The sequence below is a fragment of the Elephas maximus genome, chromosome 8 (genome assembly GCF_024166365.1).
Source record: "Elephas maximus indicus isolate mEleMax1 chromosome 8, mEleMax1 primary haplotype, whole genome shotgun sequence".
Lineage (NCBI taxonomy): Eukaryota > Metazoa > Chordata > Mammalia > Proboscidea > Elephantidae > Elephas > Elephas maximus.
The window spans coordinates 92,874,897-92,946,985 of NC_064826.1; positions in this window are offsets into that span (position 1 = coordinate 92,874,897).

Consider the following 72,089-nt stretch of genomic DNA (forward strand, 5'->3'; position numbering starts at 1 on the left):
GTACCAGCTACAGTGTTACCTGGGAGCATGTTAGAAATGCAGAATCTCAGGCCCCAACCTAGACCTACAGAATCAGAATCTGCATTTTAGCAACATCGCTGTGAAAACCTGAGAAGCACTGTCTAGGGTAAAGTTTTTGCCCTCCAGGCAGAAACTCGCTCATACCATCAGTGAAACCAGACAGAGCTCATCAACCTCTGAGGAGCAAATATCAACACCCGAGGCTATTAGGATGTGCAGTATGTTTGAAGATTTTAATGATGGCTGAGGTTGAATCGTTTTTGCAAGGAGGAATGGTGAGTCCTGCTTTTACAGTGTTGGCAGGAGGACTGGACTCCATATGGGGAAGGGCTTAAAGGGACAGAAACCTCTGCCGTGAGAGAAATCCAAGCAGAGCACCATCTGAAAGCCTAGCAGGAGAACATTTGAGAATTCCCCACCCCAAAGACCCAGGGGGAGGTTTTGCTTTAGTATAGGGTACAAAAGAGCCAGACCAGGATAATGTCTAAACCTCCCATCCCAGGCTACTCTGAAGAGTTGGAAATAATCTTTGAACCCTTAAGTAAAGCATTGCCTAAAGAAGTGGCTTTCAAATGTTTTTGATTTGCACAGCAAGAAATACTTTTTACTTTAGTTTTAACTGAAACAAATTTTCATAAATCAATACCCACCTTTCCTACATGATCACTGTAATATTTTATTCTTTTCTATAGTTTTTTTTTTTTAATCCCAGTGTGACTGCTGAAATGATTTAATGATCTATCAATGAGTCAAGGTCCCTGGGTGGCAAAAAGAGTTTGCTCTTGGCTACCAACTAAAGGTTGGCAGTTCAAATTCAACCAGTGACCCCTTGAAAGAAAAGCTTGGCAATCTACTTCCATAAAGATTATAGTCAAGGAAACCCTACGGAACTCAGTTGTATTTTGAAACTCATGGGCTCACCATGAGTTGGAATCGACTCGACAGCAGGTTTTTTTTTTCTTGGTTTGTCAGTGAGTCATGGCCCACTGTTAGAATGCACTGATGCAGTCTGTTTTCAGTTGGAGGAAAGTGGGGTGAGTGGCATGAGAAACAAGTAGAGAAGAGGTAGTCCTTCCTCTCTGGTCTTCAATGAGGTCAGGACTGTTTATCCTTAGAGTAGACACTCGATGGGCCTGCAGACAAGACCCCACAGATAAGACAGTGATCCTGGTCTCCTGCTCTTAGGGAGCATCTACAGACACATCCTTTGGGAGAGAAGAAGCCAGAAGGAGGGTGGGAGGGAACCGCAGCAGTAGTTGCCTCTTTCACACAGGTTTTATCAGTGATGAGGTATAAGGGCAGGCTGTGATGTTCGTGCAATAGGCATGACAAGGAACTCTATAGCCAAATAAAAAATAGAATAATATTTACCACATTTTCTCTCACATGAGGTTTATATGAAGAAGGTTTTGTTTGTGAAACCCGCTACTGGAGTATTGGTGAAGTGGAAAAAGAGAGGATCCAAGGAAGGACCAGATAGCTTTCCTTAGCAAAAAAGATGGGGCGAGAGGGACATGAACAGAAAGGAGGCCAGAAGGACCTACCTGGGTGAGGGGAGAGGAGGAGTGGACAGAACCAAAACAACCCAGTTGCTGTCGAGTGAATCCCAACTCATAGCAACCCTATAGGACAGAATAGAATTGCTCCATAGGGTTTTCTAGGCTGTAATCTTTACGTAAGCAGATTGTTAAATCTTTCTCCTATGGAGCGGCTGGTGGGTTCAAATCGCTAGACTTTCGGTTAGCAGCTGAGTGCTTAACCACAGTTAATAACTAAAAGAGATAGGGAAACCTGCTGGTATGGGTTGACGTGCATCCCCCAAAATTAGGCATTAGAATCCTAACCCCTATACTTGTGGATATAATCCCATTTGGGAATAAGATTTTCTTTGTTATGTTAATGAGGCCACATCAGCATAGAATACGTCCTAAATTTCATCATTTCTGAGCAATAAACAGAGCAGATTAGACACAAGAAGCAAGCAAAAATGGAGGAAGAAATATGCAACCAAAGAACGCACTGACTACCCACAAACATTCCCTTAAGGCCGATGCCCTGAATTCAGGCTCCTAGCCTCCTGAACTGTGAGAAAATTAATTTCCGTTCTTTAAAGACACCCGCTTGTATTTTTCTTACAGCAGCCCTAGATAACCGAGACACCTGCTGTGCAGTTAAGATTTTCATAAAAGTCGGATGTGTGAAATGATACCCTACTCACCTTTAAGAAAACCTTCAGAAAAGAGCTGTATTATCCTTTAAAGTTTTTGTAGACTAACGTGTGCGTGTGCCAGTTTAATTTGGATTACATAAGGAAAAACAATAATAACCTGATAAGTTGACTTTACTGATGGAGCAATTGGGAGGGACACCCAATAAAGAAAAATAAGTGGGTTACTAAGACATTATCTATAGACTTGATTTGTAGACCTAAGTATTTGCACGTAAGATTGCAAGCGTATCCTCATAAATATTTTCTCAGCAAAGTCAGAGTTGGCCCCATGAAAGAAAGCTTTAGGGTAAGAAGGGAGGCTGAAGCAGTATTTGAATGAGACATTTTGGGGAGGTGATTCAGCAACACACTGTGAAATTGAAGAAGCCTCTATTTCCCAAGACCAGAGCTGGGCAAACTCAGAGGGTTGAGATTATTCAGAACTGCACTATCGCTGAGGGTTAAATACAAAAGAAAAATATTTGTTGGGCTCTCCTTGAACTCAGGCAGCCTGCTGGAACCTCTAACGCCCTGCCATGTCTAAGGGACCCCTGGTTTCTCGAGCAGCTGAAGCTGTGCAAGATGAAATAGTGTGTGTGATCTCCACTAGGGGGCAGTATAAGACTCCAGTGTTCCTAGGGCAGTCTCAAAAGTAAGGGTTTATGGGCTACACAACAACAACAATGGTGAGGAAGTAAAAAGATGACCCGCCACCCTCAAAACAATAGATGACCTCTCAACATGCTGCTGGGTGTTCCCTAGTACGTACTCTCTTCCAGTGATCTGAATGGAATCTGAGAGGTGGTAGGTTTGTAGCTTTTTCACAGGACACCATGTAAACACCCACAAGGATCATTTCCTTCTTTTGATTTCTTATAGGACTGAATCAAATAGAATGTTCTCGTGATCTTAGAGCCTTAGCACCGGAAGTAGTTTGTGCTGGTAGCTGAGAACAGACAGAAGGCAAATCAGGATTTAGGTAGAAGGGAAAATGGAGGCCAGCTCTATGAGTATTATCCTTTTTCTGTCTACTGAAGAGTCACTGGAAACTACATTACTCATACCTTAGATGTCATGATCTTCTTGATCTCCAACGGCGTGTTCTTCCAGCACCAAGCTCCGTCCATGCAGGTAAAGTCTAAATCCCTGAGACTTTGTTCTTCTGTTTCTAAGCTGTCCTACTAACTTCAAGACTTTAGCTATCCTCTGCATCCTATTCCTAGTCTGTTTCATCATTGTAAAATGAAGGGTCCTGACCAGAGGATTTCTAAACTTTAATAGAGCTTTTTATTATTATTATTTGATTTTTAAATTGTCCATTCCTATCATCTTCCAGTGGTGAGCTGGAGTCGGCTCCCACCAACCCTCACTGGCTCCTGAGAACTGATTGTGTGAACTCTAGGAGCCCTGATGGCTCAGTGGTTAAGTGCTCGACTGCTAACCAACAGGTCGGCGGTTTGAACACTGCCGCTGTGCGAAACAAATTAGCTTCCGTAAAGATTACAGATTTGGAAACTCTACGGAGCAGTTCTACTCTGTCCCACAAGGTCATTATGAGTCGGAATCGACTCCGTGGAAGTGGGTTTTGGCTTTTTTTTTTTTTTTTTCCTCTCCTTCTAAACTCTTTACTCAGTGACATCAGATTGGTAGTTTAAAATCAGCCAACAGGGGTGCGTTACACCATAAAAATTTGCAAACGCTAGAAATCACGTTTTGTTTTTCTTTTGTGGGATTCGGGGGAGAGATTGTTTTGTTCTGTTTTTCTCCAGAAAGCCTGTTGATAAACATTTATCATACACCCCTGTACCTCTTTCAAGTTCAAGTTCTAGCTTTCAAGCTGATTGACGTCACTATTTGAATTTATTATGGCCATCTCAGGCTCTACTGGTGAAAACCAAAACTTGAAAGTGTTTCCTTGTTCTTCTCTAGCCCCTGTCCCTTTTGAGAAAGGAGGTACGCATTCCTCAGTGATACACATAAGATCTTGACATCATCTCCCCCCACTGAGGCTATGCACAGTCTTCAAGGTTGTTCCTTTGAAGTGTCTCTTAAAACTATTTTTTCCCCTCATTTCTTTGGCAGATCTTCATCTTTTCACATCTGAATTTATTTGAGACTTCTAACTTTTTTTTTCTTTTTTTCACTTCTGTCTCTCTCAATCCTATAAATGGCATCAAAACTTCCTTAAATGCTATCCCCATCCCAATAAAAACGTTCACGGCTCTGACTCTCTGATCATATTTTATGTCTAACACTCTCTGCCTGGTTTGTGAAACTCCCTTCAAATTGGCACGTCAGCCATTTCACATGTTTTCCTACTCTGCCCCATTCCTCTGCTACAATGACTCTTCCTGTCATTTCACATAAGCCTCATCTCCCATGATGCTCTCCCAAGGACTCAGGACACCACTGCCTACAGCTGTAAGGAAAGAAAGAACGGCCCTGGCAGCTGCTGATGCAGTAGATTAACCTCCCAGGCTTAACCTTCCAGTGGATCTCTCTGAACCAACTTACCCCCAGCTTCCCTGGGCTCCCCTCCTTCCCCTCCTTCTCCATCCTGCTCAGCTCCACAGCTTGGCCTTGCTTTCTTGTTTTGACTCCTTTGGGAAGGGTAACCTGGCTCTGAATGTGTTCAGTGATTCCATTGGCCTTGCTGAGAAGAAAGCCAGAATTTGTGTGTATGTATGTGTGTGAGTGTGTGTGTGTGTATACATAGTACATATAAAACAGTTGCCATAGGGTCAATTCTGATTCATGGCAACCCCATGTGTCTCAGAGTAGAATTGTATTCCATAGGGTTTTTGATGGCTGCGACCTTTTGGAAGTACATCACCAAACTGTTCTTCCAAGACCCCTATGGGTGAATTCGACCACCAACTCTTCAGTCAGTTTCCAAGTACTTAACCATTTGTTTAAATTCTGATAACTCCTCAGGATAAGAGTCTTGGCTTCTAAGGTTGTATTTCTTGGTATAAATTAACAAATTGCATAATGGTTTATTTAGACTCTTGTGAGTTGTGACAATGCAAATTCTTCCCTGAGATATAGGTACACTTTCAGTGTGCTGACAAAAGCAGGTTTCTGGATTATATATAGCCACCAAGATAATATATTCCACCTTGTAAGTCTCTCGATGGTGGCACTCTGGGTTCACTGTTGCCTTTCAAACTTCATCAAGGGTTTTAAGTGTTTTCTTTCTTAACTTTTCTTCTCTTGCTATTGCTTATTGAGTGCCATTCACTCTGCAAGTTCCCTTACACACATTCTATCATTTGCACCTCACAACATCCCATTTCACAGGTGAGAGAACTAATACTGAAAGAACTTAAGGCCCTGGATGAAGTTCACATAGCTATTCAAGAACAGAACTAAGCTTTGAACCAAGGTCTGCCTTACTGCAATGCCTGTATGTTTAAACATCACCCCACAGCACGTGCAGTGGCCAAAGGGCCTTATCTTTGTACCTGTCATTGTTTTGGGCACAAGAAAGGTGCTCAATATATATTATTGACTATTATATAATTATTATATTATATTGTGATATTATTGAATAAAAAATCACTTGTATAACTGAATTCTGAAATGGCCTAATTTTGACAGTAGTTGTTCCTCCTCTCCTCTTGGGGTGCTGCTGGAGAGAATGTTAAAGTGAAATGGGATGCTGACTCAGTCTGTTGTCAGCCAATAGGAACTTTAGCCTTGAGCTTTTCTTCAAGACAGCAGTAGTGCAGGCTTTGTTGCTTTGTTTTGAAAGCACCAAAGAGAGGGGAAACTAGCTTTCATTAACTGGGGCTTCATTCCCTTCTGGACTCTTCAAGGGGTGCCACCTGGCCACATATTGAGCCCCAAACCAAAAAACCAAACCCACTGCCATCGAGTCAATTCCGACTCATAGCGACCCTATAGGACGCAGTAGAACTGCCCTGTAGAGTTTCCAAGGAGCGCCTGGCCGATTCGAACTGCTGACCTTTTGGTTAACAGCTGTAGCACTTAATCACTATGCCACCAGGGTTTCCATATTGGGCCTACCCACCTTAAATCTATACATGCTTTATTAGAATCCAGCATGATTCTTGCATATTCTGCCTAGGAGCTCTGTAAAGTCATTATTCATTCAACAAACATTCATTTCACATATACCATGTGCCAGACCCTGTGAACAGCTGCTCGTGAACATCTCAGTGTCTAGTCTGTGAAACAGACATACAAACAAATCCTTTAAGTGCCACCTGATCACTCCACTATGGCTGTATGCACCAAGTACCCAGGCAGCACAGAAGAAGACAAAACTAACTGAGGCTGGGGGAGGTGGAGGCTTGGTTCGTGAACACTTCACAGAGGTGACATTGAAGCCCAGTCTTGCCCAATGATTGCCTACCAGCTAGGAAAAAGTATATACTCTCAAGTTTAGGCCATGATCAAAGGCGGGGAGTTTAAAAAGGAGCACATTTCAAAATGGGCAAATAGGTCTCTGTGACTAGAGCACCTACTGGGCAAATAGGTGTGGACTGAAGTGTATGATGAATCAAGAGAAGAAAAACAGCCACCATTTACTGACACCGACTTTGTGTCACTGGAGCCCTGGTGGTGCAGTGGTTCAGAGCTACAGCATACTACTGCTAACCAAAAGATAGCAGCTCAGATCCACTACCCACTCCTTGGAAACCCTATTGGGCAGTTCTGCTCTGTCCTATAGGGTTGCAGTGAGTCAGAGTCAACTCAACAGCAACAACTTTGGTTTTTTTTTTTTTAGGCTTTGTGTCAGGCACTGTGCTAAGGCCGTTCCACATTATGAGGCGGGCATTATTCTTCCCATTTTTTCAGATAAGAAAACTGAGCCTCATTAAATTTGAGTAAATTTTTTAAAATTCATACAGCTGGTAAGTAGCTATAAAACCCAAACCAAACCCACTGCCATCTAGTCGGTTCTGACTCATAGTGACCCCATAGGTTTCCAAAGCTGAAAATCTCTACTGAAGCAGACTGCCACATCTCTCTCCCATGGAGCTGCTGGTGGTTCCAAGCCACCAGCCTTTCAGTTAGCAGTAGAGTGCTTTTAAGTGGCTATAAAACCAAAGCCAAACCCATTGCCATCTAGTTGATTCTGACTCATAGCGACCCTACAAGACAGAGTAGAACTGCCCCATAAGGTTTCCAAAGAGCAGCTGACGGATTCGAACTGCAGAACTTTTGGATAGCAGCTGAGCTCTTAATCACTGTACCACCAGGGTTCCTCAGATCAAAGAAGGGGGTGGAAATTCATTTGTATCAATTATTCAAGACACTAAGAGGGCCCATTCTTTAAAACTCTAAAACATCACCCCTCACTGTCTTAATTGGTGACTTCTTGTTCCACAGAGAAAACAAAAGTACCTAATCAGAAGAGAAATTCCATTCACACATCTACTCATCTGTCTCCACAGTGCCCATATTATCTGCCTCTTCTACCCATGCTTTCAGCCAACACCAACCCCTTCACTTACACGTTAGATTCCCTCCATTTCCTTGCTCCAGAAATCTTTCCACTTCTCCATCATCCTGTTTTCTGTCTCCTGGATCAACTCCGCTAGCTGTTATTTTCAGTGTGCTGTTATTTTCACTATGTCAAAAGAATTCTGTTAAATACACATCTTTTTTTTCAGCTACCAGTACATTTCTCTGCTTCGCTTTTCAACAAAACACCTGAAAGACTTGTCTCTACTCACTCTTTTCAGTTTCCACCATTCATTTTTTCTTGAATTCACTCCAATCAGACTCCCCCCCCCGACTCCTCCAAACTGCTTTTGACAAGCTCACTGATGACTTCCACATTGCTCAATCCAATGGTCTATTCTCCATTCCCATTGTACTTGTCCCAGCAGCAGCTTTTGACACAATCACTCCCTCTTCCTGGAGATAATTTCTTCACGTCTTCACTTTACTTCCAGGCCACCTAACTCTCTTGCTTTTCTTCCCAGCTCACTGGAAAATCCTGTAAATAAGTTGCATTGTTGGTTCTTCTTCATCTCCCTAGCCTTTTAATTTGGGAGTGCCCCAACACTCAGTCCAGGGACCTCTTTTCCTCTCTGTCTACACCCATGCCCCAACTGATGCCACCTAGTATTGTGACTTTAAAAGTCATTTATATACTTACAAATTCTTAAATTTGTAGCTCTATTCTGGATTTCTTCCCTGATTTCTAAACCCGTGAACCCAATTTTCTAATTAACCTCTCCATTTAGATGTCCAAGATGTACCACAAGCATAATATGTCCAAAACAAAACTAACCACCACCCCTCAAATTGGTTCCCCTTACAGTTTTCCCCATTCTAATAAATTATGACTCCATCCTTCCCTCTACTCAAGACAAAGACTCTGAAGTATTCTTCCTCTTCTATGCCTTATCCCTGACCTACAGACTATGCTCAACACAGCAGCCATAGTAAACCTTTAAAAATACAAGTTAGACCATGTCACTTCTCTTTTTAAAACTTCTACTCGAATCCCATTTCAAGGACCAAAATTATGTCACTTGAATATTGTAGATAAGGGAGTCTGGGTAGTTCCGTATTTTCAGTTTCCATCCTCTAGGATACAGGAAAAGTATAAAGAAAGAGGCTTTGAATAATTTTTAGTAGCCTATCCATGTACTAACGGTATTGGCCATTTTGAATTGGACAATCATATAGTCTACTATGCTGGGAATGACAACTTGAAGAGAAATGGTGTTGCATTCATCGTCAAAAAGAACATTTCAAGATCTATCCTGAAGTACAATGCTGTCAGTGATAGGATAATATCCATATGCCTACAAGGAAGACCAGTTAATACGACTATTATTCAAATTTATGCGCCAACCACTAGGGCCAAAGATGAAAAAACAGAAGATTTTTATCAGCTGCTGCAGTTTGAAATTGATCGAACATTCAATCAAGATGCATTGATAATTACTGGTGAGTTTACTGCAAAAGTTGGAAACAAAGAAGAAAGATCAGTAATTGGAAAATATGTCCTTGGTGATAGAAACAATGCCGGAGATTGAATGATAGAATTTTGCAAGACCAACGACTTCTTCATCACAAATACCTTCTTTCACCAACATAAACGGCAACTATACACATGGACCTTGCCAGATGGAACACACAGAAATCAAGTTGACTACATCTATGGAAAGAAACAATGGAAAAGCTCAATATCATCAGTCAGAACAAGGCCAGGGGCCGACTGTGGAACAGACCATCAATTGGTCATATACAAGATCAAGCTGAAACTGAAGAAAATCAGAGCAAGTCCACGAGAACCAAAATGTGACCTTGAGTATATCCCACCTGAATTTAGAGGCCATCTCAAGAATAGATTTGATGCATTGAACACTGGTGACCGAAGACCGGAAGAGTTGTGGAATGACATCAAGGACATTATCCATGAAGAAAGCAAGAGATCATTGAAAAGACAGGAAGGAAAGGAAAGACCAAGATGGATGTCGGAGGAGACTCTGAAACTTACTCTCAACCGTCGAACAGCTAAAGCAAAAGGAAGATTTGATGAAGTAAAAGAACTGAACAGAAGATTTCAAAGGGCGGCTCGAGAAGACAAAATAAAGTATTATAATGACACGTGCAAAGAGCTGGAGATGGAAAACCAAAAGGGAAGAACACGCTCAGTGTTTCTCAAGCTGAAAGAACTGAAGAAAAAATTCAAGCCTCGAGTTGCAACAGTGAAGGATTCTATGGGGAAAATATTAAATGATGCAGGAAGCATCAAAAGAAAATGGAAGGAATATACAGAGTCATTATACCAAAAAGAATTAGTCGATGTTCAACCATTTCAAGAGGTAGCATATGATCAGGAACCGATGGTACTGAAGGAAGAAGTCCAAGCTGCTCTGAAGGCATTGGTGAAAAACAAGGCCCCAGGAATTGATGGAATATCAATTAAGATGTTTCAACAAACGGATGCAGCACTGGAGGTGCTCACTCGTCTATGCCAAGAAAATGGAAGACAGCTTCCTGGCCAACTGACTGGAAGAGATTCATATTTATGCCTATTCCCAGGAAAGGTGATCCAACCAAATGTGGAAATCATAGAACAATATCACTAATATCACATGCAAGCAAAATTTTGCTGAAGATCATTCAAAAACAGCTGCAGCAGTATACAGACAGGGAACTGCCAGAAATTCAGACCAATTTCAGAAGAGGATGTGGAACCAGGGATATCATTGCTGTCAGATGGATCTTGGCTGAAAGCAGAGAATACTAGAAGGATGTTTACCTGTGTTTTATTGACTATGCAAAGGCATTCGGCTGTGTGGATCATAACAAATTATGGATAACATTGTGAAGAATGGGAATTCCAGAACACTAAATCGTGCTCATGAGGAACCTTTACATAGATCAAGAGGCAGTTGTTCGGACAGAACAAGGGGATACTGATTGGTTTAAAGTCAGGAACGGTGTACGCCAGGGTTGTATTCTTTCAGTATACATATTCAATCTGTATGCTGAGCAAATAATCTGAGAAACTGGACTATATGAAGAAGAATGGGGCAACAGGATTGGAGGAAGACTCATTAACAACCTGCGTTATGCAGATGACACAACCTTGCTTGCTGAAAGTGAAGAGGACTTGAAGCACTTATTAATGAAGATCAAAGACCACAGCCTTCAGTATGGATTACACCTCAACATAAAAAAACACAAAAATCCTCACAACTGGACCAATGAGCAACATCACGATAAATGGAGAAAAGATTGAAGTTGTCAAGGATTTCATTTTACTTGGATCCATAAGCAACAGCCATGGAAGCAGCAGTCAAGAAATCAAAAGACGCCCTGTATTGGGTAAATCTGCTGCAAAGGACCTCTTTAAAGTGTTGAAGAGCAAAGATGTCACCTTGAAGACTAAGGTGCGCCTGACCCAAGCCATGGTATTTTCAATTACATCATATGTATGTGAAAGCTGGAGAATGAATACGGAAGACCAAAGAAAAATTGATGCCTTTGAATTGTGGTGTTGGTGAAGAATATTGACCTGCCGTGGTCTGCCAGAAGAACGAATAAACCTGTCTTGGAAGAAGCCCAACCAGAATACTCCTTAGAAGCAAGGATGGTGAGACTGCGTCTTGCATACTTTGGACATGTTGTCAGGAGGGATCAGTCTCTGGAGAAGGACATCATGCTTGGCAAAGTACAGGGTCAGCGGAAAAGAGGAAGACCCTCAACGAGGTGGATTGACACAGTGGCTGCAACAATGGGCTCAAGCATAACAACGATTGTAAGGATGGCGCAGGACCAGGCAGCGTTTCGTTGTGTTGTGCATAGGGTCGCTATGAGTCAGAAACAACTCGACGGCACCTAACAACAACAACATCCATGTACTGTAGCCCTGGTGGCACAGCAGTTAAAGAGCTCAGCTGCTAACCAGCAGGATGGCAATTCAGTCCACCACATGCTCCTTGGAAACCATATGGGGCAGTTCTATCCTGTCCTATAGGATTGTTATGAGTTGAACTCAATAACAACGGGTTTGGGTTTTTTTGTTTGTTTGTTTATCCGTGTACTGGAGGAGCCCTGGTGGCACAGTGGTTAAGTACTATGCTCAGCTGCTAACCAAAAGTTGGACTGTTCGAACTCACCAGCCAATCCCTGGAAGAAAGATGTGACAGTCTGCTTCCTTAAGGATTTACAGCCTTGGAAACCCTATGGGGCAGTTCTACCCTGTCCTGTAGGGTTGCAATGAGTCAGAATTGACACAAAGGAACGGGTAGGTCAGGCATCCATGTACTGCCACAGTGTGCCAAATCTTTGCAGAAATGATAACATACTTCTGAAGGACATGAAAGATCTAAATAAATCATGATGTATGTCATGTTCGTGGATAGGAGGGCCTGATATTCACCCTTGAGGAACCAATCCAGAGAAAATTTTAATGTATGAGAAGACATGGTGTTAGAATGTCTACTGCTGCATTGCTTAAAATAGCAAAAAATAAAAAAATTAGGAAGAACCCAAATGATTATCAGGAAATAAATAAATTATAATTTAGTCATACAGTGGAATTAAGTTTTATATATCTACATGGATAACTTTCAAAAACGCAACGTTGAGTGAAATAATGATGTTGTAGAATGATATCGTTTTTGTAAAGTTTAAGCAAAGTAAGGTAATACCGTGTATACACTTAAAAAAAAAATTAGGATATTAAAATACTATATACACATATGAATGACAAATACTAAATCCTTTTGGGGAGGATGAGGAATGAGACTGGGGAGCTCCTGGGGGGTCTCATCTGTCCTGAAATGTTTTATTTCTTTAAAAATTGTGAAGAAGATATGGCAGATGTATTTAACTTAACGATCATTAAAACTAAGTATTGGGTGCACAGATGCACATTAATCATTTTATGGTTCTACATGCTTGAATATGGCTTGGACCTCAACATAAAGAAAACAAAAATCCTCACAACTGGACCAATAAGCAACATCATGATAAATGGAGAAAAGATTGAAGTTGTCAAGGATTTTATTTTACTTGGATCCACAATCAACACCCATGGAAGCAGCAGTCAAGGTATCAAAAGATGCATTGCATTGAGCAAATCTGCTGCAAAAGACCTCTTTAAAGTGTTGAAAAGCAAAGATGTCGTGTTGAAGACTAAAGTGTGCCTGACCCAAGCAATTTTCAATTGCATCACATGCATGTGAAAGCTGGACGGTGAATAAGGAAGACCGAAGAAGAATTGATGCCTGGTGTTGGGGAAGAATATTGACTATACCATGGACTGCCAGAAGAACGAAAAAATTTGTATTGGAAGAAGTACAATTAGAACGCTCCTTAGAAGCAAGGATGGCAAGACTATGTCTCACATACTTTGAATATGTTATCAAGACGAATCAGTCCGTGGAGAAGGACATCATGCTTGGTAAAGTACAGGGTCAGCAGAAAAGTAGAAGACCCTCAATGAGATGGACTGACACAGTGGCTGCAACAATGGGCTCAAGCATAACAATGATTGTGAGCTTAGGGCAAGACAGGGCAGTGTTTCATTCTGTTGTACATAGGGTCACTATGAGTCGAAATCGGCTCTAAGGCACCTAACAACAATGAACAGTGACATATGCTTAAATATTTTATAACTGAAAACAATGATTTTGTCTTTCTCTTTAAGGAGTTCACAGTCTACAGGTTAGAGGCAGAGAGAGACACGCCTACAACAAATTTGTATTTGGACATTTTTTGATGACTAGAACAGAGAGTCCCTCAGGCCAGCTTCAAAACGGGCATATATTATAAAGTCACACAAAGTACAGTTACTGAAATCAAAGGACAGAAACCAAAGTACAGCCAGGATTCCTGGGGACTGGAACTGGCGACTGGAAAGTGGCCAGGAACCTGGGCTACCGTTCACAGAGTCTGCAGGTCTCTCTGTTATTCTCTGGGCATCTGCCTCAGTCTCAGCTCTCTACTTCCTCTTTACTTCCCTGATTTATCTATAAGATGTAAGATGAAGTTACCCTTCTGTCACTGGCAACTTTCTTTTGTGACTTTGTTCAGATTCAAAAAGAGAGCATACAATTCATACACACCATCATTTTAAACCAGTTCGTAGAGCCCAGCGCATAGGCCGGTTCCCATCCACAATCTCCTGTTCGATCTTAGTGGCCGTCGCAATGCAAAGAGCAGCCCGGAGCTGTTTCCTTGTTTCTGTATTGCCTGTGGGAGGTAACAATGAATAATAATAGTGGTAATAACTATAGTAAAAAAATATACTGTAGTAGTTAGCTCTTATTTAGTGCTTACTGTGTTCTAAGCGCTACACTAAGCCCTAAGTACATCATCCCATTTGCTTCTTACAGCAACCCCATGAGGTAATACTCTCTTATTCGTTTTACAGATGAGAAAAGTGAAGCAGAGAGAAGTTAAGTAACTTACAAGGTCATACTGTAAATAGTGATGACAAGGTTCCAGGACAGTGTGAGCATGGTTGACAAATTGACTAGCACGTCTTGCCCTTCACTTCAGCCAGAGCAGTCTGCGGTGGGTGTTTTCGCAGAGACACAGAGTGCAGGGGGAGGAAAGAAAGAAGCATTGAACAGAGCACTGAAGATTGAGTAAAGCAATTGCTGTTAGGTCGAGTCCAACTCATGGTGACTCCAGGCAAGTCAGAGTAGAACTGTGCTCCATAGGGTTTTCAATGGCTGATTTTTCAGAAGTAGGTCACCAGGCCTTTGTTTTGAGACTCCTCTGGGTGGACTCAAACATCCAACCTTTTGGTTAGCAGCTGGGCATGTTAACTGTCTGCACCAGCCAGGGACTCCAAAAGGGTCTGTAGGACTTCTTAAAAGAGAACAGTGGACACAAAGGCAGGAAAATAGCAAAGCAAGCTGAGAAACCCTGAATGGATCCCTGAACTGAGAACATGTAAGTAGGAAGAAACGGAGAAAATACACCAGCAACATCCTTCACCTGTGAGGGTTGAATTGGCCCCCTGATGACAACCTCACCATAAGTCACCTGACATACAAGCTGTCAGGCCTTTGTAAAGTTACTGAATGAGAAAATACAAGGGGACAGGGTGTTTTATTTTTATTTTTAAGAGCTTTGAATGAGTAATAGGTGTGCGAAGATGAATAATAGCACGGTGTTTTCCATAATAGCACATATGGTAGATAGTATTGATGGTGAAAGCTAACATTTACTGGGTGTTCACTATATACCAGGCACCAGCTTAGCACTTTATATACATTAAAAAAAAATAAAGAGGCCAAATCCATTGCCTTCAAGCGACCCTATATGACAGAGTAGAACTGCTCCACACAGTTTCCAAGGAGCAGCTGGTGGATTTGAACTGCTGACCTTTTGGTTGACAGATGAGCTCTTAACCACTACACCATCAGGGCTCCTTATATACATTAGATCATGTAATTTCATGACAGCCCCATGAGACAGGTCATATTATTATTCCCCCGTCAAACCCGTTGCTGTCGAGTCTCATAGCTACCCTACAGGACAGAGTAGAACTGCCCCATAGGGTTTTCAAGGAGTGGCTGGTGGATTCTACCTACCGACCTTTTGATTAGCAGCTGAACTCTTAACCACTGTGCTACCAGGGCTCCTTTTATTATCCCTATTTGACAAAATTGAAAACGGTGACTTAGAGTGACTTGTTCATATTCAAAGACAACTTGGTGAATCCCACATCGCTCTGACTCCAAAGGCAATTATCTTGGTCATTGGTTTATAATATACAAATGTACTGCAAGAGAGGTTTGGTTAAAGTGTTTATGAAACACCCGTATCATAGTATATCATGCAGACGTTAAGTGATGCTGTAGTGCTTTATTTACTGATGTGGAAAGTCGTGATTAATTGTTTGATGAGAACACTAAGTTGCAGCATAGCCTGTATGGTATAAACAAATAAATACAAATTTATTTATTAGAAATATATGTATGATGCTTATATGTGAAAAATAAATGGATGTATAATTTTCTCTTAGTATGGGAGATCTGTGGTTTGAACCTATCCAGCAGCGCTGCAGAAGAAAGGCCTGGCAATATGCTTGAATAAGCCAAGATGTGCTTCCATAAGCCAAGAAGACCCTATGGATCAGTTCTACTCTGGGATTGCCATGAGTTAGAATTGACTCACTGGCAATGGGTTTGATTTTGGTATTGGTTATGGGGGATATGGGACTTAGGAATATGCACACATACACACACACACACACACGTACATATACAGACACACGTATACTTTTTTTTTGCTTGCCTTTATTTTTCAGTTTTTATAATGAGCATGAATCATCTGTGTAATTATTAAACTTCATTGTTGTGTTGATAACAGTACAGGTTAGGCTGCTATAACACAGAGACTCCAAAATGCAGTGACTCTCATATAACAGTTCAGAGGTGAGTGGTTGAGTGATCTGGGACTGACAGGTGGATTTGTCATTCTCAACACATAACCTCCAAGGTTGTCTCAAGCACTACGCTTCCCAAGCCATGTGAAGGAGAAAAAATGAATCCAGGACAAGCAGCTTTGTCTTTAAGGAGAGGATCCAGAAGTTGCACAGCTACTTTCATTCTCCTTGGTCCAGTGCTGGCAAGGGCGGCTGGGAAGTGTAGTTTCTAGTTGTATGGCCATATATCTGATCAAAATATTTCTATAAGGACGAAAGGGCTAGTGATCACTAGTGGACAGCTGTGTATAGCTGGTCACTTAGGAAGCATGATTATTAGGGCTTCTGAAAAGGGAATTCTGTCCTACTCCCTCCTGCAAATCTCCACCCTCTCAATAATGTTAGAACACCCCCACATCCCAGTACTCTCTTTTAGGGCCATTTGCACAGGTTTTCCCAGCACAACTAGAGGGGACTTCATTCCCCAATACTGTGATGTGAATGGCATCCCAGACCAGGCCCAGCAATGGCCCAGCTCATTCCTCTCTTTCAAATTGTATTAAATTTATTAAATATTAAAAAGTTAATATTATACTAAAATTAGAAATTCTGGCCAATTTACATGACAGTGTGAATGTTTCTGATCCAACCTTGGGAGAGTAGGTTTTTATGGATTGACTCTTGAGCAAGGGTGCCTCCCGTCATCACACTGTAACCAAGATGCCCTCCCTTCGTCATCCCTCCACCCTAATCTGTCATCACTTCCTACACCACACCCTCCTCTGAACCACATTCTCCATCCCTGGACTTCTCAGCCATTTTTCCCAACTCACTGGGGGGTCTCCATCACTGGATGAATTTGTTGCTACCAATAATTAAATAATTAAAGTATGGAATACCCGTACATATTACTGAATCCCTTTACTTGATTTGATCTTTTTAACTTGATATCAGAATCGACTCAAAGGCCCTGGGTTGGGTTTTTATCATGATATAGCTCCTCTAATGATAAAATGTTTAAAATAGAATGTTATTTAGAATTCATCAATTCAAAATATCTTGCCATTTTTTTCTTTAAATAGTAATGCCTACTCAGAGTAGGGAAAAAAAAAAAATCCAAGCAGGACCAAAGGATGTAGAGTGAAAAGAAGACTTCTCCCAACTTCTGTCCTCGGTCCCCAGGTTTTCACTTGATTAGGCGGCCACTTTTGCCAGTTACTTGTATATTCTTCTGGAGTACAAAGAGACTATTGTTTTTGGCTGTACACACCCCAGACATTGCCTCTTATATCTCTGCCTCAGTTGGAGGGAAGAAGGTGCCTATGGGAACAGCCTCAGCTCTGGAGTAAAACGAAGGTGTTTTCTGAACTCATATCCTTGCCCCTGTGGTTCCATCCTTTCTCTGATTCTCCAACACCATGAGTTCCTTTCTCAATGCCCAGGTCAAAGGCACCTGGCTCTGTGACATCTCCCTGCCACCAAGCCCTGTCTGCCTGTCCAAATCTCCAGGAAGAAGGCATCATTCCCCTTAAGTGCAGCCCTAGCACTTTGCACATACTTGTGTTGTTAGCTGCCAACCAGCCAGCTCCAACTCATAAAGACCTCATGTACAAAAGCACAAAACTTTGCCAGGTCCTGTGCATTCGTTGGTGTGCTTGAGTCCTTTGTTATGGTCGCTTTGTGTCTGGTTGACTTTTAGCCTAGGGGGCTCATCTTCCAGCACTATATTGGACAGTGTTCTATTGTGATCCATAATGTTTTCATTGGGTAATTTTCAGAAGTAGATCACCAGGCCTTTCTTCCTAGTCTGCCTTAGTCTGGAAGTTCCACTGAAACCTATCCACCGTGGATGAATTTGGCTGGTATTTGAAATACCAGTGGCTTAGGTTCCAACACCATAGTAACACACAAGCCACCACAGTATGACAATTGATGGGTGATGGGCCATACCTGCATTCTAGCATTTTTCAACAGAGTCATAATTGTTGGAACACTCACCTCATATTCCTCCCTGTCCCCTGTAAGTGGAATCCCTCTCTGCAAATCTCGGTGACTTTACATAGAAGAATGCTTATCCCATAGTTGTGGCTCTATCAGTTTCTGACAAATAAAAGAATACGACATGGACAAGCCCTTCCCACTGATGAGTGGAATGTCACTGAGATGTGATTGAATCCCAGGAGCAAACCCTGACCAGGGGCCCTTCTCAAAAAACTGAATTTCTCACTGTGGCTCTCCAGAGCGGCCTGCTTATTGGGGCTCAGTGTGTGGTCTAGAATCATGTGTACAGACATATTGCAACGCAGTGTTTAATGATGTCTTGGGTAGAAGGCTGCACTGTCACATAGGAAATGGCTAGAGATTGAGGCGGCTCTTCCTCTTCCCATTTTGAAAGTTATCAAATCTTTTGGAGGAAGATGCAAATATCAGATCCCTTTTAGACGCACAGACAGGGGCAGAGACACATCCGCACACACAGAGACGCTGTGTCTTTGCTAAATATAACCGTTTGTGGCGACAGTATCTCCATAATTTTCAAGTGAAAAGATAAGGAAGGGGAGCCAAGTCTTTCATAATGAATGCAAGCCTATAGCTTTTAAACAGGGCTAACATATGGGCCACTGATGTGAATGTGAATGCAAATGAGATAGTTTTGATTGCTTGAAATAAAGTCAGCAGAATCAAAGCCTCACACAGCAAATGGTGCAGCTTTAACTACATCGGTGCCAGGTTGGAAACAAGAGCCCGTAACACATCCTCGGGGAAGAAGGCCTCCAGGCTGGTATTTTAGTTGGAGGCCTTTCTAGGTCAGGCAAAGATAGGGCTTGCTCTTCCTTTATTGCCATTCTGGTTCTTCTTTTACAGAAGAGTCATTCATTTTTCACATAAATAGATAAAAGACCTCTGACTTTATGATTTATGATAGGTTATCAAAAATCTTGGGGGAGTAAAGAGCCTCTTGTTGTTGTTAATTGTTCAGTTGGCTCTGACTCATGGCAACTGCACGTACAACAGAGCAAAACGTTGTCTGATTCTGTGCCATCTTCATGATAGTTGATATGCTCAAGGCCATTGTTGCGGCCACTGTGTATTTGTACTACCTTCCAACTTAGGGGGCTCCTTGTCCAGTACTATATCAGACAATATTCTGTTGTAATCCTTAGGGTTTCACTGGATAACTTTGGGGGACAGATAGGCAGGGCTTTTTTCACAGTCTGTCTTAATCTAGGAAGAAAGGAAGCTATGCCACCAGTTTTTCAAATACCAGCAGGGTCAGCTAGGGTGGGCGGGTTTCAGTAGTGCCTTCAGACTAAGATCTGTGGAGGATGGTTTGGAAACAGGGAGCTGGAGGCCTCTCCTAACATCAGCTACATCCACAGCCCTGTGAGACTTAGCTGTCCCGTAGTTCTTTGTGCAAACACTACCTTGGTCTACTGAAGGGTCACCAAAAGTTCCAGAACCCCACACCAAGGTCTGTTCTGCCACAGCACTGCTCCCAAGAGCACCATCTCTACAAAGGACAAGACCAGGAAACTCAAGCAACTGGCATTGGGAATTATGTTGTACGGCGACTTGTTGGGGACACTGTATTAGTTTCCTAGGACTTCCATAACAAATTATCACAAAACTAGGAGTCTTGAAACAACAGAAATTTGTTCTTTCACAGTTCTGGAAGCCAGAAGTCTGAAATTAAGGTGTTGGCAGGGTGGGTTCCTTCTGGAGGCTCTCAGGGAGAATCTATTCCATGCTTCTCTCCTAGCTTCTGGTAGTTGCCCGCATTCCTCAGCATGTAGCTATATCTCTCCAATCTCTGCCTTCATCTTGCCACAGCCTTCTTCTCTGTTTGTCTTCACATGGCTTTCTCCTCTGCATCTCTCACTTGGCCTTCTTGTCTGTGCCTTTTCTTCTTCTAAGGGCGCCTGTCATTGGATTGAGGGACCACACAGATAGTCCAGGATGATCTCATCTCAAGATTCTTAATTACACCTGCAACAACCTTTTTTCCAAATAAGGTCACACTCATAGGTTCCACATAAACATATGGCTTTTTTTGGGAGAGGGGTCCTGTTCAACCCACTAACAGGTCCCTGGATGGTGCAAATGGTTTGCGCTCGACTACTCTCCTAAGGTTGGCAGTTAGAAGCTACCTAGCAGCACCATGGAAGAAAAGCCTGGCTATGTGCTTCCATAAAGATTACAGCAAGGAAATCCTATGTAGAAGTTCTACTCTGTAACACGTGGTGTTGCCCTGAATTGGAATTGACTCAATAGCATCAGTTTTTTTTTTTTTTCCACAATTCACTACAGACTCAAATCACAATATACTCTCCTTGTGAGTTATATTGGACCATGCAGAAGAGTCTGGTTTAGAATAAAGAGGCTTGAGCAACCTCTTTGCCTCTCTCACTTATGCTCACACCAGAATCTCATCTCTATTTCCTATCCAGTGGCTAGAAGAGGCATGTCTGAAGAAGAGCCAGACAGCCATGGAGAAGTGAGAGTAAGACTCTGCCTCAATGTCGAGGCCAGGGTAATTTCTACAAACCACCCCAAGCCTTGTCTGTCAGGTCTTTCTTAGTTCACTAACTATAAGTGAACAAAATAAAGAAGAAATGAAATCATCATTTTGTTATCATCATCACCAACATCATTGTCTTAGTTATCTAGAGCTGCTGTGATAGAAATACTACAAGTGGATGGTTTTAACAAAGAGAAATGTATTCTCTCACAGTTTAGGAGGTTAGAAGTCTAAATTCAGGGTGCCAGCTCTAGGGGATGGCTTTCTGTCTGTGTCAGTTCTAGGCGAAGGTCCTTGTCATCAATCTTCCCCTGGTCTAGGAGCTTCTCAGCACAGGAACCCCAGATCCAAAGGAAGCGCTCTGCTCCTGGCACTGTTTTCTTGGTGGTATGAGGCCTCCCTGTCTCTCTGCACATTTCTCTCTTTTATATCTCAAAAGAGATTGATTTAAGACACAATCTTATCTTGTAAACTGAGTCCTGCCTCATTAACCTAACTGCCCCTAACCCCACTGCATTAACATCATAGAGGCAGGATTTACAACATATAGGAAAATCACAACAGAAGACAAAATGGTGGATAATCACACAATACTGGGAATCATGGCCTAGCCAAGTTGACACACATTTTGGGAGGGCACAATTCAACCCATAATAATCATTATCATCATTAATGTTGTTAACATTATTATAATCAAAGTTTTTCTTATAATATTCCTTTCTTACTTCAAGGTCAACATTACTGACACAAGGTTAAGTGTGCTAGTTTACCCTGAGATGTCTGGAGAAACCTGTAGCTTTCTGTTGATCCAACTTGAATTTCTGTGTCTATACTTTCTCAGGAAACCCTGGTGGCATAGTGGTTAAGTGCTACTGCTGCTAACCAAAAGGTCGGCAGTTCAACTCCACCAGGCGCTCCTTGGAAACCCTATGGGACAGTTCTACTCTTTCTATAGGGTGGCTATGAGTCAGAGTCAACTCGATGGCGATGGATTTTTGGCTTATACTTTCTCAAGCGGCTGTGATGAGGGAATGACATTGTTGTTATTTCTCCTTTGCTTTCTTGCTCCACGTATTTGTAGTTGGGGTGAAAAAAACAAAAAAACCCATTGCTATCAAGTCGATTCTGACTCATAGAGACCCTGTAGAATAGGGTAGGGCTGCCCACAGGGTTTCCAAGGAGCTGCTGGTGAATTTGAACTGCTGACTTTTTGGTTAGCTGCCATAGCTCTTAACACTGTGCCACCAGGGCAGGCTAAATAGTCAGTGTCACCACTCATGGGACCCTCCCATGACCTGTGGGGAACCTCATCTCATCCAGTTCTCAGTGCTCACCAGAATAAAATGATGAGCTGACAGCTTGTTGCCCTTAATTGCACCCCTCTTCCCTGTTCTTTCATATCCTCTTTTAATGGGAAAAGCATCTATTGGGATAGAAGAGTGACTTCCTTCTTGGAACCTGAGTTAGCAAATGACTCCCCCATTGTTACGTATTCTGGGAAATAAGGGCTCCTGACATGCCAGTTAGTCACTCATTGCTCAGTACCATCTAATGGAGTTTTTCTTTGTTCTTGATTCTGAGTTTAGGACTATGTTTTGGGAAGTTGAAGGAACTTGTGAGATGTCTGACCTTTGAAGAAATGGAATGATACCCTACTTTTCCATAAGGCTACTCTTCAAATCACAGAATGTCCTGGGTACATAGTAAAGTCGCTGTGATGAGGGTTGATTATAACCTAAATAGGATTAGTGTCACATTAGCCTTAGCAGAAACTTGACATGGGAGAGTCAGGGTAACATATTAGAAAGAGCACTCGACTGAGATTTAGAAGACTTCTTGGTACAAGTGTTTCTATTTATTGGCAACATGGTTTAAGTTTTTATCTTCCTTTCTTTCTTATTCACATCAATGCTGAATCTTCAAGTGAGGTTTTAAATGAAATTCTTGAAACCTGTAAAGTGTGATCCATATGTAGGATGCTATTGTATATAGTTATATAAAATGAAAGCAGTATACGTGCAGCTCTGAACTTACTTTCTTGGCTTCTTAGATAATATAGAAAATTAGAAGTCAACATTAACTCATATGGACAGGTAGGTGAAGTAGAAAACAAGCTCATGTGGAGATGGAGGGAAGCCATCCTTGAGCAGATGAATAATGATGGAGGGAAGCAGCTGGCAGTGGGTCATGTTATGTTCCTATTCCTTACTGATCTGGCACAGCCTTCTTGCACCTCTCCAAGAAATTTAGGGACAAACACTTAAATATATGACAAAAAAAAGTAAAGGCATTTGAGGAGGATAATAGGATGACTTCAAGGTCAATTTTGTTGATTTTTTTTTTTAAACCTTGGGGTTTCTTTCTTTGATTCCTAGGGCTGCTGTAATTAAATACCACAAGTGGGTTGCTTTGAAGAACATGAAATTATTTTCTCACAGTTCTGAAGGTTAGAAGTCCAAATCCAGGGCGACTTCAGGGCTATGCTCTCTCTCTGTCAACAATAGGTGAAGATCCTTTCTTGTCTCTTTCAGTTCCAGTAGCCCCAGGCGTTTCTTGGCATTCCTTGGCTTATAGATGGGTCTTCACATGCTATCTTCCCCCTGTGTGTGTATGACTCCCTTTCTGTTCTTCTTCCCCTTTTATAAGACACCACTCAGAATGGATTAAGATTAGAACCCACCATACTCCAGTACGACCTCATTTAATTTAACTGATAACAAAAAAAAAAATTGTGTTTCTAAACAAGATCACACTCACAGGTAAAGGTCTAGGACTTCAACATATTTGCGGGCGGGGTGGGTACAGTTCAATCCCTAACAATGTCCATTCACTTATGATTCGTATCATAAGACTCTGAAAGACTCTCAGAAATGTCTGAAACTCACTGATGTAGAAACCAGACCAGAAATTGTTCAAGGGTATGTAGAGGAGATTCTGAGATGCTCTGTAGTTCTGGTTTTTTTTTTTTATCTGTTTGTTATTTTGAATTACTAAGTGAGAGAACCTCAAGTGACATATGAGATAAACTCCTCTAATCATCTCATGATCCACATGGTCAACCTGAGTTTCAAGACAGTGACTTCTCCCAGGTCCACTCTAGGTCTCTGCTGCTCAATAAAATGACTGTTGAATGACTCTGGGTCCCTGAGGATAAGATACGTCTTATTTATCTCTCCATCTCCAGTACTTAGACCAGATCCTAGCATATGGGAGCCATCCCCTGAGTGTTTTATTAATGAGTGAATAAAAATGCTTGGTACCATAGTGTAGGGAAAAGCTGGTGAAGGTAGGAAAATTTCAGAATTCAGTGGTGAACGGAGGACAAGGAATTGAAGGAAAACTCAGTGTGAAAGATACAGGCAAGGCTGGCTTCATGAATGTATGGCGTGTGCAGTCACACGGGGCCCTGTGCTTAAAGGACCCCAAGCTTAGTTTAATGCTCTGCTGTCACTGTCTTGAAATTCTTAATAATTTTTTAACAAAAGGCCCTGCATTTTTATTTTGCACTGAGCTCTACAAATTATGTGGCCAGTCCTGGATATAGATGGTGGAAGTAAATCGGAAATTAAATATTTAGAAAATGTTTGGAAAGATGAAGTTGCACTTGAGGGTTACATCTGGATGAAAGTAAGATACTGAGTCTTTGGAATCTTTTTTTCATATGCTTCTCCTTAAATATAAACTGGTACATACCGTCATTTTGAATCCTTTTTTTTTTTTTTTCAGGCCAGGAAGCGGGCTGACAAACTGGCCAAGGGCTGCAGTGAAATTATTGATTTCATTCTGTCAGATAAACATCAGTATAAGAGGTTTTCCACTGAGTGGGGAAACAAGAAATAGAAAAACATAACTCAACAATTGTTTGCAATGACAGATGACAGTGCAGGCTGTAATTATGATGGTTACGATGAAATGAACTGCAGCATGTGCTGAGTCAAATGTTTTACTTGTGTGGAACTTAACACCAATTTCATATTTATTTTTTGCTAATAACTGATTTTTATCTACTTCAGTACATGAATTAAAATTGTCATTAAGAATCTGAAATTTAACAAGTGATAAAATGGGCCTCATTTCTACATATTTGCCATTTTGTATGTAGACACACATATGCACTCATGTTAGTGGATGTATATATTTACAAAACACATATAAATATAGAAGAAGGAACATCATGAGCCAAGAATCTTGGAATGGGAAAGAACAAGATAAATTCTGGCCATTCACTGACAAAGGACTGGTTTCATGGTGGGAAGAGCACAAGTTTGATTTCAGAAGCACATGAAAAATTGAGTTTAAAATGTCTTTGAGATATCTAAAAGATGTAAGCAAGTGTTCTTTTGGACACATGCATTTGGAGATCAAAGGAAATGTCTGGACTGGACATATAAATTTGAAAGCCATCTGTGCATAATTAGTTATTGACTTCTTGGCCATGGGTGAGATCACCTGAGCAAAGAAAACATGAGAGAAGAAAAGAAGTCTGGGTCCAATCTTTGCAGAATGGGTAGACCTGATTATGCCATGACAGAGGGAGAGGTGGAAAGAAAACCGAAGAACACCAAGCACAGAAGCCAAAGGAAGAGATTATTTAAGAAGAAGAAATGGTCGATGGTGCCAAAAGCTACTAGCAAGTATCTAAGATGAGAAGAGCAGAAACATATTGATTAGACTGAGTAACATAGAGGTCACCAGTATGGTTGAAAGAGCTGTTTTGGAGGCAGACATCAAGCTGGGGTGGGTTGAGAAGAGAATGTGGTAATAATAGTGAAAAGGCACACTCTCGCCATTGCTCCTTCTCTCACTCTCTCCTTCTCTTGTTCAAAGATACAAAGAATAAAGTCATGCAATTCTTCATTCTGGTCACTCACTGCTGAGAAGGCTTGAGATGTACTGCAAGGTGTCTTGGAAGAGTCCATTTTCCTCGGGGTTTGAGGGGAAAGGTAAGGCAGGAATGTGACATCCCTGAATTTCTAGTCCTGCTCCAAATTTTAGTCTGAGAGTGATGTTGGGAGTCAGGAAATTAGCTGAGTGAGTGGGATACAGTTCCTCCTTTTAAGAAAGCAAAGAGATTCTGGGCAATGTTGCTTTACAAAGCTGCATGCCTGCACTGAAACACAGAGCCAAAGGGGGGTATTCAGCAGGTGTATTTCTCCATGGGACACCAGGTGTCTGGTGAGCACTGTGGCAAGAGTCCTGGTATTAGTGCAAAGTTAAGAGTCCTTTGCTCCTGATTACTGCAAATGACCTGAGTCTATGGAAGATGGGGAGGGAGTACAGGGCTGCTTGGTCTAGGTCTTAAATTTAGACTTATGTTCCCATCTCTAACTGAGATAATAAATAGAGTCTGAAAAGTACACTGACAGTATTGGGAAGAAGGCATCCTAAAACTGAAATTTTCTGTTCCATTCCCTACCACCACAAACAAGCTACTGGGTATGTTTGTGCCTCAGTTTCCTTGACTGAGAAACATGGATAATAGAGTCTACTTCATGAGGTTTTTGGAGAGATTAACTGAGATGGTATATGAAATGTGCTTTGAGAAGTACCTAGCATATAGTAAGCCCTCAATAAATGTAAGCTGTTCTTAATTTTATTACTACCAGACACTTGTGGACAGCATTATTTCTGGTGTAAAATACATTAATTTCTTAAATGTCAATATTTTCAATATACCATAATTTCTATGACCTTGTTTTGACATGTATTTTTTAGTATACTGGAACTTTAAAACAATCTTATTGATTGTGGTTGCTCACCACCACTGCACAACACATGACAAGAATCACTAAACAGGAATTGTGTATGAATATTGAATGTGAGAGGAAGAGGCAATGGAGAATTCTGTCTCTGTCTTCATAATTGCAAGAGGTCTCTTGAATATTGACCTTCTATTGTTCCTTAGGAGCCCTAGTGGCGCAGTGGTTAAGAGCTAAGGTGAGCTACGACTGCTAACCAAAAGGTTGGTAGTTCAAATCCACCAGGCGCTCCTTGGAAACCCTTTGGAGCAGTTCTACTCTGTCCTATAGGGTCACTAGGAGTCAGAAAATCAACTCAACGGCAACGTTTTTTTTGGTTTATCGTTCTTTAAAAGGCACTTAATATGGTGATAAAATGATCTGTGCTGACGTTCTTGTCATTGTTTTTCAAACAATATGTACTGGTTGGAACAGTGTCTTCAGACATCTCACCATGTAGGTAAGGTCAACTCTTATCATGTTTGTAGGCAAACAGGACTGCTGGGGGTTGTTTTGTGAATTACTATATCAGAAATCAACACATGGAATTGCAGCTCACAAGGGATATTAAAGTTTCAGTTGTTCAGACCTAGAGTTTGAAGGCGAAGGCTGGAGTCTATGGAAAAAATAGGGAAAAGATTTCACCTGATCTAGCTTGATGGTCAGACAGAAATTCCCATTTTTCATAGGAAAAAAAAACTGCTGAAAGAAAAGATTGATTATTGGACATAGTTATCTCAAACCAGACAAATTAATCTTTGGAAATTCAGAGTTCATAGACTGTGTATTTTAAGAGCAGCAACAGATTTGGTACCTTGTCATATTGTCAAGTAAAGGAAATGTTCACAATAAGTGATGATTATTTCTGAACATCAATTAATTTCTTCTAAACGTCATTTTTTTTATTGTGCTTTAAGTGAAAGTTTACAATTCAAGTCAGTTTCTCATACAAAAACTTATACACACATTGTTATATGACCCTAGTTTCTCTCCCTACAATGTGACAGCACACTCCTCCTCTCCACCCTGTATTCCCTGTGTCCTTTCAACTAGCTTCTGTCCACTTCTGCCTTCTCGTCTTACCTCTAGACAGGAGTTGCCCATTTAGTCTCAAGTATCTACTTGAGCCAAGAAGCACACTCTTCACCAGTATCATTTTAGGTCTTATAGTTCTGTCTAATCTTTGAAGAGTTGGCTTCAGGAATGATTTTAGTTCTGGGCTAACAGAGAGTCCAGGGGCCATGTCTTCTGGGGCCCCTCCAGTCTCAGTCAGACCATCAAGTCTGGTCTTTTTTACTAGAATGAGTTTTGTACCCTACTTTTCTCCCACTCCATCAGGAACTCTCTGTTGTGTTCCCTGTCAGGGTGGTCACTGATGATAGCTGGGCACCATCTAGTTCTTCCGGTCTCAGGCTAATGGAGTCTCTGGTTTATGTGGCCCTTTCTGTCTCTTGGGCTCATATTTTCCTTATGTCTTTGGTGTTCTTCATTCGCCTTTGCTCCAGGTGGGCTGGGACCAATTGATGCAGCTTTTTCTTTAGATAGCCACTTGCTAGCTCTAAAAGCCATTCTAAATATCGAAAGACACAACTGTCTTGGCATCCGCACTGGACTGACGGGGGAACAAATATGGTGCTTAGCAAAGCTGTAGCTTCAGGCTATCGTGAGGAATTGGAGGAGGAAAAACTAGTTCAGAGTGAATGCCATAGAGAAAAATCCAGAGGCAGGTAGGTGCAGGTATGAGCAGTGAAGGAAGACAAGAACAGCTCCCATTTCCAGCCTCTGGGCTCGGGAGCTCTACTTTAACAGGGAGTTGTATGTAGTCTTAGGAATAATATTTACTACAATAGTTCCTAGGTGATAAAAACAGTTAACACACTTATATGCTAACCTCAAGGTTGGAGGTTTGAGTCCACCCAGAGGTTTCTAAGAAGACAGCTCTGGCAATCTACTTTCAAAAACTCAGCCATTGAAAGCTCTATGGAGCACAGTTCTACTCTGACACACATGAGGTTGGAGTACACTAGATGGCAACTTGTTTAGAAAGGGGAAGATTACCAAAACCCAAACCCATTGCCGTCGGTTTGATTCCGACTCATAGTGACACTACAGGACAGAGTAGAACTGCACCATAGGTTTTCCAAGGAGCAGCTGGTGGATTTGAACTGTCGACCTCTTGGTTAGCAGTGTTATCTCCTAACCACTGCACCACCTGAGATTGGGGGGGTAGGAAAATAGTAACTTTTATCCTGTGTGTTGGATCCTCCAGCACTCACTTTATATATTTTATTTACCCATAAGATATTTATTATATCTCTGTTTCACAAATGAGGAAACAAAGGCTCAGAGTGTGTATGCGACTTGTCCCAGGTCACACAGCTGGTAATTTGGCAAGGCTGGGTGAGGGCTGGTATCAAATTCCCAATCTTTCTTCATAACGCAGGACCTTTTCTGCTCCATCCAATCTGCCTCTCAGCTGCCCACCAGTCTGGATATCTCTTTCTAACGATACCAGGAGATGCTTTTTAACTAGAGAATTATAAAGACCAAAAAAAAAAAAACAGAACCTACTGCCGTGAAGTCAATTCCGACTCATGGTGACCCCATGTGTTACAGAGTAGAAGTGCTCTATAGGGTTTTCTTGGCTGTGATCTTAATAGAAGCAGATTGCCAGGCCTTTTTTTCCTGTGGTAGTGCTAGGGGGGTTCAAACCTCCAACCTTTCGGTTAGCAGTTGAGCGCAAACAGTTTGCACCACCTTGGGACCGATATCATAAAGACAGATTCAATGAAAATGAATCTGCGTCACGGGATAAGAGCTATCTGCAATTTGCTCTTCAATTAACCTAAGTGTAATCATTATATTCCTGCTGACATTATTTGCCATTTCTGCTGCATTATAGTTAATTAGTTAATTGACTGATATCTAGCTTGGTTGAGAAAGAGAACGATGGTTTAGCAAGTTAAAAATATTTAGAGGAAATAAGAGGGAATGAAAATAAGAAATGAGAAAAAGTTAAAGAAAGGCCCACTAAAAACCAGTTACCATGGAGTCAGAGAACTGTTCTCCATAGGACTGATTTTTCGGAAATAAATCCCCAGGCCTTCCTTCCAAGGTGCCTCTGGGTGGACTGGAACCTTCAGCCTTTAGGGCAGCAGTGGGGCGCAGTAGATGTTTATACCACCTCGGGACTCAGTGGTTCTTGTTAACACTTGGCTGGGGATGCGGTTTTGCTCTGTCTGGTGTTGGGCCTTTTCTTTTATTGTCCAAATTCCATGGATACTCTTGCTTGGGTTCCACCTGGTGCTTATCACACACCCAGTGGCAGTCAGTTCAGGGATGGTTGCTTCCTGCTTCCTTAAACTGGACGCTTTTTTTTTTTTTTTTTAATTTTTATTGTGCTTTAAGTGAAAGTTTACAAATCAAGTCAGTCTTTCACACAAAAACTTATATACACCTTGCTACATACTCCCAATTGCCTCCCCCAATGAAACAAATGAGACACCCTGCTCCCTCCCTCCATTCTGTCTTTTCGCATCCATTCTGCCAGTTTTTAACCCCCTCTTTACCCTCTCATCTCCCCTCCAGACAGGAGATGCTAACATAGTCTTAAGTGTCCACCTGATCCAAGAAGCTCACTCCTCTCCAGCATCCCTCTCCATCCCATTGTCCCGTCCAATCCCCATCTGAAGCGCTGGCTTTGGGAATGGTTCCTGTCCTGGGCCAACAGAAAGTCTGGGGACCATGACCACTGGGGTCCTTCCAGTCTCAGTCAGACCATTAAGTCTGGTCTTTTGATGAGAATTTGAGGTCTGCATCCCACTGCTCTCCTGCTCCCTCAGGGGTTCTCTGTTGGGTTCCCTGTCAGGGCAGTCATCGGTTGTAGCCGGGCACCATCTAGTTCTTCTGGTCTCAGGCTGATGTAGTCTCTGGTTCATGTGGCCCTTACAGTCTCTTGGGCTCATAATTACCCTGTGTCCTTGGTGTTCTTCATTCTCCTCTGGTCCAAGTGGGTTGAGACCAATTGATGCATCTTAGATGGCCGCTTGCTAGTGTTTAAGACCCCAGATGCCATTCTTCAAAGTGGGATGCAGAGTGTTTTAATAGATTTTATTCTGCCAATTGACCTAGATGTCCCCTGTAACCATGGTCCCCAGGCCCCTGCCCCTGCTACGCTGGCCTTCGAAGCGTTCAGTTTAACTGGATGCTTATTGCCAACAGTAGAGGATGGTCAGTATTAGCTGAGAAAATAGACCAATAGTTCCCGTTTTCCCCTAGACTGTTAAAATACTGTCTCAGTTCATTTCAATGGATATGTATAAACATTTTTGCATAGTTGAAATTCTACTGTATACATAATTTGATATCCTGTTTTATTTTCACTCGATATTGTATGGTTATAGAATGCAATTCTGTGAAAACAATTTAGGGAACAAATTTATTTCATTTTTTATATTTGTGAAACAAATATACTCATGCGGTAGACAAGCCAGGAGTACACAAGAACATGGTTTCTGCCTACCCGTGCTGGTCCCCATCTTATTCCCGGCACACTTTGTCAACATGCCCACTGGCCCTTACTGCTCTGGTCAGAGGACCTTTTGCTAATGGGGTTCATCTCTGTCTCTCTCTGTGGCCTGTCCCTGCTGCCACTATACTCTGAGTTGCTGCAATGGGGTGGAAGTGCTTGTACACAGCTTTCCTTGATCTAAAATGGATTCCCTCCCTGGCCAGAGACATTTCTGCTTTGATATATATATATATATATATATATATATGTATGTATGTATGTATTAGATATGTATTATGTATGTATGTATGTCTATGCATATATGTACGTATATGTATAAAAAAAACCCAAACACATTGCTGTCCAATCCATTGCAGCTCATAATGACCTATATATGTATATATATACACACACACATATATATATTTTTGTCTAACTCCTATGAAATACTCCACTCTCCACCACTCCCCACCACAGCTGCGACAGATCCCCCCCTCCCCCCCAGGCAGCTGCTACAGGCCACTTCTACCACTTGGCCATTTTATATTGGTTGTATAACTGTGCCTGTAAGCTCGTGTGCATGGAGATAGCATGGGATCCATCCAGACACCACGTCCATGGAGGCTGATAAAAGCAAACTCTAATGACAACAAGACACCCCAGGCTCTGCCCAGGCCCTCCAAGCACTAGTCCTGGCTCTTAGGCCCCTGGTTTCTGGTTCTAGACTCTGTGTCTGACTTGGCAAGCTGCTTCTGGTCTCCTTTATCATCTTTCCTGTCTTTACTTCCAGTTCTTTGGCCAGTTCATGCCTGCGACTTCAATTGTTGTCTGTTACCATGTAAGTGGCCTCCATCCTCACCTCATGGCTATACAGAATTTTAGTTCTGGCCGGAGTAATCCCATTTCCCCCTTCCTCCTATTACGATGGAGCAGATCCCAATGTTTTCTCTGTTAAGGTTGTTGAGACCCTCATAATCCACCCTGGGATAAAGCAAGAAGCCCAGTCATTCTCGCTGCCCACACCTGGGGAACTCAGTGTGACAGGAAGAAAAGATGGCCACTGTCATTGTGCAGAGAAGACTACATTAGCCACTGCTTGAAGGGCCACCAACACTTAGAGTAATTCTCAGGTAAACCAATTGTTGTTGAGTCAATTTCAACTCATGTTACCCTATATGTTTCAGAGTAGAACTGTATTATAGGGTTTTCATCACTATAACCTTTCAGAAGCAGATTGCCAGGCCTTTCTTCCAAGGTGTCTCAGGGTAGATTAGAGCTGACAGCCTTTCACTTAGTAGCTGAGCGATCAACCATTTGCACCACTCAGGGACTCCTAATTCTTGGGTAGCTCCAGTAAATTCCCTGTCTCCCAAACCCAAGAGGTAGGAGTGGAGAGGGTGTGCAGGCTTTCCCTACAGCCAGGACCTGTTCTGTTATAGAATAAGGCAAAATCCATGGCCTCTCTGTGAAAATGTTCTGACCAGCCTCCCTTAGGGTGTAGGGCTGGTCAGCTCATTACCACAGAACTCTTCCAGCTGCCAGCAGCACACATTCTCAGAAGGCTTCAGAGGAGCTGGGACGGTCCTCATCTCTCTCATTCACTGACAGTGTGAGCAAAATGGGAAACCTTTCCAGAAAGCAGTTGGAATCAAAAACTACAATGCTCTAGAAAAACTTTGCCCATGACATTCTACTTCTAGGAATTTATTCTTTAATTATTGGACAAGTGAGCAAAGGAGTAACCGTAAGAATGCTTATGGCAGAGTTGGCCATAAAAGTAAAAAAGAATTAAAGAAAAGGAGAAAAAAAGAAAATTTAATGTCTTATACTACAGAATGGTCATATAAACCATGGTCCATCTATAAATGAAATATCATGCAATTAAAAAAAATGATTCTGCGGTTACTAACAGGAAAATGAGGATCCCTGGTGGTGCGGTTGTTAACCACGCGACTTCTAATCAAAATGTCAGGATTTGAACTCACCAGCTGCTCTGTGCAGAAAGATGTGGCCATCTGCTTCTGTAAAGATTACTGCTTTGGAAATCCGATAGGGCAGTTCTACTTGTTCCATAGGGTCGCTATGAGTCAGAATCGACTCGACAACCACAGGTTTAACATGGAAAATATTCTTGTTATATTGCTAAATTCGAAAAAGCAGGTTAACCAATAGTATCCTTTTAAGGATATGTACTAAATGTTAACAGTGGTTATCTGTGGGCGGTGTGATTTCAGGTAACTTTTAAAAATTATTTTCGTTTATATGCTTTTTAAAAATCATCTACAAGAACGTGCATTACCTATGTAATTAAAAATAACAGTCAAAAAGGACAGTGACTATTTGAGTAACTGAACCTGCCAGTCATTTTGATCTTGGTGTTTTTTATGTATGAGGTGAAAAGCGCCATTGGGAACCAGCCATATCGTCCTGACTTTGACACAAGGCTCATTCCCAAAATCAGAATGAGCAGGGAAATCTGGAAGGAACATCATATTTGCCAGACATTACCTCATATAAATCCTTGGTGTTGGCCCACACCAGAAGCCCCACCTGGGGGCCAATTAGCTGAGTCATTTGCACAGCACCACGCAGAGGGCAACCAAGAAAATTCAATGGTTCTTTTAGCTCTTTAGCTTTTTTTGTGCTCGGAGGAGTCTTTTCTGATCTCAGGAAGAGAGCAGCAGTTGTCACTCAGTCCACTAATGCCCAACCCTTTGCCTACGATGACATACCAAGCCTAGGAGGACTACCTGGAAAAAAAAAAAATTTTTTTTTTTTTTGAAGGCTTGCTAGAAGTGCAGTTTAACGGGCTCCTTCCCAAATGGAATCAGAATCTCTGAGGGCAGTGCCTAGGAATCTGAATTTTAATAAGCTCCTCACATGACCTTTATTCACACTGAAAGTTGGGACGCAGCTAGGTCACCCCCCACGGCCCCCCTCTCCCTACGCCTTTATAAGCTCACCCCCTGCTGGACTCATTTCTGCTCTTATCTATTCAGGGGATGGAGTTGTCGGCTATTCAGACCAGCTGATTTTCACCAAGGACTTTATGAATTCTTCATTCATTCTAGACACTGGTAACAAATGAATGAGTCTCGGGCACCACTCCCCAGGAGATTGCAACTAGTGGGGATGCAGGCAGTAACACATTGTTGCTGTACAATGTGATAGAACTATTAGCGGAGGGACAAACACCAAGGCGTGACGTCATCTCAGGCAGCGAGGGCATGGAGTTAAACGACAGGATCCTTTTAAGGGTATGAACTAAAGGTTAACAGTGGTTATCTGTGGGCGGTGTGATTTCAGGTGACTTTTAAAAATTATTTTCGTTTGTATGCTTTTTTTAAATCGTCTACAAGAACGTGCATTACCTATGTAATTAAAAATAACAGTCAAAAAGGACAGTGACTGAGTGAGTGAACCTGCCAGTCATTCTGATCTTGGTGTTTTTTGTGTATGAGATGAAAAGCACCATTGATAAGAAAACCCGTGTGCTTGCACCATGGACTACAGAGAAAGCAAGGGGCTCTGGAGTCAATGGGAGAGACAGATTGGCCCATTTTACAGCTGAGAAAAGAGAGGAATTTGGATCTAAAGTAATTTGTTTATGTTTATTAGAGATATTAAACCAAAAAACCAAATCAAACCCGTAGCTTTCAAGTCATTTCTGACTCATAGCAACTGTATAGGAAGGACAGCATCAACCGGCAGTGTTTGCTGGCCTCTGGTGTCAGGGCCTTGTTCTGTTAAACTAGATACAATAAACTCACTCTCCATACATATACGGATGGCTGTTAATGTAATGGGTGACCCTATTCACAGTAACAGCTCCATGGAAGCAGGCAGTTTCGATGCTTTAAAAATGAGAAATGAGGAATATAAAAATACCGGGATGAAAAGAATTTGGTTGCATGGTCCTAAGATCAGGTAGCTCATAGCTGACAGCACTGATCTTGACATACAGTCTGAGGCCAAGTTAAAAAAGTACATAAAAAAGAGAAAAATCCAAACTGATTTGTAGTGTAAAACTGCCCCACAGGGTTTTCAAGTACCGGCTGGTGGATTTGAACTGCTGACATTTTGGTTAGCATTTGAGCTCTTAACCACAGCCTATTTATTGATTTGTAATTTGTTTATTAGAAATCATTGTTTCCACCTCTTTGTCGTAGTGCAGTTCTACTCTGACACACATGGGGTCACCATGAGTCAGAACTGACTAGGTGGCAACTGGTTAAGGTTCCTGGGTAGTACAAATGGTTTGGGCTCCTAACTGAAAGGTTGGCAGTTCGAACCCACCCAGTGGCACCAGGGAAGAAAGGTCTGGCAATCCACTTCCATAAAGATTATAGCCAAGAAAACCCTGTGGAGCAGTTCTAATCTGTAACACATGGGGTCACCATGAGTCAGAATTGACTTGACAGCAAGGGAATGGGCTGATCATGATTCCTGGGGTATCCACCTCCCATCCACATTGCTATTTGGGCCTGTAACCCCCACGGAAAGGGATATTTCACTGCAGAAGTTCTTAATCGCTTTTGATGTCATAAATCCCTTTGAGAAGCCGATGGAACCTACAGAGGCACATGTATACACATTTTTGGGAAAAATTGGGAGGTGTTTATTGACCACTGGAAGCCCTTCTGCAGTTCGGAGGATAAAAAACTCCGATAAGGGACGGGGAAAGGCAGGGAAGGTAAGAGCACAAAGGCACTGAATCTATGAAAAGGATTTTCATCCTTGCTCTGAGAAAATGCCTTCTCGAAGGGCAAGAGGAAAACAACAGAACAAGTAGGCTGTGTGATGCTACTGCCAGCAAAACATCCCAAGTGATGACAGCTGATGTGCCAGGAGTATTTTAGGATAACTCCTCGACTTGCCCATTTGTTACTTAGATACACTAACAAAGGCCCCCATTGGAAATCATGGACTCTCTTTCCATCGAGGCCTTCCCATTTAGGCGTGGCAATAAAAAAGCTACGGGTCTCGAACATTAAAAAAAAAAAATGAAGAAAGAAATCAAGCTAATCAAGCTGTCAGTGTGATAAAGAGTAAAAGAAAAAAAAAAAAAAACAAACCCGTTGTCATCGAGTCAATTCCGACTGGTAGCGACCCTATAGGACAGAGTAGAACTGCCTCCTAGGGTTTCCAAGGAGCGGCTGGTGGACTCGAACTGCCGACCTTTTGGTCAGCAGCCGAACGCTTACGCACTGCATGACCAGGGCTCTGTGATGAAGAGTAGGCAGTGTATGTTAATGAAGTAGTTCCATGCCTTTCCCTGAGACATTCCAAGACATTTTCATTTGCGTCTTGATGTAAGAGATTCCCCCCGCAATGTCTTCCTCCCAGATAGTACCCCATGGCTGGGACAGTGTTTGCTGGCCTCTGGTGTCAGGGCCTTGTTCTGTTAAACTAGATAAGATAAGCTCACTCTCCATACATATACGGATGGCTGTTAATGTAATGAGTGACCCTATTCACAGTAGTAACAGCTCCATGGAAGCAGGCAGTTTAGATGCCTTAAATATGAGAAATGAGGAATATAAAAATACCAGGGTGAAAAGAATTTGGTTGCATGGTCCTAAGATCAGGTAGCTTATAGCTGACAGCACTGATCTTGACATACAGTCTGAAGCCAAGTTAAAAAGTACATAAAAAAAGAGAAAAATCCAAACCAATTGCCGTGGCGTTGACTCTAAGTCATGGCAAACCCATGCATGCAGAGTAGAACTGCTCTCTATAGGATTGTCAGTGACTGTAATCTTTTGGAAACATATTTCCAGGCCTTTCTTCCAAGGTGCCTCTGGGTAGATTTGAACTGCCAACCTTTCAGTTAGTAGCAGAGAGTGTAATCTTTTATGCCACCCAGGGACTCCAAAAAATACACAGACCAGCACTAAGAATGCTTTCTTAGTGGAAATTGCCCATTTAAAACCTCCCACAGATAGGGCCTTAATTGACAAGTTCCTCTAGCCCTTGCTACAGAAGCCCTGGACGAGACCTTTAGAGAATCTGTTTACCAAATTTTGCTTCCAATCTTGCACAGTACAGATTACTGTTATAATTATTGCTTACCAGATGAAGAAAGTGAAACATCTGTCGTGGCAAGAGCACAGGCTTTGGCACCAGGGAATTCTGGATTCGGTGAATCTAAGCTGCAGCTTGCTTATCCATAAAATGGGCATAAAACCTAGGTTATCCCACGTTATCATAGAAACTTATTAGATATTTTATCTAAAGTGCCTTATATCAAGTCAGGTGGTACCAGCAAAAGCTAGTTGCCATGGAGTTCACTGTAACTCATGGTAACTCCATGTGGGTCCGTGTAGAACTGGGTTTCACAGGGTTTTCAATGGTTTGCACAACTGAATACCCTATGACTGATTTGGCGGAAGTAGATCACCAGGACATGTTAACCTTCTGAACTACCCAGAGACTCCCACATACTGCATAAAAATCCGTTCTTCTCTTAACTAACCTGCCTTAAGTTATGCCAGTGGAAAATGAAAGAGCCAGGTGTTACAATGGCAAATCCACGGATCATTCTATGTGTTCTTTTCTGCCCGGTCTGCGTCTTCTGAAAGCCACCATGGCAAAAGCTTCAAATTCCCATCTGGAGACTAGAAGATTCACCTTTCATGACGAGAATTCTTGCAGATTTAATTCGTAGTCTTGCTGGGGTGGGGTGGTAGTGAGTGATTTTATTTTATAGTGTTACAATAATTTATCATCTTCTCTCCAGCAGCCATACTCTGGCTGGCAGCTCTAAAAACCCTATAGTCGACGAGAGAGCAGTGAACAGAAATATTTTCAAGAGCAGATGGGACGTACCTTCAAAACGCAGGATTGTCCCACTGAAACTGGGACATCTGGCAACCCTAAAAAAGCCCAAACTAGATGAAATAAAAATTATGAGTTGGAGAAGCAGAAAAATATCTTTGCATTGATTAGCAGGGAATGTAATTAATCTCCTTCAACTCCCTTTTCAGTCCTGTGGTGTAAAACAAGGAGAAATCACATTCTTACCACGTTCCCCTGTGACAATTCTTACGTGATAATTTCAAAGTAGTATGAGTTTTAAAACTTCATGGTAATGCCTCCCCTTCTCTTGTTCAGAACTGTTCAGGGAGTGATAAAATCCATGCCTGAACTTCCTCAATACAATGCTTTTCTTATTAGCGGGACCACCAGTGAGGGGGAAAAACATTCAACTGATTGGAATCAGGCTAACTTTTACAGTTTTATTAGGAAATTATAGAATCAAATCTTTCTTTGCTGGTTAAACCAGTTGCCGTCGACCCCTGACACATGGTTATCCCATGTGTCTCAGAGTCGAACTGTGCTCCATAGAGTTTGCAATGGCTGATTTTTTGCAAGTAGATCTTCAGGCTTTTCTTCTGAGGCACCTCTGATTGGACTTGGACTTGACCCTCCCACCATTCCATTAGCAGCCGAGTGAGTTCACCATTTGCAGTTTGCACAACCCTGGGAACTCCCCTTTGCTGGTTAAGGGGTTTCATTCTTGATTTCTTTTTTTGTGGCGTGCAAGAGCAAGAGGGGAAGAGCCACCAAGCCCCCAAATGAAGGGAAGAATCCCCCACTTCTCTTCTCACTGCCTTTCTATCATCCACATTCAAAGCCTTCTTTCTGTTGAGACTCCCATACCAGTGTTAGTGGGTGACTATGCTCCTTTGTCTACCTGGATCCCACACAGTTCCTGACACACTGTGGATATTAAAAGTAAAATGCCTGTGGATTTGAACAAGCTGGTTCCCTCACACTGATCTACAACTGTGCATCTGGTCCCAAAAAAGGACTTGGTGAGGAGTCGGTATCTGAGTTCCACTCATCACCTGCTAGTGACAGGCCATGGAGTCCCTGGATGGTATAAACATTCACCTGGAGATGCCTCGGAAGAAAGGCCTGGAGATCCATTTCCAAACAGTCAGCCACTGAAAACTCTGTGGAGCTCAGTTCTACTCTGATACACATGGAGTCACCTTGAGTCAGGGTCAACTTAGCAGCAACCGGTTTAGTTGGCCACAAAACAGTGGTGCAGTGTGATTAATTACTTTTGTGTGTGGCCTTTCTAGCCATGGTCTTGTAACTCTCACTCAGGTGTATGTTAGGGTAATTGTGGCCTACCAAGCTGATTGGTCAGTCTTGCCTTAAAAAAGTGCCAAATACAGAGCAGAGAGGAGGATCCCACCACCACTAAGGAAGAACAGCCTGGAGCGGAGAGCATGTCCTTTGGACCCAGGATCCTGTGCTGAGAAGCTCCTGGAAGCTGGAGACTGAGAGAGAGAGAGCTGTTGCCCTGAAGACAGTGAGAAGTGGTAGCAGGAGAGATCCAGCAGCAGGAGACGGCTGGTGGGTCTCTAGAGATCTAATAGCAGTAACGCGAATAGACTTATGCACACCTATGTCCACTGCAACATTATTCCCAATAGCAAAAACATGGGAACACCCTAAGTGCCCATCAATGGATGAGTGGATAAAAGAAATGTGGTATATACATACAATGGAATACTATGCAGCTACAAAGAATAATGATGAGTCCACAAAACATCTTATAACATGGATGAGTGTGGAGGACATTATGCTGAGTGAAATAAGTCAAGTACAAAATGATGATCCCACTTTTATAAAAAGACAAAAATAAGTACACATATAAAAATCAACATTCTTTGGGATTTTACCAGGGATGGGAGGCACAGGGAGGGGAAATTACTCTCTAGACAGTAGACACTTGTTAGTTTTGGTGACAGGAAAGCGACACCAAGTGTTGGTGATGTGAGTACAACTTAACCAAGGCAAAGGACAACACTACAAAATACACAAGAAAAAGGACAATATTGGTAAATGCTGTAACATGTATAATTTGGCAACAACAGTGGTAACAACCAAAAACTATGTTAATGTTTATACAGATAGATATGCATGCATACATGTGTACAAGGAGGTATATGTGTGTATATATGTGAGCAGATGTAGGTGTATGTTGGAATCAACTCAATGGGCATGGTGGCATGGTGGTTAAGAGCTTAGCTGCTAGCCAAAAGGTTGGCAGTTTGAATCCACCAGCTGCTCCTTGGAAAACCTATGGGACAGTTCTACTCTCTCCTGTAGGGTTGCTATGAGTCGGAATTAACTCGATTGTTTTGGTAGGCATATCTGTACACATGTTTATGAGTGCTGTACATATATTCATACATATAATAAAGTGCATAAGGGGCACGGTCATGGATATCTCCCAGACATAAGCAAACACTTTGCAGGATTGGTTTACTGGATTTGAAGGCTTAGGACTATAGTCTTCATGAGACATCTTGGTCAACTGGCACAACATAGTTTATAAAGTTTATGTTATACATCCTAGTTTGGTAAGTAGCATCTGGGGTCTTAAAAGCTTACAAGTCGCCATCTAAGATACAACAATTGGTCTCTACTTGTCTGGAAAAAAAAAGAAAGAACGTAACCAAAAACTCAAGGAAAAAACCAGTCCACAGAACCAATCGCTTACATAAGCCACAGCCTCACCTATCCAGAGACCAGAAGAAATAGATGGTGCCCGGCGACCACTAAAGACTTTTCTAACTGAGGTCACAGTCGATGGTCCCAGACAGAATAGAAGAAAATTATAGAGCTAAACTCAAAAAAAACAAAAACAAAAAGGCCATACATACTGGACCGGCAGAGAACTGGAAAGCCGCCAAGACTATCGCCCTGAGATATCCTTTAAACTTTGAACTGAAACTACTCCTGGCGGTCAACTTTCAATTAAATAACAGACTGGTTCATAAACTAAACAATATCATTCATGAATACTGTGCTGCTTCTATCTAAAAAAAAAACATTTTTTTTTTGAAAAATCATCTATTTGAGACCAAATGATCAACATTTACCCTAAAACAAAGATGGAAAGGTGTGTGTGTTGGGGGGGTGGTGGATAGGGAAGCAAGAATAATGGAAATGGAACAACCAGAACAGGAATAATGAGAAGGTTGACACAATGTGGAAATATAATCAATATCACTGAACAATATGCATAGAAATTGTTAAATGGGAATCTAATTTTCTGTGTAAACTTTCTCCAAAAACTCAATTTTTTTAAAAGCTCATTATGCCCACTTTACAGATTAAAAAATGATGCTTAGGATAGTTAAAGGGCACACTGATAGGAAACAGTAAAAGCTGAGTCAAGACCCCACATCTCTGACTCGAAGTCCAGGTCCAGGTTCGTTATGCATGTGACCAGTTCATGACTGAGTACACATGACTATGAAAACTGCACACTGGATGTAAATGACTCATCCCAGGGTTACCTCCTGGAACAAAACCCCTGACGCTGAGCAGTGGATGGAGAGTTAGAAGACTTGGGTTTGCCTCATTCTCCCCTAAGTACTACCTGGGAAACCTAGGCAGACAATCTCCTTCAGCCTCAGTTTCCTTATACTAATAATGGGAATTTGTGAGAATTAAATTGGATGATAAACCAAAAAGAGATTTATAAGCTGTTAAGTACCTCATAAACAGTACTTAAAACATAATTTTTAGTCAGAAAGCCCCTTAAAGATGATATAGCTTATTTATCTCACGTTGCACATAAGAAAAGTGACAATAAACAATGATCTGTGAGGTAAACCCCACCCGAGTTACCGCTAATGTATATCCCTGAGAGATTCCGAGAGCCTGTTGACTGGCACAATTAAGGGAGAAGTCAGGGCCAAAGTATTCATTAGGCACAGAGGGCACAGTACCTTGGGCCCACAACTCTTACAAAAAAACAGGGTCCACGAAAATGGTTTAATTTCTTTGAACATCAGGAGAGAACAAATGAACTTCAAGGTTGAATAAAATCTTGTAACATATAATATTAATATGTTTGTCTCTATACCAATGCAGCTGTAAAATATAATTTTTAATACTGTTTATGGAGGAAGGAGCCCACGAAAGTTATAGGCAACCCTGAGAGAAGTATCAAGTAACGAAATCACTTTTAACTTCCAAGGGAAGTTGGAATGCATTCACTTGGATTAAATATTGCTTTATAGTTCTGCAGCCACACTTGATTCCTTGGTGCTCTCCCAAATGTTCGGTAATCTTCCCAGACTCTTGTCTGTTTACACTTCTCCCTCCATCTGCGCCATCTTCTCCTCTAGACAAGCGCTCTGTTGTCACTCACCTTTATGCTTTTGTTAAAAGGCCTGATTAGTTTCTTGGTTTTAGCCATTCCCATTGTCCTCATCAGCCTTTGCCTTGTGTCTGAATCATTCACGTAGTCAGCCAGCCATATCCAATATTCACAGAAAAGCTTACTTTTAAAGAACAAGGACTTCTTGCTTTTTGTTTCAAACTCTGTTTTGCAACATACTGTGTGGAGGTAGGGATTCTTCAGGCTGACAAGAGGGTGGGGACATTCCAGGAAGGGTTTAGAGGTAAACAGCCTCAAAATGGCAAGTTATATTTGGAGACCATTGAGAGGCTTAGTGGGGTAATGGGGCCAGAGAACAGAGCAAATGGGCAAATACAGGGAGAGGAGATGAAAACGAGAGAGAGGAGTGAGTCATACCTCGGGGTTTCACTTTTTCCTACGAGGTTTTGGGAAAAGGAGAGAAATCTACTTATATGAATACCCTAGGCAGATCACTGTGGTGCCTGGTGGGGGAAGGATAGATGGAGGGGTGGTTAGAGTGGGGAACCAGGTCAGCAAACTGTTATGAGCAAGAGCTCAGAGGGCTAGACCTGGAACTAAGAGAGAGGGATGTGGAGAGAAAGATTAAGAGGCCAGGAAAGCAAGACTTGGTAGGTCTTGGTGACAGATTGGTTGTGGGAAGAAAGGATGAGGGAAAGATTGAAATAATTGATTCTTGGATCTTATCCCGGACAGCAGAGTAGATGGTGACTCTGTCAGTGAAGACTGAAAATGGAGGAGAAGGGGAATTTGAGGAGCCTCTGGAATGCATATGAAGATGACTGGAAGACGGCCAAATGTATGGATCTGGAGCTCAGAAGAGATAAAGTGTTTTGAGATTTATCCAGCCTATAGATTTATTATAGATGATAGTAAAAGCAAGAGTAGCTGAGAGGCCCCAGGTGAGAAGACTGGAGCCAGAAATATAAAAAACATAGATATTCAAATCACATGTATTCCTTTCTCTTCACTGGTTTGTAAACTCTGCAGGGACTCAGTCCCGTCTTAAATCGTTTTGTTGCACAGAGTGTGTGAGCCATTGATCACTGAGATGACTTGAGAACCAAGTTCTTGGAGTGTGTAAATATGCCGTCCACAAAGTAATGAGCAATTTTGAGATCCTCCTAAGTCCCTAGCTATACCATGCAAGGTCAGCCTGCTGCAAAATCATCAAGCTAGACAGCCTGTTCTAAGGTCCCCAAATTATCCCTGCAAGACACCAGCCCATTGGCATCACCTGGTACAGGGGAAAGACGGTCTGTGCTTTTAAGTCAGACGTATTTTTATGAGAATCACGAGTCTCTCACCTACAGGGGTTCGAAGCCGAACAGTTAGGGTGATAAAGTTGGGAGGATTAAATGACTTGGCATATATTTGTTATATTGTCTGTCTTGACCACAGGAATGTAAGCTTCATGAGAATAGGGTCTTTGTGTTCTACAATGAAGATATAGTCCCACATGCTACCAGTGCCATGTGATACAAATATAAACTAGAGCTTATTGGGGAAAATGACAGGAAGAGCAGTCAGGTGTACAAGATTCTCTGAGGTTCTTTATCCATGTAATGGTGTCTAGGCCTCTCAGTGCTTAAGATCTTGGCTGCTAACTGAAAAGTTGGCAGTTCGAATCCACCAGCTGCTCCTTGGAAACCATATGGGGCAGTTCTGCTCTGTCCTATAGGGTTGCTATGAGTCGGAATAAACTCAACGTCAATAGGTTTAGTTTTTGGTTTTGGTTGAAGCCTCAAGAGGGCTCCTCAGGCAGAGAGAGAGAGCCTCCACTTCTCTGAAGCTCTGCACGTTTATAAGGGTTGGGAGGGGCAACCATGCCACAATAGAAGCTTCTTGGCTGGAGAAGCTTCTTATTAGAAAGGAGGAGCCTCCAGGCCCCAGTGGCTGTTTGCAGTGGCCCTGGTGCCAGGGAGGCTCACTCTCATTGCTAAGCTGTGGGAAGGGGGTGGAGGTGAGCCCAGAACGCTCCCACCGTGTCTCCTCTCACTCTGGGTTGTTTATGACTGTACCCCCAACACCTACAACAGTCTTCAGCATGTAGTAAGTGATTAAAAGCTAGTCGTTGAATTAATCATGTACACAAAAGAGTCCAGCACAGTCCCTGGCACTCAGGAGGTACTCAAGGAGTAAACTTTCCTTCTGTCTCCCAATGCCTACAGCACTCCTGCAAATTTCAAACTCTATTTCTCCTCCCTCACTTCCCCTTTCCCACTCACACACTGGCACAGGGTCTGCTCCTGCTGGGAGTCCTCCATACCTGGATTTCTTTTCTTTTTTGTCCCTCCGGTCACATTTACTAGATCCCGTGTCACATCTTTTTAACCGTCTGCTCTCTGCTGGACAATAGCATTTTATAGCAACTGAATAAGACAAAAAAAAAAAAAACCAGAGACAATTGACCCCATTTTTCAGATAAGAAAACTGAAACTCCCAGGGGTTAATGTCTTTCCAAAGGCCATGTGGATGGTAAGCTGTGTGAGAGTCTCTAAGCCTTTAACTCTAAGTTCTTTGCTCTGCAGCTGCCTCCTGTGAGAAGTATGTAATTCTTTAACAATTGTCTTTCAGCAGGGGATAATGAAATGATCCTAATGATGCACTTTCAGAAAAGCCACATGACAGGCTGCTCAGGATTCAATAGTGGAAATAAGTGGAACAAATACTGTTAGTCAAGAGAGCTGGGTCTATCACTTATAGCATATGTATGACCTTGGGAAAAGCCGTGAATCTCTGAGCCTCAGTTTTCACTTCTGCAAAATGGGATTAATTATTCTTGTCCTTTCAACCTTTTAGAATTCAGCTTCATAGAATTGTTGGCATTATTAAATGCGTAAAACCTATTGCCTTAGAGTCGATTCCGACTCACAACGACCATATAGGACAGAGTAGAGCTTCCCCATATTGTTTCCAAGGAGCACCTAGTGGATTTGAACTGCTGACATTTTGGTTAGCAGCTATAGCACTTAACCACTGAGCCACCGGGGTTTCCATCAAATGCATAGTGTAGGTGAAAAAGTTTAATGAATTGTAAAGTAATCCATAATACAAGGGGTCTCTCTTTTTCACTACCCACCACTCATGTGGCAGCGGTGGCTTGTGTGTTGCTGTGATGATGCCACTGGTATTTCAAATGCCAGCAGGGTCACCCATGGCGGAGAGGTTTTAACAGAGCTTTCAGACTAAGACAAGCTGGGAAGAAAGATCTGGCAATCTACTGCCAAAAATCAGCCAATGTAAACCTTATGAACCACAACAGAACATTGTTAACTCACTTCTTTGGACATGTCATCAGGAGGGATGAATTGCTGCAGGAGGACATCATGTTTGGTGAAATACAAGGTCAACAAGGGGGAGGGAAGCCCACGGTGACATGAATTGGCACAACAGCATCCATGATGCACTAGAACATGCCGGCGATATTTCGTTTTGGTGCATGGAAGATCATATAATAGTCAATAATGAAGAGAATTCTATTTGATTGGGGTCTCTAAAGACTGGGTGACATTGTCCGTTATGTATAGATTCTAAATTAATTTTTCTTGAAAGACATTGCGCATGTTTGAACTGCGCTGCATAAACTTTTTTTTTTTTTTATCAGCCAGACTAAATTTCTCATAACCCACTCCAGCGAAAATAACTCATTGCTGTCCCTCCTTCTGATTTCTTGAGATGATCACCTTGATAAGAAAAGCTTTGAGGGCTTAAAACACCACCAGGGGTAGAAGTGATATCTGCCAAGGGATTCTTCGGTCCATGAATCTCATCAGTTTGCCCCCTTGTACAGCTCTATGAATGAGGAAAAGGAGCAGGATCTTGGATCTGGGATGCTGAACTGACTCCTGCCAAGTAGCAGGGACAATTTTAGTGCTGCTGAGAATCTGACTGCTGTTTCCGCCTACTCCCGCCTTCCTTCTACCTCCTGTCCTTGAACACACAGATGCTGCCTGCCTTCTGCTCTCTCCTTCACCAGTTTCTTGCATTTCCATGTCTCCTTGCACCCATTTTCCTCACTTCAATTTCTCACTAATTGCTGTTTTTTCCTCCTTCCCCCGCCCTAGCCCCTATACACATAGTTACATATTGCTTGCTCTCGCCAATAGACAGACTGTGTCTTCCTGCTTCTCAGTGAGCAAGGTCGGGGACAGCCTGGGGCAGCAGGGGCGATTCATTCTTCTCTTGAACCCGCACAATGCAAGTGATATTGTTAGGTGCCTTCCAGTTGATTCTGACTTCCGGCAACCCGATGTGGCAGAGTAGAACTGCCCCGTGGGTTTCTAGGCTGTAATTTTTGCAGCTGCAGATTGCCAAGTCTTTCTTCTGCAGAGCCATTTGGTAGGTTTGAACCATCACCTTTTGCTTAGCAGCCGAGCTCTTAACCATTGGGCCACCAGGGTAAGTGATAAAAAAAAAAAAAAGTGATAAGGACCCTTTAAAAATGTAACGAGTATCTTCACTTTCCTTTTCGTCTTCCCCCTGAATTACTGCATCTTTCTATTAACTTGGCATTTGCATCTCGTTCTGCCCACTCCAATTCATCCATTCACCCCACTACACTCAGAGTGAACTTTCTAAATCTTAAATCTGACCATGTCTCTTCTACAAAGCCTCAGTAATGCCAGATAAAATCCAGCTCCTCGGCTTAACATTCAAGGTCATCTGTCATCTTATTTACTGTTCCAAACTTACACATTCCCAGCTACACACTTAATGTCTGATCTTCAATGGCGATGCTAGCAAAAGAATGAGTGGATATGGGTGGTAGCCACTTAGCATGAGAGATAATGTGGTGCAATGGAAAAGTTATGGACTTAGGGTTAGAAATGTGTTCACTTATCAACTGGCATTGAACAATTAACCTCTTGTAGCTTCATTTTCTCTCACTATAATGGTTGGGATTATGCCCTTTCCCAGGACTGGAACTAGGATGGGGTAAGTGAATGATTCACCTTGGGTAAAAGACTTAAGGGGGCACCAAAAAACTCAGCAATCAAGAAAATAATATTTTTTAAAAATCAAAATTAATGCAAAAAGACTCACGATGAACAAAATTTCAAAATTTTTCATAAAGATAATGATCCTTTACTTGTAAACTCAGCTCACTGACTCCACCCTCCCCTTGCCCTAGGATCATGGTGGGGATTAAACGAAGGGGTGTCAACAGCTGCCTAGCATAGTGTTTGGCCTTTTACCCTGACTTAAGTCATCCTTAAAGCGGTGACACTCAAAGTGTGGTTCGTGGGCCAGTTTCCGTCTGTAAATCATTTTGGTCTGCAATGAGGTAAGTACAGAAGTTAAAAGTGTTTATAAAAGTGTTTATGCTAATTGGTTGGAGTGATTTCATATCTGCTCAATCTGTTTATGACTTTGGGCTTTTATTTGGTGTGCCTTTTGTTATTTTTTGTTATTTTGTTATTTTTATTGTTTTTAGCAATTCGTTCGTATTGGAGTTTACAAAAGTTTTGATGCACAATGAATTGGAAATAACTGTACAAAACCGTTCCTTTACCACAGATGGTTTGAAAAGCACTGCTCTCAAGTTTGAGGCAGCCCAAAATCTCTATGGTTCTCTAGGATTGATATTTGTTCCTATCACTGTTTCTCTATACTTTCAGAGGGTGTGGTCTAGACAGTACTAACTCCAGGGGGCCCCAGTCTCATTGTAGTCTATGTAAAGGGCGCCCCCTGGTGTTATAAGCGCAGCAGGCCTTCCTGTGTGAGGGTCCTGCAGCCATTCCACTGAATCCATTCACTCTATTCCACTTCCTATTTTTCAGGTTGGTATTTCACTTTTCCTTCTTGTTCCTCATTTGCTGCTTCATTCATCTGAATGCATCCAGCCATATATCCATGCATTCAATGAATATTTATTGAGTCCCTACTATGTGTGGACCAGGTCCATAAAAAAGGTCCATAGGTGGCACAAATGATTTGTGCTCGACTGCTAATATAAAGGTTAGAAGTTCAAACCCACCCAGTGGTACCATGGAAATAAGATCTTACAATACGCTCCCATTAAAATTACAGCCAAAAAAAAACCTTATGAAGCAGTTCTACTGTACAACACACAGGGTCTTCATGTGTCAGAATCAACTCAACAACAACTATGTTCGGGGCATGTTCATAGATGCTGAGAATATCGTGAAGAATAAATTAAACATGTACCTACCCTAGCAGAGCTTATGGTCTAGTGGACAGACCAAACTGAATAATCAGGCAAATAAACATATATTAATTAAAAACTGGTGACATGCTCGATAAAGAATAAAAAAGTGATGCTTACTTTAATAGGGTGTTCAGTGACACCCCCTCTGAGGATAAGAGCCCTGAAAGATGACAAGGTCTTACCACACAAATAGCCAGGGAAAAGTCTTTATAACAGAAGGAATACAATCCCTTAAGGCCATCTGAGGAAAAAAGGCTGCTGTTCTCTAGGATCTGTGATGGGAAGGGGCCGGGTATCAGGTGAGGCCGGGGAGGTACCATGCCACACTATACAGCACCTGGAGGCCGTGGTGAGCTATGTGCATGCTACTCTAAATGCAATACGAAAATACGAAGTCTGTCCCCAACTTCAAAACATGTGCCTCAACTTTGAACTGAATATTATTCGGGATATTAGATGAATTTATTGCAAGCCAGCTCAACCTGATACACCTCCTTTAGCTGCTGTGGGGGACATTGTTTATATCTGTGCAGTTCACTTCTGCTGCTATCCCCATAATTGTTCCTCCCTCCACAGTTGCTTATTTTTGTACAGACTCTGATCTCCTGTCCTTGGGGAACCCAGTGTGGACAGTCAGAGTTGACTAGGACCCAGTGACTGGTCATGGGAAGAACTATGACCCAAGCTGAACTAACCAGATTACTCCTGGGAGGTAACAGGAAAGATTATGTTCCCTTTTTGGGCCCCCAAACTGCCTGTGCCTGCATTGGCCTCCCCACCCACAAACACAAGAAGAAAACCTGTTTACAGTAGGAGAGAATAAAGTCAAACACAGGCAGGCGGGTATAAATGATATTGTTGTTCTTGGTAGCTGCCATAAAGTTTGCCCCAGACTCATGGCAACTCCATGCACAATGGGATTGGAGACCCCATGCACAATGGGATTGGACTGCTGTGATCCATAGAGTTTTCTTGGCTGATTTTCTAAAGTACATCATCAGGCCTTTCTTCCTAGTCTTAGTCTAAAAGCTCCCCTGAAATCTGTTCAGCAACATTGCACCCCACAAACCCCCTATGACAGACGAGTGGTGGCTGCTCATGACATTGATTGACCATCAGTCAAACCCGGGTCTCCAGCATGTAAGGTGAGAATTCTACCACTGAACAACCACTGCTGGTATGAAGTATGGATGGATAAAAAGTTGTGGTGATGTTGGTCGCAGGTCACAGTCTCCGAGCCACACCCCCACATCCCCTTCCAAGCTACCTTGCTTCCTTCGTTCTGTGAATTACCTCAGAAATCGTCTAATAAATCCTCTATTTTTTCTTTCTTTAACTTGATTGAGTTCAGTTTCTGTGACTTGTAACTAAAAAGACACTGCAAATACAGCCTCCCAGGCTCACCACTCCAGGTCCATCCTCTCTCATATTCCCACATTGCCCTGGGGTTTATTTTCCTCCACATATTTTAAATACAGTAAATGAAAGTCCATTTTTCTCAAATAAGGTTTGTCAGAGATTTCTACCCTTGGGAGGCTAAATCTGACCCTTTCTCAGTTTTGGGAGATGACCTTTAGCAGTTAAGGAATTGGAAGATCATAAATTAATGTCCTCCACAGATTCTACGAGATCCTGAAAACAGGATATATATCATTTCTTCTTGGACATGCCGGTGCGCGTGCACACACACACACGCACACATGCACGGGGACTAGGGTGCATTCTTATGAATGCACAGGGCAATTTCAGTTGTTGCTTTTCTTGCCAAATAAAAGGAATAGCATTTTCCTCAATGTTCTATAAATGAAAGGCCTTTTCCCGGGCTCCGGGTCAGTGTAGAGTTCTTCAGAACCATCTGGGACATGATTTCCTTTCTTCTTAACAATTTCTTTGTGCTATTTTTCTCTAAGCTCAACTGTAGTAGGGGGGGAAAAAGTCTCTAGAAATCAAGCCAAAAATTGGTGTGAATCCTGTCAGCAGGCTCCAAAATGCCAAATGAGAGAGAAAGAAATGGAAACACTGACTTTTCCCAAAGCCATATAACAATTCATCCTTCAACAGAAACTCATGTGGTCTTAACGTGTCTCACTTGCGGAGGCTGGCCCGGGCCAGCAGGAGCAGTTTGTCTTGGTGGCTGCGTGTTGCCATGTGCTTGTCTATCCATCTATTTCTATCACGCTGAATATGGTGACCTTTAGGATTCACTGCCAAGTCCAGATGTTCGATCTGGCTCGGAACCCCCTGGAGGACTAACTACTGGCGCATCTCGGAGGTGCACATAGATATTTTAAACTGCAAATGATAAGTTAATGGGAGGGTGGGTTGTAGAAGTCTTGGAAGGAATGATGTACTGCTAGATACTGGATTTTTCTGTGACTTACTCCAACTTTTGAGAATAAATTCTACTGTGAACCCTACATCTATACTCTAAAAAACATCTATACTCTACTTTTCATAAAATCAAAAAACACCCAAACCCACTGCCATCAAGCTGATTCCGACTCATAGTGACCCTACAGGACAGGGTAGAACTGCCCCACAGAGTTTCCAAGGAGCACCTGGTGGGTTCGAACTGCTGACCTTTCGGTTAGCAGCCGTAGCTCTTAACCACTATGCCACCAGGGTTTCCAGATAATGTTATAACTATAACATAACTGTATCATAGTACCCCACCCAAAAAGAACCCTTTATACAAAAATCTCAACCTTAAAACACATGAAGCACATTCTGTTTATTTGAATTTCAAAATAATATATCAATTTTTCCATCAAATGATTCTTATAGATATCTGTCTTCCTCAGTTCCTTTAAAATAAGTTACTTGTGATGATTTATCATGTTTAAGAGAAAGAAATGCTTTAAGTAAGATGGTAAATACATGTTTTCGCAAACAGAACTTACAGGATTTAATCAGATAATAACAGCTGAGGATTTTCTTGGTCACTTTTGAACTTGGGACCTGTTTGCTTGAAAGGGTTTCTGTACTTCTGAAGATTCATGCCACTCTGAGATGGAGTGAAAGATTCCGGCTGGCTATTTGTTGAGTGTGACAGATTCTGTAAGCTGCTAGTGAAGCTGGTGAGCTGGTCCCTGAACAGTGTCCCTGGCTGTGCTCTGCCGCCTGGCTGCGCTCTGCCGCCTGGCTGGTAGGGGACTGGGGGTGGAGGAGAAGCCTGGACTTGAATCCAGAAACCTGGGTTTGAGGTTAGGCTCCAGCATTGGCCCTCCATGCCACCCTCGGCAAGTCATTTACCCCTTGGAGCCTCAGGTGTCTTGTTCGTACAAGAGGAATAATGGTTGCCCAGGCTCCCTGTATTGTCATGAGGTTCAAATAAGAAAATGCCTCCTAATCTATACAAAAACCACAAAAGGTTACCTGCCATCCTTTTTGTCTTATCCATAAAATAATGCTGTTTCCTGTGCCTCGTATGCTCTATTCCTGCACCTTCACAAGGTATACCAGTCCCAATTCTTCCAACATGAAGCAGAATTCACCTCCAATGTTTTAATGCAGAGACTATAATGTAGGGACTACTTATAGATGTGTGGGTTAAGGGAACAACTAGGACAGGTAAAAAACAAAAAAAAACTAGAGTAGCAATAGTGAGAACTAACTAAACTAACTGACCAGTAGCCGTCAAGTTGAATCTGACTTATGTCAACCCCATGTGTGTGGCGGAGTAGAACTGTGCTCCATAGGTTTTCGATGGCTGATTTTTCAGTAGATCACCAGGCCTTTCTTCTGAGGCACCTCGGAGTAGAGTCAAACCTCCAACCTCTTGGTTAGTAGTCGAGTGCTTAACAGTTTGTGCCACTCTGGGTTTCGGTAGTAAGAAGTCATCACTATCTCTAAGCGTAAAGTGCTGGGAAGTGGAGAGAGGCTATGTTACTGGAGCCCAGTAAGAGACAGAACCATGAAAAAGGGGCTACCCCATGCGAGCTGGAGTCATAGGGCCCCAGCTTCTGCAAAGATTCAGCTTCAAAGCAAGGAAAAAGTGAGACGAAAAAATTCCCAACCTGTCCCTACTCCTTCACTCTGTTTGTCTCCCATTGGCCAGATTCCGTAGGAAGCTAGCTGGTGAGGGAGCCTGGGTGATGCTATTCACAGAGTAAGAGTAGGGAAGAGCAGAGTGTGGGTGGGGCTCACGGAGACTCACCAGTGCATGGGGCTCATTCCTTCTTGCTATTTAGTTCTCACCTCAGAATGCCTTTCCTGGACCCTAATTTAAAGGGCCTTTTTTTCCCAGTCCTTTCAACCCCGTCACCTTGCTTTATTTTCCCCATAACACTTATTACCACCTGAAATTGTCTTACTTTATTGTTTGTTCTCCTCTGCTAAGTATGTACATCCCATGAGGCCAGGGGCTTTTTTGGTCTTTTCACAGCACTAACTCTAGAGCCTGGAACAGTGCCTGGGACATAATAAAAATTTGTTAAATATATATGCTGAATGAATAATGATGGCAGAGTAATTGAGGAACAGATGATATGATCAAAGATGTCATCAAATAAGATACCCAAGCTGTAACTATATTGGCAAAAATAACCTTTGCTCCTGAGCCCCTGGCGATATCGCCAGGCAAATATTTCCATTCTAAAGAACTCAGACCGCCCACTCCTGCCGCAGCTGAGGCATGCTCCTTGTTGACATTTCCTCAAAGACTCTGTTTCCTCATTCTTCTTTGCATACTGCAGCAGGAGCAGCTCTTTCATGACGAAACCTCTGGAAGCAACAAGGGCTCTCATTTTTTATTTGCATATGGAATTGAGGGCCAGGCATTTCCTCTACACATTTCTTATCATTTTGGCTAAAGGGGAGCACATGTTGTCCCACAGAGCTACTGCCCCGAGAGTCTTATGTGTGTTGCCACAATAGCAACAGTGCTGGTAATTCCTTATACTTGTATAAAATGATTTAGGGATTAAAAAATTCTTTTACACTCATCACCTCTTAATTTTGACACTACTCCATTAATCAAAACGAAACCCATTGCCATCAAATCAATTCCAACTCATAGCAACTCTATAGGACAGAGTAGAACTGCCCATAGGGTTCCTAAGGAGTGGCTGGTGGATTTGAACTGCCAACTTTTCAGTTAGCAGCTGTATGCTTAACCACTGTGCCACCAGGCCCCCACTACCCCATGAGAGATGTGTTATTTTCTTGTTTCTTAGATAAGGAAACTGAGGCTCAAAGAGGTTACATGAGTTGTCCCGTAGGTAAAATGGAGAGCTTAGGCTTGAACCCACTCCTCTTGGGCACTGTTTCTTATGTCAGTATCACTGAAAAGAACACAGAACACTACAGGCAAAACCTGTCACTGATAAGGAAAACCATCTATAGGATGCCTGGAAGAGTCCTTGTCTACCACTCATCATGGATTCATTCAGTGTCTATTGGTTGATCAGGCAGCTTGGTCAAGTAACAGAAACTTGGACTTTGGATCTAAGTTGAGTTTAAGACCTTACACTGGAAGGCATTTGCTTTTTGACTTTAGGCAAGTCCCTTCTTCACTCTGAGCCACAATTTTCTCTCCTTCTAAATGGGGTTAACACACATCTTCCAGAGTCATTTTGAGAATTAAGTATTACAGTGCATGTGGAAGTCCTTGTAGCATAGTAGACATTTAGTAGATAGTAGTTTCTTGTCTCTATTCACCACTTGGACAATTTCATTTTATAAGCCACTTCAAGTTGTTTTTATGACATTGGGAAGGGTATAAATCCAAAATAAACTAGATGTTTGAATAATAGCCCACTCTGTGCTGTGAGGAGTCAGGGAGCCCAGACAAAGTAGAAGCTACAGCCCTGTACTCAGGGTTCCAACTTTTGGCTTAATGCTAAAATTTTCCTGCCCACCAATCTTGAGAACACCCTTGGTTGCTCAGCATCCACTATCCTGTGTCCTCTATATAAATGTTACTGAAATTTAGAAAGACGAGAAGTTGGTACCTGCAGGTAAAAGGATAAAAGATTCCAAATCCAATGCTTGCTTCTTTGAGGAAATAAGAAGGACTAGCATGCACCACCCGTTCATTGTGTGCCAGGCACAATGCTAGTGTTTAGCATGGGTTGTCATCTTTAATGCTCACTGCAACCATATGCAATGGGCACTAACAGCATCCCCATTTTAAAGATGAGGAAACAGAGGCTAGAGAGGTTAGATAACTTGCCCCAAGTTGCCCCCTAAGCAAAGGACAGAACCTGTATCTGAGCCCAGTCAGTGATTCTAGAGTTTTCCTTATAAGATAATAACATCGAAAATGAGCCTGGAACTTCCCAAATATGACTAAATTTCATTTGCACATTCCTTTGTCTCTAGTGGTTGGCCCACCCGCTGTTGAAAGAATAAGGAGAAGTACAGATAAGGTTGGGTACATTATTATTCTGTGACTAAGTTTTCCCGTCTATAAAATGGGGATAAAAACAATGCTTAAATTGTTGGTCTATATGAAACTTAAGGAAGATACTCTATGTGACACAACAATGAAGGTCACATAATGAGCAATCAGCAAATGTTTGCCATTAATGAAGAAGTTAGTGAGTGACCTCAAAGAAGAAGGAGGAGGAGGAGGAGAAGAAAAAGGAGAAGTATGTAGTGAAAGGAGGAGAAAGAGACTTGATATAATGAGTCTCTGACCTGTGGCAGGTGCTGAGTCTGAGGGCCAGGAAAGAACAAGATGGGAAAAAGGCAGAGTATCCGCATTTGTCTTAATAGACAATTAATACTGTATAATCCAGGCCTTCAGTTTATCCCTTTCAAATGTAGAAGAAGGAAGATTCCGAGATCCTTAGCATGTCTATCCCATGCCCCTGCCTTCTATTTCAGCACTCTCATTAAGGGAAGAAACAGATATCCTGTGACTCCTTTTGTTGCAAGCCATAGCGACCCAGAGAAAGCAAAGGACAGCAGCTTTCCTGCTCACCAGCAATAAACAGCCACCCCGTCCCCAAGGGAAGAGGATCTCCCGCTGATGTGAGCACAAACAGCCTAGGCTTCGTCCTGTGATGACAACCAGAGTCCTTACTACTCAGGAGGGCGAGTGGACTTTGCAAGCAGCCCAGTGGACATTGTAGTTGATCAAGTCAGATGTTGTGGCATCAGCTTTCTTTGAAACAATGGGAGGGCAGAGGTCACCAGTGGTATCAGGCAGAGGAATAGCAGGTAAAGAGTCATGTCTTCTTTACTGTGTAAAGAAGAAAAGGGGAATGTGCTGGCTGTGATTTTAACCGTTTCATGAACGAATTAATTTTTCTTTTTAATTTTTTTCTTATATAATGTTTTTTTCATTAATGGAATGCATGCTGAATCATTGAGTGTGTTTGAATTTTTCATAGGCAATGAGGATTTTTTTATGGTCTCATCCCAAACATCCTACCCTTGATGTCCAGAGGGACAGAGGGACATATAATATGACCCCCTAATTCTACCCCCAGAGTCCAGAGGGACATATGTGTCCCACATAAAAATTTTTCACAATCCATATTTTCCTAAAAAAAAGTCGATTCAGCACCATCTCCTACAATACTCTATAAAAACAATAATTTGTGGCACATGCCATTTCTTCCTTTTCAGACAGATCCCTGCCTGCTGGCAGCATGTGCTATCAGTGGTACAGTACCTTACCAATAAACCCAACCCAAGAGACAGAAAATGTAGGTGGGATCTATATGTTCCACTGTTCAAGAAAGCATAACATGGTCACAGTTATCAGAAATGAGCATAAAAGTTATTGCCATGAGGCTAAGTTGGCAGTGATAGAGACCTGGATTCACTGTGAGGGAGATGATCTCCCCATCAGAGCCCTCTGAAATTGGAATAGATTGCCTTGGAAAATGATGAGATCTTCATTTACTTTCCTATGTCCAACAGAGCTTGGGGGCCACTTGAGGGATATGTCATTGGATGGAATTGAATCATTCTATGGTAGAGACTGAGTGAGAGTGACCTTCGAGTTTTGAATGTTCTAATTAAAACTCTGCATAGACATCTCAGTGAACACATCTAAATAATGAGAGCAGAAATTGTACCCCAGTGCCTGGCACATGGTAATTACTCAACAAGTATCTACTGTATTTTTATACAAGTAACACCCCAACTGTGCCCTGCTCCCCTCCAGGGTATTTTTGTAAGGGCTCTATACTAACTTTTTTATAGCAACATATGAAAGAATTAGCATAGTGCACTTGCAAAAATACCTCTCGAGCAAGGGCACAGTTGGCAATAAAACAGAAAGCAGTCATTTGTTTTTTGTAAAAATATGGTACTTAATCAATGAAAAAAAATGAGTGGATAATAATAATAATAGTTTATAGTAATAATACATTTTAAATCAGTACCTGCAATGAACTAGGTGTTATGCTAAGATTTTTTTTACATAAGTTAATCTTCACAAGCAAAGTAAACCAAAAAATAAAAATAAAAAAGCAAAACCCATTACCGTGAAGTCAGTTCTGACTGATAGCAACCCTACAGGACAGAGTAGAACTGCCACATAGGTTTCCAAGGAGCTGCTGGTGGATTTGAACTGCCTACCTTTTGGTTAGCAGCCTTAGCCCTTAACTACTGCGGCACCAGAACTCACAAGCAAAGTAGGAAATGAATATCATTATGTCATTTTAGAGATGAGAAAATTGAGGCTTCAGAAGGTTAGTTGAATTGTCCAGTGTCACATGGCAGTCATCGGAGGATTAACCATTTTAACTTAATAGATCATGCCTGTAAAATCAAGAATATGAGGTTTTCCTCAAAGCAAATCTATTATATTCTGCCTACATTCATAATTCCTGCTGTAACTGGAAATCTTTCCCAAGTGTTTTGCCAAAAAAGTTTGAGAACCTTTTTTGCTGAGCCAGAAAAGGCATTAACTGTCATTTGGTTCACTCCCTTCTTTAGGGTCATCGAGACACAGAGAATTAAACCACTGATCTGAGCCATCATCCTGGGACTGATGACTTCCCAGATGGCAAGACTCTCAATGCTAAAACCAGGAACATCCTGAAAAGTTGGTCACCCTATTCCCAGCCAGTGAGTTGTAGAGTAGGGGGTTCAAATCCTGCCCCCCTAATATTGCCTTGCACACAGCATCTCTCAGCCCTCTGCTTTCCAGGGCCTTTGTTGGTTTGTAGATGTTAACTTGAGAAGCTGGCCCAGATAGTAGTGCTAAGTACTGTTACTGGTTTAACTGGGCCGTCTACCTTTAAGCCATATCTTCAATACTTTGACTCAAAGCTTTACTGTATAAGGTTTTGGTGTGCCTTGGCAAGCACGTGAGGCTGGAGAGACCCAGGAGATGTTCTTAAGCAGTCTCAAGATTGCTCAGCATGACTAGACACTTGGGATCTTGTGCATCTTGGGTAGGGTCAACCTACCTCATTATCATATCTGAAAATGTTTTTCAGAATTGAGGCTTCCAGGGGCAAAAAGAATGGCATTCTAATAGGCACTTTAGTGAGATTTTTGTCATTTAATCCTTACAATAACATAGTGAGACACATTATTATTTAAATTCTTATGAAAAAGAACTAAAGGACAGAATGGTTTAACAGCATGCTAGAGGCCACATAGCTAGTATGTTGCTGGGTGGTTCAAACAGTTAAGCACTCAACTACTAACTGAAAAGGTTTGTGGTTCAAAACCACTCAGAGGCACTTCAGAAGACAGAACTGGTGGTGATCTACATCCAAAAGGTCACAGCCTTGAAAAACCCTATGAAGCTGTTCTACTCTTCACACATGGGGTGGCCAGGAATCAGAGTTGACTCGATGGTAATTGGTTCTGTTTTTAGTTTTGTACTTGTGTTTCACGCAGACCACTATTTTTTTTTTTTTTTCTTTGCTGAATATACCGAATAGCTTCCCAAAATTTTCTTTGAGATTAGGAGTGGATGATTTATAGAAATGGCCTCCTTCTCTTACTTTTTCCGGTGATAAGCCAAATGTACTTTTAGGGGGTTATTTTTTCTCATAATCACCATGCTGTATTTTTACTGTTACTGCTCATTGTTAAAGAAAGGTGAGATCTAATAATTGAAATTAAAAGGCTAGAGTGTGGGATTAAAATAGATTTTGATGAGATTATATAAAAATGCAAAGAGTCTTAACAGATAAGAGCACTATTAAAGTTTACGTGGGAGGAAAGTAGAACTGTTGCACAAAAATTTGATAACTATCATGAAGGACAAGTTGGTAAAATCACTCCAGACTGTAGCAGAAATATACTCAAATATGCTCAAGAAAAATAGAGACAGACAACTTACAAATAATTATTACATCTAAATGAAAACCTGGAAAAAGTAGACAAAAACATAATTGAAATTATAATAAAAGAACACTTTCTGCATATTCCACATGAAGTCAAAGAAATGACACATGCATCTAGATATTTGAATACAGACAAACAACTAGGTTAAAGAAAAAAAAAAAAACAATTATGATCCATGTAAGAAACACAGATTTTCTGCAAAGAAACAAACATTAATTTAGCTCAGTTTCTCATTTATAATCCTAAATGCCAGTAGACAATGAAGTAATGTTTTTCTCCCTCAGTGAAGAGTTTCCAGACCAGGAATTTTAGACTTGGTTAATTGCAGGAAGGCAATAGAAATATTTTCTGATAAATGCAGGCTCATAAAATATGCCAATACCACAGCTACTCTTCCTGATAAAATTATCTGAAGACCCCAACTGACCAAGAGGTGAAGCAAAATTAAGAGCATAAAAATGAAGTTATAACATAAAAGGAGTAGATTTGAGTACAGTCTGGTTTATTTAACACTTCTTTGTCAGAACAAATATATTCAGAGATTCTGAAACTTGCTCTTGAACGGCAGTGAATTGAAAAAATGATGAAGTAAAAGGGCTGAACAGAAGATTTCAAAGGGCAGCTCAAGAAGACAAAGTAAAATATTACAATGATCTGTGCAAAGACCTGGAGTTAGAAAACCAAAAGGGAAGAACACATTTGGCATTTCTCAAGCTGAAAGAACTGAAGAAAACATTCAAGCCTTGACCTGCAATATTGAAGGATTCTAAGAGCAAAACATTGAACAATACAGGAAGCATCAAAAGAAGATGGAAGGAATACACAGAATCACTGTACCAAAAAAACTGGTTAACGTTCAACCATTTCAGGAGGTAGCATATGATCAAGAACCAATTGTATTGAGGAAAGAAGTCCAAGCTGCACTGAAGGCATTGGCGAAAAACAGGGCTCCAGGAATTGGCGGAATACCAATTGAGATATTTCAACAAATGGATACAGCACTGGAGGTGCTCACCTATTTATGCCAAGAAATTTGAAAGACAGCTACCTGCTCAAGCTATTCCCAAAAAAGGTGATCCAACAGAATGCGGAAATTATCGAACAGCATCATTAATATCACATACGAGTAAAATTTTGCTGAGATAATTCAAAAGCATTTGCAAGCCAGATTCAGAAGAAGACCTGCAACAAAAGATATCATTGCTGATGTCAGATGGATCCTGGCTGAAAGCAGAGAATACTGGAAAGGTGTTTACATGTGTTTTATTGACTCTGCAAAGGCATTCGACTGGGTGGATCATAAAAAATTATGGATAACGTTGTGAAAAAGAGTTCCAAAACAATTATGCTCATGAGGAACCTGTACATAGGCCAAGAGGCAGTCACTCAAACAGAGGAAGGGGATACTGTGTAGTTTAAAATCAGGAAATGTGTGCATCAGGATTGTATCCTTTCACCATATTTATTCAATCTGTATGCCGAAGAAATAATCCAAGAAGCTGGACTATATGAAGAAGAACATCAGAATTGGAGGAACACTCATTAACAACCTGCAATATGCAGATGACACAATCTTGCTTGCCAAAAGTGAAGAGGACCTGAAAAACTGATGAAGATCAAAGAGTACAGACTTCAGTACGGATTACACTTCAACATAAAGAAAACAAAAATCCTTACAACTAGACCAATAAGCAACATCATGATAAATGGAGAAAAGATTGAAGTTGTCAAGGATTTCATTTTACTTGTATCCACAATCAACACCCATGGAAGCAGCAATCAAGAGATCAAAAGATGCATTGCACTGGGCAAATCTGCTGCAAAAGACCTCTTTAAAGTGTTGAAAAGCAAAGATGTCACCTTGAAGACTAAGGTGCCCCTGACCCAAGCCATGGTGTTTTCAATCTCCTCCTATGCATGTGAAAGCTGAACAATGGATAAGGAAGACCAAAGAAGAACTGAGGCCTTTGAATTGTGGTGCTGGAGAAGAATACTGAATGTCCCATGGACTGAAAAAGAACGAACAAATCTGTCTTGGAAGAAGTACAACCAGAATGCTCCTTAGAAGCAAGGATGGAGAGGCTACATCTCACATACTTTGGACATGTTGTAAGGAGGGATCAGTCTCTGGAGAAGGACATCATGCTTGGTAGAGGGTCAATGAAAGAGAGAAAGACCCTCAATGAGATGGATTGACACAGTGGCTTCAATGATGGGCTCAAGCACAGCAATGATTGTGATGATGGCAAAAGATTGGGCAGTGTTTCATTCTATTGCGCATAGGGTCTCCATGAGTCAGAACTGACTCGACGGCACCTCACAACAACAAAATACACACACACACGTATATGATATGATAACATAAATATATGTATAAGCAAGATTGGTGATGTAAATAATATCATCAACACAGCTAATTTAAAAAATATATATTAAATTTATATCCTTACAACTTGAGAAGCTACCTTAAATTCCAATACCTATAAAACATATATAAAAATCAATCATATGTTAACTTATAGACAAAGTCCAAATTCCAAAGAAGCAATTGTACAGGGTTTAGTTTTTTTTTTTTTTTTTAGTGTCTAGATCTCTGGCCTCATGCAATAATGCAAAATTTAGTAACAAAAGGTTAATCTATAGAAAACATCAGTAAATTAAAAATAAAATTCCAAATAAATCAGATTGAGTTTTGAAGTTTTATTTTTCAGTTGAAGCTCTAACTGCTGGAAGTCTTGGAAGATGGCCAGTGTTTGTTTGTTTGTTGTAATCTCGGAGGAGCGTAGGGTTTGAAGAGGTTGTCACATTGCCAGTTTAAGGAAAGGTCAGCCGAGATTTAGAGAAGATTGGATTTTTTTTTTTTTCATTAATGGCTGTTATTAACAAATGCTACCTCACCCTTAGATCAAATTGCTTTTCAAAGAAATGTAAAATGTTTTACAAACCTAAGAGAAATTTGACTCCGAACAATGCAAAAGTGGCCTATAGAGAGATGATAGAATCAGGAAATACCCGCCAAATTGGGCATATGGTCATCCACCTGCCCCCTATCTTATCGGCATTCCTCTTCTTCCCCCAAAGTGCAAGCATTCCGTAATAATGGAAATATGTGACACCAAACCACTTTCATCTTCCCTCCTTGGCCTGCCCTTAAGAATGTTATCTGAAATATGTATTACTCTTTGCTTAAGTTGAAAAATTGGTCTCTTGAGTACTGTTGAATCTTCCCAGAAGTTCAGGCCCTGCATTCTGGCCCTTCTCCAAGCCCTGTGCTATGGAGCTGTGGTGTGGCTACCTGTGGGACCTGACAGAGCAGCTGAGGGGTTTGGGCCAAGTGGTTTGGGGATGGCTTTGCTTTCTTCCACAGCCCAGGTTACCCTCAGCTTCATGTTGTGATTTTGGTGTGTTGCTGCATGGCTTACAAGCCTAAAGGGAATAATTCCTCAGGATTTTTTCCAAAACAAAAAGATGTCTTTGATTCTTAAATTGCTGCTATTTCCCTATCTTTGAAAGTGCTGGAGTTATTGCTTTTGTTGAACCATAATGTTTAATGATTCATATAGAGATAAAGGATATTTTTAATTGAGCTTGAATTGTAGTGCAGGTGCTGTTTCTAGGCCTCTTTGCTAGGAATTGGTAAGATGGGAGCTAGAATGTCTATGGGAATGTCAAAGAAGAAAATCTCATCCTCTGTTAGATGGAAAAAAGGAGTTTTATTGAGGAGTAAATAATACAGTTTGAACTGGGCATTGCTAAGTAAAAATACAAAGCATTCCACCATTCAAGCAGAGAGAAGGGTCTACGTACACAGGGAACAAAGGAAAGGTAGGAGGTTAATGATCAATTGTAGATAAGATCAGCTTCAACTTAAAGTGCTTTGAAATGTAAAGGTTGTCTACTTGGCTAGGAGGGAGTGAGTTACCACATAGGTGAGTGGTACCAGCAGGTTTGGTTATACGTGATTGTAGCCAAGAACACATCTTTTCCAGGAACAAATTATTTACATCTTGATACATTCTTCCCGTGAACAAATGTTTTACATCCTGGCCTTTTGCTTCCTGAGAATGCATGTTGGCCCCATCATTCTTACATCTGACACAAGTGCCTTCAGTTTGAACCTTTTCTGTTTATATTTCCCCCTTTTGATCAAGCCTTCACTAGGGGGCTGTGGTCGCCCATAATGGAGTAGCCTTCCTTCTTCAAGGGCTTTGTTTACTTGAGGAGCTTTGTTTAACAAAACTTACTTTCTTCACCTTGCTGAGCTAATAGGCCTCTTCTTCAGGGTGAGTAGGTTTTATAGAAAACATTTTAACAGACAAGGCCACATTAGAGAAACATTTCTCAATCAATACAGAATGATAGAGGTCAAGATGAAACATACCCAGTTGGATAAACACTACCACATACACTCATTGCTGTCAAGTCGGTTCCAACTCGTAGCAATCTTATAGGACAAAGTAGAACTGCCCTGTAGGGTTTCCAGGGAGTGGCTGGTGGTGTCGAACTGTCAACATTTTGGTTAGCAGATGTAGCTCTTAACCACTGTGCCACTAGGGCTCCAGTAGAACAAAAGGGAGGTGATTAAACAGCAAAATCCTTAGTGAATGCCAGGGAAATCAGGATGATTTTATGTGAAGGGTCAAATGGTTTTGAAGTACAGCATATCATGGATAAAATGCATTGAACTAAAGCAAAACAGCATTTTATAATTACAATAATAGAAAGGATGAGGAATGTAAAGATTCTAAAATAAAGCAGCAATATTTTCTACCATCCACCCCAAGAGGAAAACAAATTATTTATAGTATCAGTTAAGGAATGGATAGGATCATTAACACAAGATAATACACGTTGCATATAATTAACATAGAGTGTAATATTAGCACTACTGTCAGGAATATAGACACAGCAATCATATTTTTTATCGAACTGGTACCTCCTTGGGCTGCAGTGAGAATGTCAAGGGCCATTCTGTTTTGGAATACTATATTCTTATCATTGTTATTTCAGTATTGATTTCTTGAAGGCCCTGGGCACTGTAATTTAGGGCTGTTTGTATATATTTGGCTAATATTTCTACGTGAGCCGCAACATCTTTAAGTCCTATCTGAGGTTGGAATACTGTCACTAAATGATCAAGCTAATGAAACACGGATCAAGACCATCAAACTCTTAATACGGTACATTGGCTAGTAAGGGGAGTTTAGTTAAAATACATTCTTGAGTCCAGCTCAGGCCTAGAGTGCATCTTTCAATCCAGCCTGGCAGAAGTCAGGGTGAAAGATTGGATCCATATAACCAAAAGGCACCATTAGGGGCTACTCAATAGATACCTGAGAGCCTTAATCAGTCAGTGGCAAACCAATCAGTAGCTGATAAGTTTATAACTGATGCATATTCAGACATTGGAAGCCATCCCATAGATCTGGTGAGGGTGGGGTTATTCATATGGATAGAGTTAGATTGTTCTCAGCAAAGGGATACAACCTGACTTAGCCTCCCTGCTTGGGGAGTTAACCAGATGAATCCATCCCACAGTTGTTGATATGGACCTACAATACGAACAGTACTGCTTATAGGTTTTGAAGATTCTTTAGCTAGCTCTTCTTGGGTGACTTTATTTAGTAAAGTAAGATTTGTGTTAAAACTAAAGGTTAAGTTATGGTCTGGGTTTCATTCGGATCTGAAAAGAGGCCATTTACCAATGGAAAATCTAGCAATAGTAACTGCCTGTAATAATGATCTATTTCTCCATTGTTCTTGTGTCCATATATCGAAAGCAACCCAATCAGATTCCTGTAATGGAGAGACTCATCAGGGAAGGCCAGACTGGGTTAAGGTTGGGAGGGCACCGCATTTCCAACAGTCAAACCTGTGAAATGGTGAGTAAAAGCATCTGCCCAGTCTAGGAATGCATTACTGGAGGCATGACTGTAGCAAAAGAAAAAAGAAAGAGAATAAAGAAATGCATTTGCAGGCCAGGCCCAGGATCTTGGGTCAGCTATCTACCTTAAATGTCGTCTGCTTCTGGCCACAGGAACGTTTAAATAACACTTTCAATTCTCCAGTTGGTTGGCTTGTCTAAATAGGAATCTTAGCATTTTTTAAACTGTGACAAATGAATCCAAGGTTTTATTCCCTCTAATTTGGCTGCACGTGGGTTGGTGAGGAGGACTAAGTATGGCCCTTTCTGATGAGGTTCTAATGAGTCCTTTATCTGGTATCTCTCTCAATATACATATTCTCCTGAGGAGATGTTAGAGTTCGGGAGTCTGGTTTCTGATCGTCAAAAGCTTCTATAGCCTGTGAAAGATATCCTTTAGAATATTGGATTAAATATTGACAATACTTCAGTAATTCAGGTTGAACAATGTTAGGGTTGGTGCAGGCAACGTATGGAAGGACCATGGATCTTCCAGTAATTATTTTATAGGGGATAAGTTTGTGAGATCCAAATGATGTGAACCTCAGATTTAAAAGAACCAAGGAAGGGCTTTAGTCCAGGACAAATTTAAAGTTTCACAAAGCTTAGCTATTTGGATCTTTATTATTCCATTAGTTCTCTCTACTAGACCAGAAGATTGAGGGTGGTAGGGACTGTCATGTATTGAATTGTGTCCCCCCAAAAATATGTGTTAACTTGGTTAGGCCATGATTCTGAGTATTGTGTGGTTGTCCTCCATTTTGTGATTATAATTTTATGTTAAGAGGATCAGGGTGGGATTGTAACACCACCCTTACTCAGGTCACCTCCCTGATCCAGTGTAAAAAGAGCTTCCCTGGGGTGTGGCCTGCACCACCTTTTATCTCTCAAGAGATGAAAGGAAAGGGAAGCATGCAGAGAGTTGGGGACCTCATACCATCAAGAAAGCAGCACCAGAAGCAGAGCATGTCCTTTGGACATGGGGAAGATTGTGGACAAGGACTTTCCTCCAGAGTCAACAGAGGGAGAAAGCCTTCCTCTGGAGCCAACACATTGAATTTGGACTTGTAACCTACTAGACTCTGAGAAAATAAATTTCTCTTTGTTAAAGCCATCCACTTGTGGTATTTCTGTTAAGGCAGCACTAGATGACTAAGATGGAGACAATGTAACCTTTGATAAATGGGAAAAATTCAGTGCAGTTCTTGGATGACTTGACCAGTGAAATGAGTTTCCCAATCACTACAAAGAGTTTTTGGTGCTCCCCAGGTGGTATGATGTTTTCAAAAAGTTTCTTTGCTACAAACACTGCAGTGGCATGACAGCAGGGGAAAGCTTTAACCCAATGTGAAAATCTACAAATCTTTACTAATACACATTTATAACCATTTCAGGGTGGTAGCTGAATAAAATCCAGCTGCAATTCAAGCACAGACCTGGAAGGTTAAGGATATTGTCCAGGCAGGACTTTTAGTGTTTTCCAGGATTGTAGCAAGGCCAAATAGGGCAATGAGTGGCAACATGTTTAGCAACCTTGAAAAATTTTCCCATCAATAATTTTTTAAGTCTCAATCATTTTATCTTGTCCCATGCGGAAACCTTCATGTAAGGCTCACATAATGGGAACATGCAGGAAATTGAGAAGGAGTTTTGTTATTAGGCCCAGTCCACAATCTAGTGGCAGGATCTTGGTAATAGCCTGACTTTTCCATGCCTTAATTTAGTCTTTTTGGGATAATTGTTGGTGTTTTAAAAGTTTTTCTAAAGTTAATTCATGAAGGTCAGAGTTACCCATAGTGAAATTTGGGGAATCCCTCAGTTTATTTATCATAACTGCAGAAATAGCTTGAGAGGCAGCTTGCTTGGCTGCCATATCACCGAGATTATTTCCTCAAATCCCTTCTATTTGGGGTACTACTTTTGGTTGGTGAGCTTGTATTTTTATCACATTAATTTCAGAGGAGTAATACAGCATCTAGAAGTTCCACTACTAAATCTCCATTTTTTTATGACATCTAGAAGAGGTTAAAAATCCTCTTTGTTTCCATAACATGACAAAATCATGTACAATTCCAAATATTAACAGACTTTCCTGAAGCAATCCTACAAGCTCTAGTGAGGGGAAATAATTTGGCTTGTTTGGCTGAAGTGGTTTCAGGGAGAGCCTGACTTTCAAGGACTTCAGTAGAAGTCATAACAGCATATTCAGCTTGATAGTGAGGGCAAGTAAGATTAGGTTTTAAATAGGAATCATCCACGAACAAAACTAAATCTGGGTGAGTTAAAGGGATCTCTTTTAAGTCCTTCCAAGGGGTTAAAGGTTGCTTAATCAATTCTAGGCAATCATGTGTAAGATAGGTGTTCCAATTAGTTGTGGGGAGAGGAGTAGCTAGATTAAACAGGCCAATGAGTGTAGTCTAATGTTAGATGCAGCCAGAAGAACTTCATAGGAGGTGAGTCTGCAGGCAGAAAGATGTTACATCAAGGCAGAATTAAGTTAGGCAGACACAGCATGAGACACATAGACATTTAAAAGTTTTCTGGCACTACGTCTTCTGTGGTTTCTACTAGTTTGGCAGTAGCAGCCACAGCCCTAAGGCAGAGAAGTTATCCCTTGGCTACAAGGTCAAGCCATAGGCTATAATAACTTATAGGTCTTTGTTGTCCCCCATGTTTTTGAGTTAGTATGCCTAGAGCATTCTCAGATACTTCTTGTACAAATAAGTTAAAATCTAGGTGGAAACATAGAGCAGATGCATTCATTAATGCATCTTTTGATTAACTGCAACCTCTCAATCTTCTGGTGAAATTTGGAATGGATCCAGTTCAGAGGCTTTTAAATATTTGTATAAAGGTTGAGCCAACAAAGAAAAATTGGAAATCCAGGTTCAACAATAGCCACAGAGTCCTAGAAATGCCTGTAGCTGTTTCTCTCTTTTGGGTATAGGAGAGAAAAAATAGTTTCTTTTCATTTACGATCAGTAGAGATGCCTTCTGCAGAAATTATGTGACTTAAATATTTAAGAGAAGGTTGAGCCAACTCTAATTTTTCTCTGGATACCTTATGTCCACCAACAACCAGATGTTTTAATTAAGCTATACTGTCATCAAAGCAGGCTTGCTGGAAGGTTGAGAAAACTAGCAAATTATCAACATATTGCAGCAATGTGGATTTGTTTGTAAACTGTAAAGGCTGCAAATCCACATGCAGAATCTGAGATAAATAGGTGGGAGATTCAATAAGTCCCTGGGACTTTATGGTACAGGTAAATTATTGATTTTTCCAAGTAAAAGCAAACAAATATTGACTTTCAGAATGCACAGGTATACTGAAAAAGGTATTACCAAGATTCACAACTGTAAAACGAGTTGCATCTGAGGGACATTGGAAAGTAATAAATGAGGATTAGGAAATACCAGGAATCTAGAAACACCAATACCGTGATTGCAAGCAAATCTTGAACAAATCTCCAGTGCCTATTATTTTGTTTTTTAAGTGGAAAAAACAAGGGTATTACAAGGGCTAGTACAAGGGACAATTAAGCTTTTAGAAAGGAAATCTTACATAATGGGAGCTAGTCCTTCTTTTGCTTCTTGTTTGAGTGGTTACTAGGAATTTTTGGCAGAGGTTTAGATAAATCTATTTGAATTATAATCAGCTCAGCTGACAGAACTCAACCTACATCTGTAGATGTGGTGTCCCATAAGGTTTCAGGAACTAGGGAAAAGATGTCAGAAGGGAGAGAACTAGGATAAGTTGAATTTGGGAGAGGCATGACAAGTGCTTACATATAGCAAATGGTTTCTTCTTCCTAAATATTGTCTAATTTAGAGCCTGTCTCTATTGACTTAGAGATATCAGGCAGACTCAATATTCCTTCTTTTTGTGAAATTGTAAATGACATTCCATTTGGGTAAAAGATCTCTTCCCAATAGGGTATCAGGACAAGGGTATCAGAAGTGAGCAAAAAAAAAGGGTGTGTACCTTCAGTGGGATCAAAAGATAGCTGAACAGGTTGGAAATGAATCAACATTTGTTCCTGGTTGGTGACCCCTACTACCTTTGAGATTTTGGTACTCTGGAGCAAGGGCTTTTGTAAACAGGTGGAGTTAATAGCAGATAGTGTGACTTCGGTGCCAATTAAAAATTAGCAAGGATCTCCATTAATAAGTAGCTTCTCCTTGCAGATTAACATCCACCACAGGAAAAGTCCTTATTTTATCCATGGAGCCTCTTCATTCTGAATCAGATTATAGGGTTTTTTAAAGTAGGGATCATGTCAGTCTTTTGTTTATTTTTTAATTTATGGCACTCATTTTTGCAATGGCCAGAGATTTTACAAAGATGACAAATAATTTGTCTTCATGTCATTGTGAAGTTTAGCACTTTTCTTTTGATTGGGACATTGTAATTGTTGCAACTGTAGGTCATTAATTCATCAGCCTTAGAAACCCTTTCAGCTTCAAGAGTCTGAGAAAGTTTGTGAGCTAAATTGGTCAGCTCAACAATAAGCGCTGTCTTCCAGCCTAAAGAATGTCACTTTACTAAGGCTGCAATCTCAGGTTTAAGATCATATATGAAAATAGCATTGAAAGCACCAGGCATGGTCAAAGTAAGGCCAGTGTTTGGAAAAATTTGGAGCAGCCAATTTTGATAATTATAAACACCCTCATCTTTATTTTGTTTACAAGGGTGAATTTTAGTCCAATTAATTAGTAAAGGAAAGGCCTTTGGGATAGCCTGTAGCAATATTTTACTCATGGCCTGAGAGTCTTCCAAGACCTCAGTGGCCATTTTATCAATATTTAAGGCTAAAATGTCCTTGAGGTTTTTCTATTCTGCCTGTTCTAGTCGTAATTGGGCTTCCCCTGCACCAGTAATCATGTGAACAAGCTGATATAAGTTGGGAAATCCAGACTGGTAGGCTTCAACAAGGATTTTAAATTCTTCAGAAAGTTTATACGCGTCCTCCCAGAGTTTAGGAAAATCTTTTACAATTCTACATAATTCTGAGTGTGTCCATGGGGAAAAAGCGATACTAGGGAAATCTTTGGCATCATTGCTGGGGAAAATTTCAAGGGACATTTCAGACAGGGGCTTATTTGTTGTTGTTTTTAGGGAAAAGGGAAGTTAAAAAAAAAGTGTTATCAGAGAAGTAGGAAGGCAAAGGAGGGTATAAAGAGGTAGCAGCTTGCAGGGGAGCAGCAGGGTTAGGAGCTGAAATTTTGCATTGTAATTCTTTATCTTGTTTAGTTAAATTGGAGACAGTGTCCTGCAGGGAAGCAATTTTACTGTCTTGATGTCTTTTAAAGACTGCAATATGTCAATCAAAATAGGCATCCCACTGGGACTGTTTAATCTTGAAGCCTTGGTTCTCTAACTTACTGAGCAGAAATGTTAACTTAGAAAGACCAAAAGAACCCCAAAGTAGCCACTAATTTTCCAAACTCTGAAGTGAGGTTATGTCACACAGACAAGAACATGCACAATCAAGGACCACTGTGCTTGCTCATGTAGTGAGCAGGGGTCCCAGGAGGTGGATCCAAATCTCCTTTAGACACAGAATTCCTCATTTTATAATGACAGTTACAACAAAACAAACTTTTACTTGCAAGAACCAAAACAAACCTACAATAAAACTCAAAGAGCTATCAATGCAAGGGAACAGAGCTCAGATACAAGAGGTTTTTCACCTTAAATGATTCCCAAGAATTCATGAAAGTGGAGGGCCCAAAGTGGCTCACTCAGCAGGTAGCATGCCCATGTCTGGATACCTTAGGGGCCATCAAGGATAATGTACTTTCAAAGTCTCATTTCTGATACCATAAGAAAATCTAATACTCTGTTCAGAGTGAATAAAAAAAAAAACATTTTTATTGAGGAATAATAAAGCTCGAGCTGGGCAGCACTAAGTAACAATGCAGAGCACTCCACTGTTCAAGCAGAGAGAGGGGTCTATATACATAGAGAACAAAGGAAAAGTAGGGGGTTAATGATTGATTGTAGATAGTCTGCTTCAGTATAAAATTCTTTGAAATGTAAAGCTTGGCCACTTAGCTAGGAAGGAGTGATTTACCACCTAGGTGAGTGGTGCCAGCTGACTCAGTTATACATGATTATAATCATGAACACATTTTTCCTGGAAACAAGTTTTTACATCTTGACACATTCTTCCCATGAATGAATGATTTACATCCTGGCCTTTTGCTTCAGGGGACTTCATGGTAGCCCCATCATTCTTATGTCTGACATGAGTGCCTCTAATTTGAAACTTTTCCATTCACAGGCACAGTAGTGGGTCAGTTATAGAGTTCTTGCATTCCATGTGGGATACCTGGGTTCAACTCCTGGTCAATACACCTCATGCACGACCATACCCATCTGTCAGTGGAAGCATGTGTGTCGCTATGATGCTGAACAGGTTTCAGTGGAGCTCCCAGACTAAGATGGGCTAGGAGGAAAGGGCTGGTGATCTACTTCTGAAAATTAGCCAGTGAAAACCTATGGCTTGATCTGTAACTGATCATGGGGATGGGGCAGGAACATAAGTTGGGGCTTGATTCCATAGCAACTAAAAACAATAGCGCCCTTAAAGCAGGAAGCAAAGACTATTTTTGCCTATTACTGGCTCTAAGTGCTCAGATTTTGAATTTACTTATCACTTAACACAGGCTGAGGAAGATAGCAGACATTTAGTAAATAGTTGTTGAAAATATTGGAGTCCAAAAGGAAGGTATATGGTGGCCATGCATACCAGATTTTTCTAGAACCTTCTGTATTTTAAATCTTCCTCCCTTTTACACATAGAGGTATAATTTTGTCTTGATTATTGATTACAGAATTATTACCCCTTGGGTCTGGGCATCAGGTAATTAAAAGAAGTTTTGGCCATGCATAGACCTTCATGAGATAGCACACATAAAACATCTAGCTCAATGACATCATAGAAAGACCAAAAGCTTTGAAATCAGAAAGACCCGAGTTTGAGCCCCACCATCACCATGTATTACTTTCACGGCCTTGGACACGATTGTTATAAAATTAGATTATGAATAGTGGTGGGAAAAATGATGATCCTTTGACCATCACCATAGAAGTAATCTGGGGCTCAGAGAAACAATATTTAGAAATAGATGTGTCTTAGTTATCTAGTGCTGCTATAACAGAAATACCATTAGTGGATGGTTTTAACAGAGAGAAATTTATTTCTTCATAGTAAAGTAGGCTAAAAGTCCAAATTCAAGGTGTCAGTCGCAGGAGAAGCCTTTCTCTCTCTGTCGGCCTTCTCATCAATCTTCCCCTAGACTAGGAGCTTCTCTGCACAGGGATCCTGGATCGAAAGGATGCGCTCTGCTCCTGGCACTGCTTTCTTGGTGGTATGAGGTTACCCTGTCTCTCTGCTCGCTTCTCTCTTTTATATCTCAAGAGATTGCCTCAAGACACAATCCTATCTTGTAGATTGAGTCCTGCCTCACTAACACAACTGCCACCCATCCTCCCTCACTAACATCATAAGGCAGGATATACAACATATAGGAAAATCGCACAATACTGGGAATCCTGGCCCAGCCAAATTGATACACACATTTGCGGGGGGACATAATTCATTCTATGGCAAGATGGAACCATACATCCTGGAAAGGTAATATAACAAGGC